The sequence below is a fragment of the Physella acuta genome, unplaced genomic scaffold (genome assembly GCF_028476545.2).
Source record: "Physella acuta isolate Inbredline_101_S28 unplaced genomic scaffold, ASM2847654v3 ptg001065l, whole genome shotgun sequence".
Taxonomy (NCBI): Eukaryota; Metazoa; Mollusca; class Gastropoda; family Physidae; genus Physella; species Physella acuta.
Genome location: NW_026732582.1, coordinates 143,804 through 204,751, shown reverse-complemented (window position 1 = coordinate 204,751; position 60,948 = coordinate 143,804). Strand labels below are relative to the sequence as shown.

Here is a 60,948-nt window from a genome sequence, read left to right as displayed (position 1 = left end):
TTTGGTTTTAATTAAGCCTACAAACAAGAAAAACTCATCGTTTTAACTGATTTTAAAATTTAGTTTCGTTACCGAAATACTTAAAAGCATGAAATGTGTCTAGTCTTTAGAAAATCATTAAAACACACACGTATGCTTTTACTATAATATATTTGTAGAAATTTGTCGTTTCGAGTATTTTCCATTTGCATGTCATAAACTCTTTGGATTTAAATTTTGTTTAATGTTATATTGTTAGGTTTAGGGTTTTCTAACATTTCGATGCCGAATGTTTAACTTTGTGAAAATGAAATAATCGCTCTTAAACGTAAGAGAAGTTTGTGTTTATCAACAGTATATTAAATATTTCAGGTTCAAATGTTCCTATATTACAATTTATTATTACTGTTACGTTTTTACATCTATGTTTGAAAGAGAATTAGGTAAAGGTAATAATAATATTAGTACAGCGCCGTTATTCTAAGATAAAAAGATATGAAAACAGCTGTAGGCCTACAGCAATATATTTTTTACTAAATTTAACTATTTTTTTTAACTTTCAGCTTTGCCTCCAAATCGACACTCACAAATGATATCCGCTTTTGTAAAGTTTACAGTTTTTGTTGGAGTCACTCTAGGCGCACCGGCTATAAGTAAGTTGAATTGATATACACATTGTGAGGAATCGTACATACTAGAGGCGACACAATTGGATTTATACATGTATATACTTTAATATATATATATATATATATATATATATATATATATATATATATATATATATATATAATTGTAGGGAGTTTTCATACAGGACACAAGACCTGGTGTGGTTTATTTGACTGTGTATTATGTGGGAAGTATTTCCAGAGAGTTTACAAATACATTTCAGCCTCCAAATTAAAAAGAAAAAATTATGAAAGTATTAAAGTGGTGTGGAATTGACGATACTGATCGATGGATAGGCCTAACAATGCTTAACATTTAACACAATTAAGAATTTCGAATCTGATATATACATCAGATATATATTTATATATATATATATATATATATATATATATATATATATATATATATATATATATATATATATATATATATATAATCTCTAGGCCAGATAATTAGGTTTAAAGACTTCCTAATCCAATAGATTATCTGATTAGGATTTAAGCCAGGGTTTTCGTTTCCCTCCGCAGAATGTCCGACCGGCTGGTTCGGCTCTAAGTGCCAGTATATGTGTCACTGCATGCCAAATACACCATGCAGCGCTACGGGGGACTGTAAATACGGATGTGAATACGGCTACTTTGGTCACAAGTGCCAGTATGGTAAAGTAGATTCAAGTAGAATGGATCATATTAAATAATTTATTGAAAGTATTTTGTCGTTAATCACATCCTATACTTAAATATTCTTGCGATAATGTTCAGCAATATTAAATAATATTTAAATTAACTGTGAGACAAGTGAGACGATTACTGTTGTATACAATTCACTGTGTCTCTATTATAGCAAAGCATCTCACACACCAGTTTAACTGCTAACTCGTTAGTATCGAGGTTGGACCCCGGGCTCGATTCTGTATGACGTCCCTGAGTACACCCAGCTTAGATGGGTACCTTACTCGCGTTATTGGAACAAAGGCGGCTGGGCATAATACTGACCACACTATCCCCTAGCATGCTGAGGTTATTGAAAACAGATGAACTCTACTTCTTGGCATAAAAAAGAAAAAAAAAAATGATGAATTAAAATCTTGTCATCTACCCCAGAATGAATCTGTTACCTGAAATAGATCTGTGTATATTCAGAAGGGAAAAGATGATGATAGTACAGAACATTGCCTTAGACGTAATAGCTAGAATATTATTTATATATAAAACAATGGTCTTAAAGTCCCATCACATTTCTTTGTAATACTAATGTTACTATTACATGTATACATTAATTACTATGTTTTAACAGTGGATTACTATATGCATTTTGACCCACGTGTAAGAGTTAATTTGACTGATTGTGACTTCCACGATAAAGTACACGTAGGGTATTTTAACAACTATTATCTGTCGCACTTTACGTGGGCTCGATTCATTTATAAAGGTAATTAAAGTAGATTTTAAATTCTTAGTTTTCTTTAAGTGATGTTAAACCCCAATATATCTATTAAGGCAAGGAAACAAGCCATCTTAAATGTGGCACCATGTGGAACCCTCCACCCACCCCAAATATTACGACACCCTAAGTTTCCTCTCTTTATTACAAACTCTTTTGTTTTTTAAATTGCTGCTTGCGTATTCTGCAAGAAAGACAGAAAAGAAAACACACAATTTCACAAAATTTCAACCATTCAAGGCGCATTAAAATGTGGTATATTATTGTTGACACTGATCCACGATTAGATTTAGAGTCTGTACATACACATTCAACTTATCGTATTCCCAGGCACACACTGAGACACAAACACACAAAGACATACAGTCTAATTTTAAGACTACGGTTTTTTTTTCTGAATCACCGAGGTGAAAAACGTAGAGATTTGTCAAAATCTCGATTTCCATTTTTTAAATATTAAAACACAAGCATTTTTTTTCTCTAAACAGATCATATTTTGTCAAATTACGAGGAGAATCGTGTTTATTCAAATATGAATAGCTATTTTGGATGCAAAAGATATTACATCTCCCGCTTGAGTAGTTACGGATTTGATTTCTTTTGCCAACCATTCCTTTTATTTCGACTACTGATAATGAAGCATTGGGAAAAAGATAATAGATGTAGGATACATTTCAGTCGAGGTCAGTCACCTATGATTTGTGTTATGAAGTGAGTATCTGGACTGGGTCGATGCTTGGATGAATACGTACACATACAACGACGATCCAAAAGAAAATAAGACAGGACGACCTTGATACATTTCTCATCTTTAATTAGATATAATTTACGTGACTACATCTTAATACATCGACGACGTACATAACGAAGACTTCTACACCCTCAAGCGACAAGAACAAGACTCAGACTGTCTATAACTATTTGCCTTAACAACCAAAACATACTCTCCCACGTCACATCCTAACTTGCTTAGTCACGCATTTAGAATATTTTATTAATTCCACTACACACATACTCTCAAACCCTCAACATCTTTTACTCATTCAATGAATGTTTTAAATACATGAAATTAGTTTAATAGGACGTAATATAATGTTCTATTTGTCATAATAAATTGGTGTGTTGTCAAAATAGTATTAAATACGGAAATCAACGTTTTTATTCACCTTATGTTCTACGCGATATTCTCAGCTATTAGGCCAAAAAATGTATAAAGACTAGTTTATATCAAGAACTAATCGCCCATTGTACTTCCTTTTCTACTGATGGAAACATAGAACATTGTGAATTAGCACTACAATATCAATTAGAAAACATAAAAAATTAAAGTTAAACTTAACTTTGATCTTCATTTCAATCCAAACCTAACTTCTAGAACTTGGTTATTCCATATGTGTTGACCATAGGAAGAAACCTGGCTCTAAAACAGCAGGCAACAGACCCTATCACAGTGGATGGGGATACAGGCAACTCCAATTGTTTGAACTCTAGTAGCTGGAGAGTTTCCTTGGCTAGACCATCTTATATAAATAGCATCATCATCCACACCGACAATGGTGAGATATATAAATAACGTCATCATCCACACCGACAATGGTGAGATATATAAATAACGTCATCCACACCGACAATGGTGAGATATATAAATAACGTCATCATCCACACCGACAATGGTGAGATATATAAATAACGTCATCATCCACACCGACAATGGTGAGATATATAAATAACGACATCATCCATACCGACAATGGTGAGATATATAAATAACGTCATCCACACCGACAATGGTGAGATATATAAATAACGTCATCATCCACACCGACAATGGTGAGATATATAAATAACGTCATCATCCACACCGACAATGGTGAGATATATAAATAACGTCATCATCCACACCGACAATGGTGAGATATATAAATAACGTCATCATCCACACCGACAATGGTGAGATATATAAATAACGTCATCATCCACACCGACAATGGTGAGATATATAAATAACATCATCCACACCGACAATGGTGAGATATATAAATAACGTCATCATCCACACCGACAATGGTGAGATATATAAATAACATCATCCACACCGACAATGGTGAGATATTCCTTCTGGAATACAAAACATAGTTCGTTACAGTAAAATAGAAAATATTTCAAAACATTAATTTATTCGCAGCCAAAAAAAATTGCATTTCTCTTTTATTAGAGGGAATCTGGTCCTTTACAGAGAATATATTTAGTTATTGTTTATAGAAATCTCATCTCATGCATTAATAAAGATGAGATTTTCTAATATTTACACAACTTTGACCTCTACGGCGTTTAGGTTATATAATCTTTCTTTAAAAACATAATTTCATATAAAGCACACCTATATCCTCTGAGGCATCTTTGAGGGGGGGGGGGGGGGGGGGGAGTTCACCGACTATCGCTCCCTCTAAACGAAATATAGCTATATCATGAAAATATATACTTTTAACACTTTTCACCTCCCCCCATAAATCTAAGTCCCCCCCCCCCCCCCCTCACGTAGCCAGGAGGAAAATATCTAAAGCAAAAACAAACCCCCCACTCGTTTTAGACCCAGTAATTGCAAGTTTTTTTAATTATTGCAGAGAATACGAGAGAGTCGCTTGACCTTGGCACTAAGCTTGCAGAGAATTCCGGTTGGGTTTGGGGATTTCTGAATAGTGTATATTTCAACTATTACGGCCGAGTGTGGGCTATACCTAGCATTGATAATGAAGCAGAAGTGTCGGAATTGGAAATCCGTGTTCGCAGTAACAAAACCATTCTGTTTTGTGAAGTGGAGGTTATCGGAGGCGAGTAAGCAGCTGTGGTTCTTGTGTCCAGAGTGTGTTTACTGCGCTTATTGTTGGGGTTATGGTGTGAAAGTTGCGGTGCTATATGAGTGTTAGTAAACGGTCTACTATAAATGATTGTAAATGCACATTTCGAAATAATGAATCACGGAATATAAAAAAAGTTAATAAAGATGTTTACATAACTCATAAAGCGGGATTTATGTCCCCTAAACTTTATCGAATATATATATATATATATATATATATATATATATATATATATATATATATATATATATATATATATATATATATATATATATATATATATATATATTATGGGGGATGACAACTCTGGGTATAGACATGAGTTTTAATCAATTTTTAATTATTTCAACTTTTTAAAATAAATTAGATTCTCGTAGAAAAAAATTACACACAAAGTGAGCAGCAAACAATGTCTGCAAAATAGTGCGAATTATTATTAGTACTTTATATGCGTTTTTTGTTGATGAGAAAACGGAAATAGCGTAAAGTATTACTTGTAGTTGACGGAAATTACTCAAAATTTAAACGAAGGCAGATAATTCAATCGTTTATGTATATGATAAACTTCGTTTATCTATCTTAAACAGTACTCAAGTTATAGGTTTTTGAAAAACCAAAAGTAGAATTATTTCCACTAAACCTTGATATAGTACTGAAAATTTTATATAATATTTATATATAAAATTTCATACACCGCCAAGTTTGGAAGGGAAACTTTAATTAACAAACATAATTACAATATCTTTGAGTAGTGTGTGTTGCTGACAATGGTCAGACATTTGCCATTAAACTTGCCTATTTGTCTACCACAACAGACATCCTATGTGCCCCCTTTCATTTTGGCCTGGAGTGTGAGCACGTCTGTTCTTGCCCGTTTCAGAAAAAAGACTGTGATGGTCTTCAGGAATGTTATGTGCCCCATAGACACGAATGGAATTGTAGATATGGTGAGTAATATTTGCATCCTATTGTAGAATTACGAGATTATTCCATTTAAATTGAAATAAAATTCGTTACACGTCAATAATTGGCCTCTATATGTCTAATGTTAAACATGTTTGAGGAAAATAATTTATAAAATATTTATTGCTCAAAACGCATTGTGCTTTACAACACGTTGAACGATATTAGCGATAAAGCAAAGAAAAAACCAAATTATAGCTAAAAATCCGACACAAATTAAAAAACAAACGCTACCAGTACGTATTATAAAATTTTTTTTTTTATACATAATTGCCCCAAAATCTTTGTTGAAATTACCTTCTGTTTTCCCCATAAAATACAAAGATTATATTGAAAAATACCACTGGTCAGTTTTTACCCATTTCTAGATTTGTTACCGGATATGGCGAGTTTTTTCTGACACCCCAAGACGTTCTTCTACGACCTCACAAAATATCAAGGGGGGGGGGGTCGTTCGGCAAAAGATTTTTTGATATATAGCTCATAGAAATATAATTTTATTCGCGGTCATTTTTTAGCACTCGTCGAGGGCTTTGAGTCAAACCGACAGTTTTTCAATACGGCCTAGACATCCATCTAGGACATCCTTTTGAGACGGAAGAGCCAAAAGTTACCATTTACTTAATTTCTCAGCTTTCAAAGAGCCACTAACATTTTTATTTCAATATTGTGATATTTGATTTGGATTAGGTATATATATATATATATATATATATATATATATATATATATATATATATATATATATATATATATATATATATATATATATATATATATATATATATATATATATATATATATATATATATATATATATATATATATATATATATATATATATATATATATATATATATATATATATATATATACATACATTTATTTATATAAAGCAATGTATGTATGTGTGTGTCTGTCTTTTATTAATTACTACACCTTTCATCCGATCGCCATGAAATTTTAGGAAGTTGTTGAGAATACTCCTAGGGAGGTATCTGCGAAAATAAAATGTTAAATTCGCTGGGGTGGCGCCCCGACAGGAAGCGATTCGATTTATAAAAGTAAAAGTCGATTGCAGATTGACACCGTTCATCTGATCGTCATCGAACTTTAGATCAGGTCAGGGGAGGTTTCTGCAAAAAAAAAAAAATTTTTTTTTTTTAAATTTCGCAATGGCGGCGCCCCGTGAGGGTGCGGTATGTAAAAAAAATAAAAATCGGATAAGGTTCGACACCGTTTTTCCGAGTGCCATGAAACTTTCTAGAGTAGATGATATAATCCCGAGAAGATTTCTGCGAAAAAAACAATGTCTATGGGCAGCGCCCGGGAGATTTAGATTTTTGTCAATACACGGTTTGACTCTCAGAGTTCCTGAGCGGCTATGTTAACACTTGGCATCCGCGAAAGGCTTTGGATTCAACGAGTTGCTATAGTCGCTCACTAAATCGATTCACTCGCGTCCTCCGGCGTCTCTGCAGAGTGCGGTTTGGCGCCCAGGGCTATCCCGCGAGCACTACGCGCCTACGTTAGTTTTAAGAAGCACCCTACAATATTGATAATGCGGCACACGACATTCGATGATTAAACCGTGCTAGGGGCTGTACGCGACACCACTGCCATAGTGTAATCGGGTTTAAGATAGCGCCACTTTCCGCCCACGACACTTAGACGGTGAGTGATTAACGGTAATATTACGGTGACTTATAAACTTACACTCAATGCTTTCATACAGCACGCCTCGTGGCGGCAGTGTAGGTAAACCCAAGTCCCGATAATAATTTTATGAGTTTCAAGAATAAATTGAAATAATTATTAATATTTGTGCATGGGGCTGAAGAGCCGCATCTTGACATCAAAAGAGCCGCATGCGGCTCGCGAGCCGCAGGCTGCCGACCGCTGATCTAGGAGCATGCAAAAAATTAGCAAGGTGTTCTGAGGGTAATTACCCTAAAATCATCGTTGAAATTACCCTCTGTTTTCCCCATAAAAAATGAAGATTATACAGGGAAATACGACTGTTCAGTTTTGACCACTTTACAAATTTTTCCCAGATATGTTGTTTTTTATGACACCCCTAGGCGATCTTCTACCACCTCACAAAATATCAATGGCACCCGAGCACTATGCTTTATATATAGACTAGGCATACTGCCTAGCTTCGCTTAGGTTTTAAAAAAAAAAAAAAACATTTTAGATTTCAATGATTAATTAATTGGTGATTGGCTGTTATTTAAGTAGAGTGCTGACGTTTAATAAGTTTGAGTGACTTCATGTGGAAGTGCTAATATGTTCACACATTAATATCTCGGAAAGTGATTAGAACAGTAAAGGTTTCCCTAATAGTATAACTCGCGTATTATTTTAAATAAACTTTTAAAATTAATGTTTTACAATTTATTTACGATACATAATTTTATTTATAACGAAATTCTTATTTAAACGAATGATATAATTTGTACTTTTCAGTTTTTGTTGAAAATAATATAAAAAGAATTTTAAAAATATTACTTTAAAAAGTTACCTTTCTTGTAAATAGACCAAATGACGTAGTATGTTTACTTTTCACATACTATTGTTTATATAAGAAAATACGGCATCTGTACAAATCTAACGGCCCTTAAGGGTTTTTCCGAAGGGAATAAAGTTTTCTTGTTATCCCCCAGGGTCGGACTACGACCTCACAAAATATTAGGGGGATCATTCGGCAAATGTTTTAATATATAGCTCATATAAGAAGAATTTTACTCGCGGTCATTTTGTAGCACTCATCGAGGGTTTAGAGTCTGACCAACTGTATTTCCATACGGCCTTGGCATTTATCTAATTAGCCAGATGAACAGAGGTTAACTACCATAAAATTTCTGTTGTAATTACCCTGTTTTCCCCCAAAAAAAAGAAATATTATATAGGAAATACGACGGTCAGTTTTGACCACTTTACGAAGTTTTCCCAGATATGCCGAGTTTTTTTTATGGCAACCATATGCTTTCTTCTAACAGCTGACAAAGAATCAAGGGGGGGGGGGGTCGTTAGGCAATAGTTTTGTTTTCAGTTATAAAGCTCACATAAATAGAATTTCTTCGCGGTCACTTTTTACCCCTGGTCATACCGAAAGTATTTCCAAACGACCTAGCCATTTACGGAGTGCATGCAAAAAATTCTTTATAGTTATTTAAATAGTAGTCTATAATTTATTTTCTACTTTTTAGTGCATTATTACATAAAAGCTTGTTATTAAAACGTTTTTTATGAATTTTTAACATAAGACATCTGTTGATAAAACAAATACGCTCGGCCTTCACAATATAATAATAGACCAAATTGAAATTTATTAATAACATTTAATTGGAATATTTATTTAATATTTAGATCTAAAATTTACCTCTAAATCTAATCATGTTGTCAACGAAATTAGATCTAGATTTTGAGTGACTGGCTCTGCAAGGCAGACATATAATCTAGAATCTACTTATTTAATAAAATTTAACTACAAAATTAATTTAATGTAATTAAAAAAAATTAGATCTATATTTGATTCAAAATACGCCAATAATTAATTAAAAAAAAAATTAGGTCTAATAATAAAGAATGCAATTGTCTCAAAGATCTTGAATCTAGCTATAGATTGTAATAATTTTATCTAGCAAACAAAATTATATGAAATTGAAAGAGATTGTGCTATTAAATATTAGACTTAGATCTAGAATACGCTCCTTAAATTTAATTTTAAAAAAGCTTGCTTTTTTGTTCTAGAAGGCTTCTATAAATTACTTAGGCCTGCCTACTATGTGTCTAATAATATGTATCTGATACTAGACTAAGTTTAGTTAAATTTAGAAGCAGATCAGCTGCACTGATTTCATTTTTTCCCTCACACGGGCCGCTAATGGCTCTGTAATACAATTTTTTTAATAATCAGAAAAATTAACAAGGTTAGATTATTAACTGGGATGTTTCTTTTTGTCAGTACGAAAATCCAAACAGTTTCCTCACTTTGCGAATAATGCAATTAGCATTTATTTTTAGACGATCCAATCAGAAATTGAGATTGAGCTTCTCATAATATTCATAACGCTAACAATTACCGCCTCTGCGATAGTGTAATCGGGGGCTCCAGAGAGCGCCCCTCTACGTCTCTGACACATGGGCGGTCACCGAAGTGTGTTCTACCTCATTATTTCTGTTCGTGATTAACATACACTCAAGGTTTTCATGCGGTAGTGTAGGTAAACCTGTGTCCCGATATTTATGATTCAAACGCAGGCATTTTTAAAAATTCAAATAACTCACTTTTTGAAAACAATGTCAGGCGCCTAAGAATATATTATTAGTAACGCATTGATAAAACCCTTTTTCTATATTTCGACAGACTTTCTTCTATTCCAGCGGCAACGCGCGACACACACACACACACACACACACACGCACACACTCACGCACGCAAGAACGCACACACACACACACACACACACACACACATATATATATATATATATATATATATATATATATATATATATATATATATATATATATATATATATATATATATATATATATATATATATATATATATATATGTTACGGTCAAAGCCCGAAGTGCGGCCAAAGTGCGGATTGCGTGCATTGGCCGGCTCTCTTGGCCAAAGCCCGAAGAACCTAGCACTAAGAGCGTATTTCGTACATTGACCGGCCAATACGCGCACTGGCCGAGACGTACTGATCAATGTCCTATCTAGACTAAGTTGTGATCGCGTTTTCATTATTCTGGGTGCGGTTTCATTGTGAGTAACGTATTGTTTGGCTTTTTTTGTATAGCAGTATATATGCAAGGCGACTTGGATAGAAAAGGCCGTCAAACATAGCTGTCAAAAGAAAAAAAAAGTAAATCCATGTTAGTTTCCATATATGGGCTACAACTGTATGTGACAGCCTCATCCATGATGTGACAATCATCAAAGAACTAAATCAAAGACAGTCGGCGTCACCGACCACTTGCAACAAGACGGAACGTTCAAAAGACTTTGCCGCGCTCCTTGTAAGTTGAACAATAGTGTCCAAGCGACTTGAGATGGCCTGGGCGTCATGGAACACAGGTCAGCAGCTCACACTGGTTTGCAAACTCAAGGTGCTAAGATGCTTAAAACATCAAATACAAAATTTAAAGATGGTGAGGTGGGTGACAAAGTAAGCATCCGTGTTCCAGATGTTGACAGAGGTGATCCCCGAAGCGTGATTGTAGTTGTCATGGGCGTCGATGGCGGTCTCTACAAATTAGGAACGGAACATGGTGTTCTAAAACAAGTGTATGCTAGAAGTGAGTTTTCAATTCTTCACGAAAAACTGTTCTTATTGTCGTCAGTTGGCACTGAGGTAAATCACTACAAACCATCGCATCTTCACAATCATTGACTGAGGGGTTAAGGTTACACTCGCTGCAATTGCACAACTAAGTGCACAACAAATCGCTGCAAGTGTAAAAATAACAAGCTGCTATTTACTTCTAAATGCCATAAAAGTTCAACTTGTTGTAACAAATTATAATATTGATTGATTGAGACTATAGTACAATAAAAAATTTGGATTTTTCTGTTATTTACTTTAATTAATAATAAATAAAAGACTTAATTTCATTATCCTTACGGCATAAAAAAAAACAAAATCTGCTCATGATCTTCTAATTCGGACTTTGGCCGGTCGTCCCTAGCCAGATGATCTTCTAATTAAGACTTTGGCCGGTCCACCATGGCCAGTCTGCGGACTGGCCGGCCAAAGGCCGAAATCAATAGGTATTTCAGACTTTGGCTGGTCCACCATGGCCAGTCTGCGGATTGGCCGGCCAAATGCCGAAATGAAGCAAAGTTTCGGACTTTGACCGACCTATGGGAGGCGATATTGGCCAATCCGCACATTGGCCGACTTCGGGCTTTGACCGTAACATATATATATATATATATATATATATATATATATATATATATATATATATATATATATATATATATATATATATATATATATAGAGAGAGAGAGAGAGAGAGAGAGAGAGATACTGAATTTTGATAACTCTGATATTACTAATGATCCGTTGTACTTGTAGTCTGCATCAATCCCTATTTCGACCAAGGATGTGCCTCTATGCACCAGCGTACGTGTCGACCGGAGTTCTGTCACAATGTCGAGAGCTCATGCTTGGAGTGCATGCCACCATATAGGGTGTGCGAAAACGGTAACGTATTGGGTAGACCCACTAGGATCCGTGGGTTCAATTGTAAAACCAAAAATAGCAATCTATTATTACTCTTATATAGAAGGCAAACGTTCGTATGTACATAATTAAGTTGCTGATGTTTGTCGAGTGGAAATGAAAGTTGGAATAAGAAATCCAACAATACATATGGGCTCTATTTTAAATTGTTATATTACGCGTTTCAATGCCGTTCCTAAATTAATCCACTTTTAACATTACAACACTCTCAGGCATGATTTTGCGGCCTGGTCTGGCGGTAGAATAAAAGACTACACAGTGTCGGGTTTGAATTCTAGTCCACGTGTACAGTTACTTATGTTAGGGACCTTTTAGGTTGAGGACCAAGGTTGAGGTATTAACACAATTCTCCCGTAATGTACTAACAGAATGTACCCAGGTAGAAGAACTAACACAACTCTCACGTAATGTACTTGTTAAAGTCAATTGTCGTTCGAGACGGTCTATTCTTCTAGGTCTACCTGTTTAATACTTGGTTCAACTCTAAACACAATTCAAACTGTTCAAACCTTTATTTAACTTATCATCTTCACCATTACAACACAAGCCCTCGTCCCTAGCTGCTACTAACACCTTGGGATAACAATACCAGTAACAACACAGGGGTTAAAAACACACCGGGGTTAACTTAACTCACAGACGCCTCTTCCGTACGTTATAGACTATTCTAACCTATTGTAATCTAACCTACAACTGACCCGTAACAGTACCGAGGTAGAATAACTAACAAAACTATCCCTAAATATACCGATGTAGGGGAACTGCTTACTCTACCGCCATACCTACATTGGTTATTTGCTGTAATTTGCATACATGAATTTATCATCCATTTTAGATGCTCAGCATAAATACACGGACATTGCCAACCCGCTTATTAGAGGTAGGTGTTCAATCATTGAAGATAGCATCAACTAATCTTCTACTGCTCTTTATAAACTTCGATTACATTGCTTGCTCTAACTAAACTGATATCATGGTTTTGTTACGTATGACGACATTAGGTTTTAGTATTACCAGTATTATTATTATTAATGCTTTAATATAGCAGTCTTAAACCTAAATATTATTACACTCATTATGGTAAAAATATAGCCTATTAAAGGGTTTAGACTGTCTCGGGATTTTAGAACACATTTTTTGACTGTATCAGAATCTATTTAATCATATTTTTAGACGGTCTTAAGATTATATAAACTGCCTTGAGTATTTATCAACACATTTTAGAACTGTTTCGGAATTTGATAAAATTTTTTTTTGAATTTCTCAAAATGTGTTTAAACATACTTTTGGACTGTCTCGAGATTGTTGAAACCTATTTATAGACTGCGAACATGGAACCTACGGCCAGGGTTGTGGCTTAAACTGTAGCGTCAAATGTGAGAATCAGACCTGTGACAGCATCACAGGCCGGTGTTTGAGTTGTCCCCCTGGATGGCGGGGAGACTACTGTGAACAGGGTAAATTCGTTTTTATTGAACTTATTTGTAACGTTTGAAGAAAATCTGAAACACAAAAGTGTTAAGAGCATTTTTAAAAAATGTTACTCTGATAATAGCCGTCGCGAATACACACACACACACACACACACACACACACACACACACACACACACACACACACACACACACACACACACACACACACACACACACACACACACACACACACATACACATACACATACACATACACACACACACACACACACGCACACACACGCACACACACACACACACATATATATATATATATATATATATATATATATATATATATATATATATATATATATATATATATATATATATATATACATATATATATATATATATATATATATATATATATATATATATATATATATTTATATTTATATATACTAGGCTTCGCTTAGGCTTTCGAAAACATTGAGAATTTGAATGCTTAATTAATTCGCCAGAGGGTCGGTCTACGACCTCAGGAGTTATGAAGAGGTTCCTACGTGGACATTTTTTTTTTCGATGTATAGCTCATATAAGGCGCCGGTCAGTCGAGGTCAGTTTTGACCCCCTCATCGTAGACTTTTCGGCCTACGGTATCCGTTCTGTCGCCCCAAGGCAAGATCCTGCCAAATTTGAAGCGCCTACGGCGCCTGGAAGTGCCCTATCGGGCACCCGACAACTTTGCTTTATATATTGTAGAGATTAGCAAATTGCATAGATAAACAAAGATTTCAATAAAGTAATTAAGGCCTTAAATACTTTAGTATAGAAATGTATTATTTGAATACATTCTAGATCTAGGTAAGGTCTATATCTGTGTAAGTTTAGTTTTTCCATAGATCTAGACAGGCACACACTGATTAAGTGACTTAAATGATTCCGTTAAAAACTCGGCTATTCCACGGTATTCTTCTTGTTTTTAAAGCGATTTATTTTTATTAGTTTTTTAAGATCAGATCTATAGATTTAAATGAAATAGTTCATTTCTTCATCGGTAACCACAGCATATTAAATGCACTCGTTGATTAAGAGACTTAAAATTAAGAGACTTAAAAGATTTCTTTAAAAACGCGGTTGTTCAATGTTGTTTTTAGTAGACCGAGATAGATCTGGATTCTAGTCTAAATCCACATTTTAGCGTCTACGTCTAGTTTTTCCGTAGATCTAGTCTAGATCTAGAATCGAGATCTAGATCTATATCTAGAATCCAAATAGATAAAGTAAAAACTTATAAAAGTTTAGGCCGAGAAAATCGTATTGTATACATTTCATATCGTACGTAGAATCTAGCTCTCAATCATATTTGAATGAAATATTTCATTTCTTTATTTTATTCTAAACTCGGAAGATGACGTCATTAGTTTCGTGCTCTTTTAGTGTAAACAATAAGCGACGTCATTGTTAAATGCGTTTTTTTTCACAACCATATACGCTTTTCCTGTTGCATAATTAACACTGTTTTTCTACATTCGAATACGCCTTTATTTTTTATTTTTCTTCTTTAAATACAATTTTCGTTATACATTTAAAACATCTACCATATTATTTTCAATAAAATTCCGTTCAAATTCACGATATATCGCTGTAGATTCTGATGTGATGTCCGGCGAAAATATTTTGCTGACAGACAGAGAGAGAGAGAGAGAGAGAGAGAGAGAGAGAAGTGCGCACGTGGGCTATTATATATTAGGATATATATATATATATATATATATATATATATATATATATATATATATATATATATATATATATATATATATATATATATATATATATATATATATATATATATATATATATATATATAATTTTTGTGTATTTTCTACAAGTAAAGTATTTGATATGTAGGCACTCTCAAGTTACATACAATTACATTATAGCGTATAGGTTGCCTTAAGCTACATCCGGTATATTAATAATATCATAATACATAAAATTACAGAAATTGGTTTGGTCGACAAACATTTACGGTATTTCGATGTCGTAATATATCTCCGAAAATGTATTATTTACAGAAAAAGATAAAAAGCCAAATACTGTATTACTATAGAGAGTCACAGAAACTGTCTTTTTTTAAACACACGCGCGGAGTCTTTATAGTAATTTTACTATAGAGTTTTTAAATTTTATATCTTTTCTTTTTCAACTAATTTTAAAAGTTAATCGTTTTGATCGATCTGAAACTCTCGCGTCTATCTTTTTGCGCTGATTTAGCCGTTTGAATGTATAGGTTTTGTCTAAGATGCTTTGTGTGTTTGATCCAGTGATAGATGTTAACTATATATTTGAAATGATAACTTTTTAAAATTTTTAATTTAATTGTGTTTATGTTCACAGACTACGTATGCCATACAACATTTAATACGTAGGAAAAGTCTATGCAATTATACTAGATTTAATTTTTTTTAAATGTGGCAAGCGGCAAGCGATAGAATTAAAGCTACAAGTTTAAAAATTAAAGTCGTTAGTGAATCATCGATTACTCTCATTTTCATATTTTTGTATTGAGCATAAGCCACTGAAAATAACAATGAATTATTGTATCGATTTAAATATTTAATAAAACCGCACTCAACATCACATTGATCTGAACTTATGTGGCCATGGAGAGTAAAACGATGAATGTCATAACAATGGAACACCCAAGGTGATCAAATTAAACAAAATGATGAACGGGGGAATTTTTTTAGTTCAATCTAGGCTGTATCCCTTTTTATTATAGTTGGCTTTTGTTTGATGACTGTTATTCATGGATTATTAAGATGTAACATTATTCCTAATAATGGTTACCGATTTAAAAGAAAATGTTTTTTAACTCAAGTTAAATTATTTTTTTGTTAGGCCTGTTTTACTCTATAGTACACTCTACACACTTTACCTACGCCATGCAACGGTTTTAATTGTTATTTATTAATTTAGAAATGCAAAATCTAGAATATCTATTCTAATGTATATAAACTTAATGCTTAATACTAACTAGATCTCGATATTTAGATATAGGTCTATGTATTAATACACAATGATATAAATATATATATATATATATATATATATATATATATATATATATATATATATATATATATATATAACAAAATTATATATATATATATATATATATATACAATGTTATGATGTAAAAATTAATGCTGCTACTGACATTGGAAATCTGTTACACTTCCTTGAAAATTTCAATTGCTCTGTGTCATTGAAATAGTCCAATAAACTGTTTATACCTATTTTAAACAATATTAGTCACAGATTAGTCATGCAAGTAGCAAGACACATGTTTCAAAAATATTGGAAATGTAGACACAATTATCTGATTACGAAATAGTTATTCAACGCAAATTTTTTTACGTTTTATATCCGACAAGAAAGTATTTATATATTTAGATTGTGATAAACACTACTACGGAAAAAACTGTACGGAAACTTGCAGCGAAAACTGCGTCGACCAGCTGTGTAACATAACAGATGGCGTCTGTCTAAGCTGTCCTGTTGGGCGTCTGGGCGACTTCTGCGATGAAGGTGGGTGGAAATGCAGACGTTATGTGCAGTTTGTTGGGAATATCCTGAAAATTAAGCCAGGCAATAATGTTCATTGGTCTGAGGTAAACGTGTTTCATTACTTTAAACAAGGTGAAAAACGAACAAGTATATATATATATATATATATATATATATATATATATATATATATATATATATATATAATTTTTGTGTATTATGTACAAGTAAAGTATTTGATATGTAGGCACTCTCAAGTTACATACAATTACATTATAGCGTATAGGTTGCCTTAAGCTACATCCGGTATATAAATAATATCATAATACATAAAATTACAGAAATTGGTTTGGTCGGCAAACATTTGCGGCATTTCGATGTCGTAATCTATCTCCGAAAATGTATTATTTACAGGAAAGATAAAAAGCCAAATACTGTATTACTATAGAGAGTCACATAAACTGTTTTTTTTTAACATACGCCCGGAGTCTTTATAGTAATTTTACTATAGAGTTTTTAAATTTTATATCTTTTCTTTTTCAACTAATTTTAAAAGTTAATCGTTTTGATCGATCTGAAACTCTCGCGTCTACCTTTTTGCGCTAATTTAGCCGTTTGAATGTATAGGTTTTGTCTAAGATGCTTTGTGTGTTTGATCCAGTGATAGATGTTAACTATATATTTGAAATGATAACTTTTTTTTAAAGTTATAATTTAATTGTGTTTATGTTCACAGACTACGTATGCCATACAACATTTAATACGTAGGAAAAGTCTATGCAATTATACTAGATTTAATTTTTTTAAAATGTGGCAAGCGGCAAGCGATGTAATTAAAGCTACAAGTTTAAAAATTAAATTCGTTTGTGAATCATCGATTACACTCATTTTCATATTTTTGTATTGAGCATAAGCCATTGAAAATAACAATGAATTATTGTATCGATTTAAATATTTAATAAAACCGCACTCAACATCACATTGAACTGAACTTATGTGGCCATGGAGAGTAAAACGATGATTGTCATAACAATGGAACACCCAAGGTGATCAAATTAAACAAAATGATGAACGGGGGAATTTTTTTAGTTCAATCTAGGCTGGATCCCTTTTTATTATAGTTGGCTTTTGTTTGATGACTGTTATTCATAGATTATTAAGATGTAACATTATTCCTAATAATGGTTACCGATTTAAAAGAAAATGTTTTTTAACTCAAGTTAAATTATTTTTTGTAAAAATTAATGCTCCTACTGACATTGGAAATCTGTTACACTTCCATGAAAATTTCAATTGCTCTGTGTCATTGAAATAGTCCAATAAACTGTTTATACCTATTTTAAACAATATTAGTCACAGATTAGTCATGCAAGTAGCAAGACACATGTTTCAAAAATATTGGAAATGTAGACACAATTATCTGATTACGAAATAGTTATTCAACGTAATTTTTTACGTTTTATATCCGACAAGAAAGTATTTATATATTTAGATTGTGATAAACACTACTACGGAAAAAACTGTACGGAAACTTGCAGCGAAAACTGCGTCGACCAGCTGTGTAACATAACAGATGGCGTCTGTCTAAGCTGTCCTGTTGGGCGTCTGGGCGACTTCTGCGATGAAGGTGGGTGGAAATGCAGACGTTATGTGCAGTTTGTTGGGAATATCCTGAAAATTAAGCCAGGCAATAATGTTCATTGGTCTGAGGTAAACGTGTTTCATTACTTTAAACAAGGTGAAAAACGAACAAGTATATATATATACATATATATATATATATATATATATATATATATATATATATATATATATATATATATATATATATATATATAAGAATCATCTTTAGACCTAGCGATCCTTTAGGCAGATGAAGTGGAGGTCATATGTTTCTTGACCTCAGCATATGAAGGAAAGGTGTGTTCAGCACTTTGCCCAGCCTCTTTTGTCTTTCCCTAACATGAGTTAGGTACCCATCAGAGCTGGTCGGACTTAGTAACGATGTACAGACTTGAACCCGGATTCGAACTCAAAACCTTCGGAGTAGCAGCCGAGCGCTCTACCGCTTTTTCCAAGCATTAGACGTTTCTTTGCACAGGTCCTTTGAAGTGGTTAAGTGGTCAGCACTATGTGTAATTTCCCAAGGCGAGTCAGGTACCCATCACAATTGGGTAGACTAAGAGATTGCCCGAGGACGGTTGAGCCTTTAAATAGAATGGAATGTTTTTGGGTGCCCAATAAACTGGCATCAAAGGCCTTACCTTAAGGAAATTTGGAGACGTTATTCGATATCGAAGGCACGAACACGTATATTTTTGTTCCAAATATATAATTTAATTACTCTGCATAAATAAAACAATTTCTATATCAAGTTTAACTTGATTTATTACATTTTTGGAAAATCTTCATATTATACATAAAATGTGTTGATGTAACATTTGATATGTAATATTTAATTTATCCTGCAACGAATTTACTGGACATGGTTATAAACTGCTGCCAATATACTATATACGTAGTTGGTATTTTATTATTATATATATATAACCTTGAGTAGCTTATGTTCGGTTGTTATAGTTTTCTTGCAGGCTAATGAAACACGTGTGTTGTAATTTCCTTAAAACAAATGTATAACATAGGTCCACAAAAAATACAATTTCTTGTATAAAACACAAAAATAACAATCTACCGCCTCGGTAAAATAAATATTTTAAAGATTTTGATTAGAACAACTTTAACCCTTGAAATACTAGAACCACTTAAACCCTTTTAGAACCAATTTAACCCTTTAACTTCCACAGCATGTAGCGACACAACGTTCGGGCCCAACTGCAAACAACAATGTGACCCTGATTGTGTGTACGCAGCCATTGAGAACAAACGCCTGTGTGACGTCATCACCGGAGATTGTGTTTTAAAAAGCAAATTTCCAGCTGACCCAAATGTTCCTAAAGATGTGGCCGAGACGGGCTTGCCAAGAGAAAAATTGAACAGTCAGGACAAGGACTCGATCGGTATTCTAAACGGCTACAGGACATTACCCCCCTGGATATTTCCCCCCCGGACATTCCCCCCCCCGTATTTACCCCCCGGAGCAATTACCCCCCTGTCAATTACCCCCCTGTCAATTACCCCCCGGGGGAATTACCCCCCCCCCTCTCAAGTTAAAATCCTAACTCTAACTAGAATTTTATACCTATATACTGCTTTAATCCAAACCTTAAGAAAAAGACCAAATCCTAAGCATCCACCTTAGCCTAAAACTTCACACAAAACCAAAGTTAGACACAACCTTAACCCTAAAACTAGCTCTAACCCTAACCCTAACCCTAACCCTAACCCTAACCCTAACCCTAACCCTAACCCTAACCCTAACCCTAACCCTAACCCTAACCCTAACCCTAACCCTAACCCTAGCCCTAGCCCTAGCCCTAACCCTAACCCTAACCCTAGCCCTAAAACCTAACCCTAGCCCTAGCCCTAAAACCTAACCCTAACCCTAACCCTAGCCCTAAAACCTAACCATAACCCTAGCCCTAGCCGTAAACCTAACCATAAACCTAGCCCTAACCCTAACTCTAACCCTGTCCGGGGGGGGGGGGGGGTAATGTCCTACTGGGCGGGGGGTAATTGACAGGGGGGTAATTGACAGGGGGGTAATTACTCTGGGGGGTAATGTTGGGGGGGGGGGAATATCCGGGGGGTAATTGAAAGGGGGGAAATGCCCTGTTCCCATTCTAAACATAGTTTATGACAAATTTAAATCTTAATTTATACATATTCCAATAAATGAAATTAGTGGTAGTTTTAACGGGTCTTCATTTTACCTGAGGTGAGACAATACCTTGTACGTAGTGTTTCTTTCGATCGAACTTTTTTCACCGTGGGCGGCGCACTTGACATTTTTGGAAGGGGGTGGGGCGGACTAAATTTTCTGGGGTTAAAGCATACATTTTCTATATCAATTTCATTTCGATTTGGGGGTGGGGTGGGGGGTGGGCAGTAGACTCTCTTCAGTCTCCCCAGTAATTGATGCCTGAAAGAAACTCTGCTTACATAACTAACATCACTATATTGGACCCGATGGTATTTTTATATGAGTATGTTATGTTCACTCGTGTATTTGTTACTTAATTTTTTATTCATTTATTTTTATTGTGTTTCCATATGTATTTGTATATACATTCCTGTATGGTTCGAGAATGTATATACATCAAGTTTAATACATGACAGAATGTAAATAATTTACAGAAGACAAGGTTGATACATATATACTGTATTTACTGATTGTGCTGCTCGCATTACTTATTGCAATCCTGGTCTGCATATTCATACGCAGGTTCGTAGCGCTGTGCAGGGTACTGATTTAATAACTTGTTCTATTTCAATACATTTGCTATTGTGAACAGACTAAATAAGAGAAAATATTCGAGAAGTCTCGAGTTTGAAACCCGGACAGACGAGGCTTAATAGCTGGGGACTGCTACTCATCTGGGAGAGGCACCTCTAAAATCAAACAATTGCTGCCTTATAGTTTGTTCTTGGTTGGACAAGGCTATTGAATCCAATCCAAGAAGAAAACCATAAAAGAAAGAGTATAGAAAATACCAGAGTCAACGGCCTATATGGCACATGAAAAGTTGATAGGAAATATTGAATTGTGTTGGTGGGGATCGCTTTATAGACTTAGAATTAAGAGCGTAGAAGAAGAAAAAAAATGTATAGATTTCCTTATAAAATATATTCTAAACCACGTATCCTCTATCTGTCTAGAAAAAGGAAAACAGTTAAGACGGAGGCTGTCGAAGGTAAATCCTATTCTGTTTCATTTTATTCTGTCTCTCGATTTTACCGATTTCATTCTTATTGTGTTGTATATGAGGATGTTTATGATATATACATGTTGAATATATATATATATATATATATATATATATATATATATATATATATATATATATATATATATATATGTATGTATGTGTGTGTGTGTGTGTTCTTTTTGGAGAAAAAAAACATTGGGGATTTGTCGTCTTTTTAAGACACCTGCCTTTGGATGAATGTCCGTCACCTATATGTGTATTAATGTCGTGTTATAGCAGTGTATGTTTTATTTATTTCCGAATGAAACCACCAAAACAGATACGTCAGTGCCCATCGCGAATCTCAAGGTCTACATACTGGGACACAACAAGGAATTCTTTCTTAACCAGTTCAAGGTAGTCACTAAAAAAAAAGAATTATTTCTTCTTTTTCGTTTCTTTGAAATTTAATTGTGTGTTTACTTCAAGTATATTTTAAAAATGCTTAATGAAAAATACTTTTTCTGTGTTATTTTTTACATGATAGTATTTATCTTCCACAGTCTATACCGACTGTGTATGTTGGTAAAAAAACATCAGAGAAAAAGGACACAGATGGTACCTGTAAGTCGTTGTTTTTTTTTTATTAAATCGTCATCGTTTTATGTTTGAAATGTGTGTGTGAGGAAATAAGCTTATGTTTGTTATTGGGTGAGACCTGAATTTATCACGTGAATGTTGAAAGCTGTAACTTACGTCTAAGTGGGATGTTAACCCTTGATTTACTGAATTAGAGTCTGAATGAATTTTTTCTTAAAATAATAAATAAATAGAACAAAGTGTTGTATACGCGTAACGAGTAAATCAGGGAATATATAAGTATTGCAGTGCGTGACATAGTATAGAAGGGTGCGACAGTAATGACTAATAGCTCTAAAATAATGTGACGGAATGTTTGCCATCAGACCAATATTCACTATACTATTGATTTAATTTTCAATTTTCTTAATTTCAAATTATTATTTTAAAATACGTTTAAAAAATTCAATTCATCACCAATCAAGAACTAACATCCCCATTACACACACATTTCTTCATATCTATTTAAACACCTTTTACACCCTAACTGACCATTGGTCTGCATCCCCAGATGACCATGCATGCATCAACGTCACACCGTGGCCTGAGAAAAGTCCTGTCAATTTGCTCAGCCCCTCATTCCTGGCGGTAAGGCTCGATTATTTAATATGTATTGATTTGTTTTTAATTTAATTAAATCGTCCGTGTCTGGTAGGGTTCTTGTTGAATCGAGTAACTCAATCTTTCCAGAAATTTTTATTTCCAATGACAATGCAAGAGTATATAATTTTAAATCTAATTAGATATCACATCGTTAAGTAATTTAAATATTCCTAGAGTCGGTAGCGAAATTAGCTATAACGTGATGGTGAAGCAACCATACCTTGACCACTTGGGGGGGGGGGGGGGTAATAGAATGGTGTGTTGTGATCGAGAGAGTTTACACACCTGAGACTTAGTGACCGACATTAATGAGACAGGTGTGTCGTCTAGAGTTAAGAGCGCTCGCTAATTATCTGATCTTAAACTAAAACCTCTAATACATACACGATATATAAAAATAAAAAAAGATATTCGTCTAAACAACTTTAAGTTTTACATTTATCTTTGCAATTTTAATTTCAAATTATTAAACAGTAAAAAAAAATGAAGTAGACACTTTTGTAAAATAAGGCTTTTAAAGTACTTAAAAAGAAATTAAACGGAAATGTGTTTGTTTAGATAAAGAAATAGTCCTTAATAAAATAATCTTTCAGCAAAAAATGTTTTGACTACACAAAATGAAAGTGATTTTTGTTAGTACATTTACTTGCTGGCATATACTTTTAAAATCAATACGTTTATTATCCATATTTTATATGGAATTACTTTTTACAAAAAGGAACCCGGTAAATTTTGTGAAGTAAATTTTATTGTGTATGTTCTACAAATATCTCAAGATGTTTATAACTTGGTTTTCAATTATTGTTACAACAAGACGCTAACTCATACCGGCAACACAATGTAAAATCAATAACTTAACTCTCTCTTCCTATACATGACAAATGCTGTTTTTATCTTATTCATTTCGGCTAATACATATTTTGCACATTCATATTTTAATATGTGTATCCATTAAATAATACTCACATTGTTACTTTGCACATATTAATAAATTACTTTGACTAACCATGTTGAGTTATTCTATTTCTTTTAGTTGGCTAAAGAAGAAATAATATTATCACAAGGTAACTTGTTAACGTTTTTACTTATTCTCTTGTAAAATGTGTCACTGTCAAGTCTAGCTAGGATTACTGACTTTGTAATTAGTATACACATTTTTATCATTGAGTGAAGTTGAACCTAAGGTGCTGAAATTAATTAAACTTTTTTTATGATGGTTTTAGTGTAATAAAAACTATTTAAATTGTTTTCAATTTACAAAATTATTTTTAAAAATTAATTACAATTACAACGTAAGAGTATCTAATTTCCAATCTAATTAGACATTACATAGTTAAAAAGTACTTTAAATATTACTAAAATCAGTATTGAAATTTGCTAAAACTTGATGAAGTAGCAACGAATATTTGCATAAGTAAATAACATTTATTCATAAGTTTTTAATAGAAGTTTGTAAAGAGTATTGTTACACTTTGTATAGGTTCGTCTTCAGTAATAATTTGTTCACTATGTTTTGAATAGCTTATTTAGTGCCAATCATTGAACATGTTTATGAAGTTCCTTTTGTAGTTACAAAATTTCCTCTGTGTTTTTATAATCCTTTCTAATCATATTTTCTTCACATCTTCTCGTAGCTCCGGTTGCTGCGACTGAGGTTCTCTTTCTCAATCTGCTGTGGGACAAACAAGTTGCAAAAGTCGCCATGGTCAACACAGGCAAAAACGATGTAGGTTGCCAAAACACACAAACATCAGAGTACTGCTCCATTATCACATTAAATCGAATATATAAAGTTCACTTCTGACTGTTTGTAAAATGTTTGTCGTGGATACTTCGATGGATTTAAGTGTTAGATTATTATAGTGCTTATGGTCTAAATTTATGAGATAAAAAATTACTACTGAAAGTCTTTAAAAACAGTTTTCATTTTATATACTTAGAATAATAATTTTCAATTATTAACATTACATAAAATTTAAAACAAGTGTATCAACGTTTATAAAATTTCTAAAATTGTGTCTGAAATGTATTTGCATTTTGTCCTTTAGTTCTCTTTGTGATTGGGTTGTGGTTGTGGTTGTTTGTGTTATGTACGCGGTTCTTTTTTTTGTGTGTTTTGGTTTTGGTTGGTTGTGGTTAGTGTGGGCAATGCCGGATATATGCTGATTACAAAAAAAAAATGTCATGGTCCTTTACAGATAAGTTTCTCACAGAGGCTAGAGCAGGAACGGCTTGTTGATAATATTTCGGATTTTCCCACCGTAAAATGTGTTTTGAAACGTGTAAGATTGGTATAGAAAGTGTGTTAATAACAGCGGTATTGTATATATTTTTTTGTTCGATATCTTGGTTATTTCTAAGCTGAAAATACTTTATCAAAACGTCATTTGTTTTTCAGAATGAAGACAGCTACTGGTCAATGAAAGATCAAAACATTAATTGCTATAGAGTGAAGACGGTGAAAACAGAAGTTTTTCTAGATTATACTATTCGGACTTTGGAAATTACAAAAGTAAATTTTATTTGAATTCAAAAGTTTATTTTTTAAAACTGTATAAAATTTAAACTATAATTTCAAGGTCGAGTGAGAGAGCACTAAAATACAAGAAATAACAAATATTACGTCTGTGCGCATTGACAAAGTAAGATATAGCTAGATTTTTTGTGAAGCCTTTGAAGAAAAAAAATTACTATATTTATTTTTGTATGAACTTTAAAATTGTATTAAATGTATTATTTATAAGTAAAATTGAATACTGTTATGTATCTGACAATCACTAGTTCGGATAAAGTAGAGCTTACCCATTTCCATGACCACGGTATATGAAGATAGTGTTATCAGTGAAATGACCAGCTGAATTTGTTCTCCCTGATGTGAGTCAGGAACCTATCAAAGCTTAGTGGGCTATGGGGCGTGACACAGATTGGCACCCGGGATCCGAACTCGAGACGCCCGACCACGTTGTCTCATATACATTTACTTAGTGACAACAAGCATACACGAGATGAACGTTTTCCGAATTCTCGCTTCTAATTTATATTTACAGTAAACAGTAACATAATTAAAAGTACTAGAACAAAGTCATACAAAAACAAAACAATTATATTTACACACCATATCGAATGAAGGAAACGATATTACAAAAACTCACATTAGCATAGGATGTGTTAGGTTTTATCGAATTTTCTGCCATCTATAAATATAATGCTTGTTTCTTTCTGTCTTCCCAATGACAAGGACGACAACCCGCCACGTCAGTTGACCCACTTCCAGTACACGGCCTGGCCAGAAGACGGGTCTGACCCGTGTATGTGGAGTTTGGTTGACTTTGAACATAAGGTCTTCTTCAACACTCTGGAAACTGTCACACTGGTGCATTCTGGGTAAGCTTGGAAAGACATAAAAACGACATAATATTTTACAACATGTATTAACTGTTACTATATATATATATATATATATATATATATATATATATATATATATATATATATATATATATATATATATATATATATACCATTTAAATAATTTTTTTGTTAGTAAAGTAGTTAATATGGTGGTTATATTTGATATAAATTTTCTCGAGTAAGTATTTATAGTACACATACATTCTATAAACTATTTTAGATATATAGCATTTAATACAGAGATAACAGAAGCGAGTCTGTACTTTATCAACTACTTCTGCCATTGTATATAGGCACCACATTTGACACATTATTTCCCGTGTGTACCTAACAGGACGGATACAACGAGAAGCTCCGTGTTTATAGCTCTACACGATTTGATCCGTCAAGCCAAGCTGAACCAAGCCGTGGACTTTGTCGACACGGTGTCTAGACTCCGACAAGACATGCCCAACACGGTTCAAACATTTGTGAGTTTGATGTCTACAACTCTAATTTTAAACTATTCTTAACTAACTATACAACATAAATGTTTCTAAACATAATTAAAAAAAAACATTCTTTATTAACATGTTACAAGAAATGACATTTTTACACTTGCAATGTTTTCTGACTAGCTCTTTAGTATTAAAAAAAATAAAAAAAAAATAAAAATAAAAATAAAAATAAAAATAAACGAAACATTAAATGAAATATTCTAACAAATTGCAAAGATTTTTTCCTTCAACGAAAGATTAAAATTATTTCCTTCATAAAATGTTTAAAACAAAAACGTAGCAAATTTATTTGCTAAATGAAACAAAATATTTAGATTGTTTTATGGCGTATTTTTAACTTGATATTAGATTCTAACTAATTCTAAAACAATATTAAAGTACACTAATATTGTAATTGATAAGAAAAAAAAAAGAAATTGATATTTTGTTTTCAAAATAACTCTCACGCGAGATGTTTTAGAATAGAGTTATCGAGTGAACAAAAAAAAATGTTGACATTAAACTCGTATGTAGAGGTAACATTGTACATCGCCTTTATCTTTTAACAGTTCAAGAGTAGGATTAGTAGTAGCCACAACTATTGAATCAAAGACAAAGACGAGAAATATTGAAACAAGATGGAAAAGCAGGAAAAATTTAATTTTTTTAAGAATAACCTTCCAAGGGTGCAGACCACTTGAGTACGCTCTAAATGACACCAAACCTAAGTTGGGCAAACCAGGAGAGAGTGGACGAGAGAAAGAGAGAGAGAAGGAGAGGGAGGAAGAGAATGAGAGAGGGAGGGATAGAGGGAGGAAGAGAGAGACTAGTTAAATAACGAAACATGTGTCTTCCAAGAGCAGAATATGCTCCTTGACCAGGCCTCAGAGAGAAAGAGAGAGGGAGAGAGAGAGAGAGAGACTAGTTACTTGCATTTGTTTTCCAGGAGCAGTACATGTTCCTGCACCACGCCGCGCAGGCTGGCATCGCCTGTATAGGCAGCTACACACACATCAGCGCCATCTTCCTCAAAGTACATCTCATGGGGAACGTTGTCAACGGGAAAAATAATTTTGAAAATGAATTCAATGTAAGTTTGTATTCAGTGGCTTTGTTTCTTCGTATTGTGATTGTAAATAAAAATATTTTGATGAAGACATCAATGTTCAATGAATAATATTTTTTTTCGACACTCGGCAGCTCTTATTATGCGGGGGTATGGTTTCTTACAACTATATAATATGTTTAATAAATTATGTTTTCGACTATCAGATACAACCAGTATAGTGTGCCGGAATATCTCAAAGGAATACTATGCATTATCTTTTGTACCAGATTAGGTTGCCGTAACATAAGTAAAAAAAAGCATAGTTTGTAGTCATATCACTTAATAGACTCCATTTCCTCATCTACATTGGTTGCAGCCTCATTAGCCTCGGGGTAGGTGCTTGGGTCAGCCAACCTAACCTTAATAAGAATTAGTTACACATTACCTACTGTTAAACATGTGCTTTTACAACATGATTTTTATTAAAGTAAATCACTATTAAATTGGTGTTCAATACCCATTATTTCAGAATCTGTTTAGTTTTGAGACACAACTTACTGGTGGTGTAGGGGACGTTACCCAAGATCCAAAAGGTAAAAATAGATTCTTCATTATACCAGGTAAGTGTATACCAACAGTAAAGATAGATTCAGAAATTCTATCAGGTAAGTGTGGAACATGAGTAAGATGGATTCACCAATCTATAATCTAAGTATGTAAGAGGTGTAACACAACATTCGACATTGCACCAGGTAAGTGTGCAACGACATTAACGATAGTAAGTGTGAAAATAGATTTTATATTTTACTACTAAGTGTAAAGACAGATTCAACATTCTACTAGTTAAGTGTAAAAATAGGCTCAACATTCTATCACTCAGCGTAACGACAGATTAAACATTCTACAGAGTAAGTGTAAATATAGAAACACCATTCTACTTGGTAAGAGTAAATATAGAATCGATATTCTACATGGTAAATGTAAATAAAGAATCGACATTCTACCTAGTTAGTGTAAATATAGAATCGACATTCTACCTAATAAATGAAAATATAGAATCGACATACTACTTGGTCAGTGTAAATATAGAATCGACGTAAACGCAAACGCAAACACAAGCGCAAACTCAAGCGCAAACGCAAACACAACCGTAACACAAACACAAACACAAACACAAAGACACACGCAAATGCAAATGCAAATGCAAATGCAAATGCAAATGCAAATGCAAATGCAAATGCAAATGCACAAGCACAAGCACACGCACAAGCACATGCACATGCACATGTACATGCACATGCACATGCACATACACATGCACACACATACACAAACGCAAACGCAAACACAAACGGAAACGCAAATATAAACACAAGCATAAACACAAAACAAAACAAAACGCAAACACTATGGCAAACGCATCACTTAAACACAAACGCTAATGCAAACGCAACACGCAAATACAAACCAAACGCAAATAAAAATGCAAACACAAAATAAAATATAACCGCAAACGCTTTATTAAATTGCTTAATCAAACAAACGGCCGTGTATTCCATTAATAATGTTCTTACTGTCGTGAGTTGAAATGAAGCTTGAGAAACGAAGAAAAAGTAGCTATACTGTTGACTGACGAACGGAAGTAGCGAAATGACACAAGCGGCTTATACTATAAATTATTTCTGATCAATTAACTAATCTATGTATTGTTTAGACAAAAAGTATCAACCTCTTTTACAAGTGGATTCCCCCGGAGAAGAGGGCTATATCAATGCTGTCACATTACCTGTAAGACTCTGTTTTTTCGCTTAGTTTTTAAATGTTTTTAATTGTATACAATCCTAATATATAAAAGCCCATTGCGCACTTATCTCTCTCTCTCTCTCTGTTCGCAATATTTTTGAGGCTATATGATAAGTATGTTTAGCGATATATCGAGTACTTAATGATGCGGACTTTTGTTGACAATAATATAGTGGATGTTATAAATGTACAAACTAATTTTTATTTAAAGAAAGAAAATAAAAATTTAGCAATATACGATATACGATTGTAGAAACACATTATAAATTATGCAACCGGAAAAGTGTTCATGGTTGTGACAAGATTGACTTGTACTTGTTTATTGGGCTATTAATGATTTGTTCTTGATTTTTGGGCTAACAATGATTTATACTTGATTATTCGGCTATTATTGATTTGTATCCCATCTAAAACCAGAGCCTGTACACCCAGACCAAACAGTTTCTGACCCAGCTGCCCATGCCCACTACGGTCAATGATTTCTGGAGACTGGTCACACAGTATAACGTCTCCTTGATTGTTGCTTTTAAATCCTATGAAAATGACAAGGTAGGTGTATGTGTGTGTGTATGTGTGTGTGTGTGTGTGTGTGTGTATGTGTGTGTGTGTTGCAGTAAACGTAAATTTTTTAAAATCCTACGGTCCATGGAACAAGAGAATTAGAGTAGACCAGTTGCAGTATGAAGCGATAATGTGGTTATTACTATGCCAAACCGCCTTTAGATTCCTTAACGTGAGACAGGTACCCATTAAAAGCTGAGTGGACTCAAACCAGGGATCCGAACTCGAGGCTCGAGTTATCAGTTAACAGCTCTACCATTTAACCGCTATCCTAATTGAGTGCTGTAGTGTAGTGTTTTATGCCAGGTTAAACATTAATAATAGAAGCTAATAATAGAAGCTAATAATAGAAGCAAATAATAGAAGCCAATAATAGAAGCTAGTAATAAAAGTTAATAATAGAAGCTATTAATAGAAGTTAATAATAGAAGCAAATAATAGAAGCTAATATTAGAAACTAATAATAGAAGCTAATAATAGAAGCTAATAATAGAAGCTAAAAATAGAAGCTATTAATAGAAGCTAAAAATAGAAGCTAATAATTGAAGCTAATAATAGAAGCGTTCTGTGTCGAATTCGGCTTGTGACCAGGGATAAGAGCTTGGTTCAGATGTTTAAAAATAATAATCATTAAAAAAGTTTTAAAAAACCCACGTTTTCTGATTGAACTAATAAGTAGAAAATGATCACTCTACTATAAGCGATGAAAAACGTGGGGCGCCGAAGTAAAATTTATATTACTATTGATTAGATAATACTATTGACTTTTATTAGGGAGCTTGTAGAGAGTCAACAGTATTAGAAACTGTAAGAAAATCACGGCGCCCCACGTTTTTCATCGCTTATAGTAGAGTGATCGCTTGCATTATTGTGATGTATAGTATTTATTTTCTACTTTTTAGTTCAATCAGAAAACGTGGGTTTTTCTAAACTTTTTTAATGATTATTATTTTCTACTTTTTAGTCTTTGTTTGTTTGCATTGAAATCTTGCTATCGATTTTATCTTTTCACTTTTTGTGGGTAAACGAAGACAACTCGTAAAAAGACAACTCGTAAAAAACGAGAGACCCTTTCTTCTTCGGTCTCAATCGCAAGTGAATGATTGTCAGAGGTTAGTTGATAGCGGTTAGGACGAGGGCTGCTTACTGACTAGAAAACATAGATTTGAACCCGTGTCGAGTGGGATAGCAATCGTGTGCCCAACCACTCGACCATATCGTCTCCCCCAAACTGGCCACCAGTGGTAATAGTTACCTCCTGTAAGTTTAAAGTCGGTTCAAACTAAATTATCTGCCCCTAAGCCTGTCGCGACGTGGGATCGTTTCGCGTCACTGCGCGCGGCAAGAGAGAGGTGAGCTACGCGTCGCTCGTTTTTTTTTCTAATGGCTCGCAGAGGAGAATTATATATATAGAGTATATAGCGGTCTAAAATGCTCAATAAAATGTTACCATTGATGAATTTAGTAATAATAACAATTGAATATTCTATGGTCATCCAAAAGAAAGCTTCCCTGAAAATTTCAGCGCGCTAGCTAACTGGAAAGTGCCAGAAATTTCGATCGCAAGATTTTATTGGAAAAACAAACAATGAAAGCAAGTTAAAGAAAACGTGGGAAAAATGTATCGAGCTGTATATAGGTACCCGACTCAAGCCAACCAAACATAAAATATGGTGAAAGGCTTACAAGTAACTGAAGAACCCATGACGGAATGTTGACTTGAGGAGTTGGACGGGAAAAATCTGATGTTGTCACTTCTGCAGCGAGTGGTTTCTTGACGGCCTAATATACAGTTTGTTATACCAAAATCTAAAGCACCCCGACCTTCAACGTGTAAATGTTGACATAAAGTTAACAAAAAAAACATGTTTTTTTTTCTCCAGTCCTTAGCTATCTACTTACCTGAAGAACAAGGCCAGCCGTTACAATGTGGGAACATAGCTGTCAATGTCGAGTCAGTAACAACAGCACCAACATGGACAGAAATGAAGCTTACCGTTAAGGTAATGTTGCACAATACACTGCTGACATCTTACACGTTGTTTGAGAACTATATAGTGTACGCTTTTCATCATAGAAACGCGAAATATGCAATTAAGATGTTACACAAGAATACATTTATATATATATATATATATATATATATATATATATATATTATTTATATATATATATATATATATATATATATATATATATATATTTATATGTAACTATTAAAACATGCATATACATATATATTCATATACAGATATATATATATATATATATATATATATGCATAGAAGTTTGTTTATATAAAATATAAATGTTGGTGTATATTAAAATGTCTACATAGTGTTTATGTTTGTGTTTCGGGATTTTTAAGTTTACTAGTATTAAAATGCTGCTTTGAATTTTTCATTTTTTACCAATATTTTTTACAATGTAAGAAAGGACACTGTAGCTCGAACTTAGTTTTAAAAAAAAACATATTTTTTTCCTTTCTCTTAGGGGAAACAAACGCAAGAAGTGACTCATCTCACGTTTACAGAGCGTCATATCGAACCCAAAAAGTTCCTGCCGTTTGTTCAATACGCGCGATCGTTGAGAACTCCGGATAAGTCAGTAGTTTACACGTGCAGGCAAGTGTGTTGGTTATGCGTTTTATTATTTATAGCAACCATATGCGTAATTGTACATGCATGCATGTTTGAATTGTGTGTTGTCTTTGGTATTGAATATAAGCTTTAACTTACGCCCATCCATCACTAGCTAGGCTAAATCTATAACATCAGATAGCATCGTCACCTTTAACCCCCCGACATACACAGTTCCATTAAAGTCACCAACGCAGTATATAGACCGTTCGATCTTTAACTGAAACTCTATCCAGGCTTGATGGGTACATGACTGGTGTTTCCGGACATTCCTGACTCTATCCAGGCTTGATGGGTACATGACTGGTGTTTCCGGACATTCCTGACTCTATCCAGGCTTGATGGGTACATGACTGGTGTTTCCGGACATTCCTGACTCTATCCAGGCTTGATGGGTACATGACTGGTGTTTCCGGACATTCCAGACTCTATCCAGGCTTGATGGGTACATGACTGGTGTTTCCGGACATTCCTGACTCTATCCAGGCTTGATGGGTACATGACTGGTGTTTCCGGACATTCCTGACTCTATCCAGGCTTGATGGGTACATGACTGGTGTTTCCGGACATTTCTGACTCTATCCAGGCTTGATGGGTACATGACTGGCGTTGGGGAAAGTAAAGGCGGATGGGGATAGTTTAGCCCCACATTCATATACCAGTGTAAAAAAGGTTATGAAATATACTCCCTTTTCCATATGGATCTTAGAACTTAAGCCTACTTAGTGTTGTATCTAGGATACGTAATACATGGTGTAGTTTCCCCCCCCCCCCCTCCATCCATCGCCATTCTTTTTACAACAACACCAACGTAAAAGTTTACATCTACTAGTCAAATAGAAATTAAGTAAAGTGCAAAACTTACTTAACCATACTATTTTTAACTACTGTAGATAATTAGATATTTGCAGATATAACTGGAGAACTGCAGTATTATTTATAGATTACCATCTGAAGTAAACAAACTTAACTCAGACCTTTGAACTTTAACCTTATGTTTGTATTTTTAATTGTTTTTTCCAAGAAACGGTGCTGAACTGAGTGGACTGGCCTATGTTGTGATAACTCTGATGGACAGACTGGACCAAGAGAACTATTTGACCGTTCCTGTTGTTGTTGGTAAAGTCAAATCCATCAGACCGCACGCCATTCCTACACTTGTAAGTCTAACCAATTATTTTCCTTATCTTACGTTGTCCAAGTACTTGTGTACATTCAATGTGTGCCAATCTACACTTTGCAAATGTTTTCGATTTTTTTTTCTAATTTCTAATTTATGCAACACATACAAAAAAGCCTATGATATATATGTTCGTTGTTTACCTACAGCAACAGTATATACTTGTGTACGAGACAATGAAACTCTACACTGAAGCAGTGATCTCTACAGAGAGGCATCGAGCAGAGTACAGCTCAACTGTCTGATGTGTGTATGCACTGAGTATCAACATTGGAAGTCATAGACTCTACTGTTACATATTCTGCATCGCATGTGTTTTATCATGCGCTTTCATTGAGTTTTGTTTTAATTTTTTTTAAATGCGTTACAACACTAATTTCAATTTGAACTCTTCTTTACAAATATTATTCGTATTATAATTTTCATACTTAAATATTTTTAAAAAATATGTTACAGTTTTCAAAGTATTCTATTAAACATACATTTAAAAGTTGGAAATGAATTTATTTTTCTTTACACAGTGTTTTACTATCTTATTTTTAACATTTAATTAAATGTTTAAACTGGAAATGTGAAAATTGCAACTTAATTTTAATTTGTAATGAATAATGTGTTTGACATGGTTTAGTAGCGTATACAATGGTTATAAGTGCAGTTAATGTTAATCATTGTGGCCAACTTAGATCCACAGTACAATCATCGTATCCATCACTATTTTCATGTGCATGCCAGGTAAACTTTAGGATGTATTTAAATAATAAGACGTCTCCCATTTCATTATAAACAACCTATTGTTGTAGGCAACTACAAATAGTGTACATGGTGTTTTTTTTAACTTCTTACATAACATTAGCTGAAAAACAAATAAACATCACAAATCAAAATTAGAGTACGGTATCTAATGAAACGGTATTACAGAAAAACAACTTTTGCTTTAAAAAAAATGCAGTATTATTTTATAGTTTATCTTTCCTTGAGTAAAATGTTTTTATTTCTCTATTAACAATTGTGTCATGAGTTGTGTAATATTTTTTTCACGGCTTCATGTTGTACAGTAATTAGTTGTACGTATCACATGCTTCGTTAATAGAAGATAATTTTTTTCACACTTTTTTGTCATGGTCGGGGTGCCTATTTTGTAGATAAAAGGTCATTATTACTATGGTGAAATTAAAGTAACTTACCTCACCATAAGACCTTAAAATACATACGAAAATCTGCATATGAGAGAATCTGGATAAAGTTTGGTACTGTCCATACTGACATAAAGGTCATAAGGGCATTAGAAAATGGCTGCCTCCGGTCATCAGGAGAAAAAAAGTATAGTGTTGTTTTAAAAAAGGGGATCACTTAGTAAACCTAACAGGAGATCTGTACTGATTCATAAAACCTTTGTCAAATACCAAACACATGAAAAAGGTGAAAGGTACAAAGGAATCGACTCTAACTCTAATAGTTGAACTGTGAAAGTGGGGATAAATAGACTGTCGACTCCCGCCTTTTGCCTTTACCCACAAGTTAGAAGTGATTCAGGCGGTGCTGCCATTCACTAACAGAATTGAAGCATTGATGCGTAACAGCAAACAACAGAAAACCACAGTCCAACTACCTACAAGAACGTCCGACAAGGTGTCGGTCTGTGTTCACTTTTGGAACCTGACGGTCCATAGGGAAAGTGAAGTAGAGTTAACGTGTTTCTGTCACCTCGGCATATGAGTGGATAGTGTGGTCAGCCGCCTTTACTTTCCCTAACTCGAGTTAGGTACTCATTAGTGCTGGGTGAAATCATGAACGTTCTACCGACTTGAACTCCAAACAGTTGAGTTAGCAGTCTAGGTATTTATCGCTAGACCACGCTGTTGATGTAGCGTGAGGGTAAACTAGAAAAACAACTCACAAGCTAAACATTCAAATGACATAACACAAAGTTTTTCGATTAAAACTTTAAAAAACCGTTTAGTATACAAAACGAGCATAATTGCAATTCTGTACATTTTAAATGATTTTATTTGTAAAATGTATTAGTATGAAATATAGTTATTAAGTAGACATGTGAAGATTCAGCTAAATCAATATTTTGGGTAAAGAAAAACCAATATACAACGTGATTTGTACTGTAGACCCTGCATTATAAAAGCCGTGATTAAAATACACCCAAGTTTGACCTTAGTTACTCATGTAGTGGAAAGGAGCAGACCAAAATAAATAAAATACGCTTAATTAAGTAACTAAAACATCTTTTATATATGAACTGAACATTTTCATTTCAATGTATTATATTAAAAAAGCGCTAATATTTTCTTTTATTAATTAAGTAACAGTATAAAGAGACATTTTAAAATATAAATATAAATTAGCCTAAATGATTATCTCATTCATAAAAATAGAATAAACAAAAGAAATTAACGAATCCTTTACCATTCTGTTTCTATAAAATATTAATTTCGATAGAACCAAGATTAAAAAAAACAACTGATGCAATTATTGATAATGTGCATGATTAGATAATGAAATTACAATTATTTATACCAGTAGACTATAGGTTAATGATATAATTAAAGATAATTTATGAGCTAGTTACAGTATAGTTCAAGTAGATTTGTGTTTGTGATACAATAGTGTAAGTAGAATTTGGATTAGTACTGTAAATAGACTTTGGATTAGTTGTTTAAGAGTAGACAAACCCATCTCGATGCAACCCATGATCTAGTACCCTTGATAAATGGGTACCATCCCACCTTTTTGCCAAACCTGACGGTCTATGGGGCAAGTGAAGTAGAGTTTCTGTGACCTCGGCATATGAAGAGATAGTGTGGTCAACACTATGCCCAGCCGCTTTTACTTTCCCTAACGTGAGTTAGGTACACATCAGAGTTGGGTGGACTCAGGGACGGGCTAATGACTTGAACCCGGATTCGAACTCGAGACTTACGGGTTAGCAGTCCAGCTCTCTACAGCTAGACCTCTCCGTCCCAGGTTAGCCTGAGAGAATCAATCAAGCGCACACTTTTGAAAGGAATTATAAAATTAATTTTTAAGTTGGCCGAGCTAATATGAGAGATTGAAACTTACATTTACAAATGAGTAGGCCTTAACTAATTATCAAATCAAAATATTCGCAATGATGTTTTTGCTTCTTTTGACATCATGTTAGATCTATCTCTATTATTTCTCGAACAAAAAAAAATATTTTCGAATCTCTTTTTCATAAAATTTTCCTGTGTAAAATAAATCTTCATTTTAATAAGAACAAATAAACCGGGAGTGATCTCCCCTAAACTTTCTCGAATATTCTTATATGAAATAACAGTGGATGGGAAGGGCTAGAGACATGATTTTTAATCCATTTTAAATACTTACAGTTTTAAAAATAGAATAAAATCTCGTAGACAAAAGAATTGCACACCAAGTGAACGCCAATTAAAAAAGTGCATAATAGTGCGCAATATTATTAGTACTTTAAAATTTACATGCGTTTTTTGAGAAATCGGAAATTGCGTAAATTACTACTTCCGGTCAACGGAAATTACTCAAAATTTAACAGAAGGTAGAGAATTAGATCTTTTACTTACATTTGAAATTTCATTTATCTATCTGAAATAGTACTCAAGTTAGAGGCTTTTGAAAAATTCAAAGTAGGAAAAGTACCGCTTCCGGTTATCGGAAATCGCTTAAAATTTGATACGGATCTACGATTTTGATAAAATACTTATATATGAAATTTCATCAACCTAGCTGTAACGGTACTCAAGTTATGGTGTTTAAACATGGACAGACAGACAGACAGACACACAGACATACGGACAAGATTGTAAAATTATGTTTTTCCGTATCAGTGAGGTGTAAAACGTCGAGATTTGTAAAAATCTCGATTTTTTTTTTGCACGATTACAAGACTTTCTCTATACTTCGTATATACGGGAAAGTAAAAATATTAAGATTAAGAACACAAAAATTTAATCTCGAATACAAATGAAGAAGACATATGACGTAGTAACATGAATCAACACAATTTTTTTTTTCCAGACACCATAAACATGGCCGTAATACACATTGTAAACTATTAGAAACCTTTTAAGGAAGACGATTGCTTATCTTGTTACTGAATGTAAACATAAGACTACGTGTATCCATAAGTATGCAAATACTTTTCCTATTTAAAGACGCTATTAGGTATAAAAGAAATCAGTAACGTGCTTTATTTTACACAAACAGTAAGTCAAAAATAGCTCCTAGTCCGGAGTCTAGATCTAGATGAAATCTATTTATTCCCTTGATCTATATCTATAATTTAGAAACGAAAACTATTGTATAATGAAGGATGCCTAAGAACACATCCCTTACATTTTAAATTAGCCAGAGAACACAAAAGTTACCCTATCGGACCATCTGCGAGTCAGTTGAAGTAGAGCTCAGCTATTTCCGTGGCCCAAGGGATAGTGTGGTCAGCACTACGCTAAGTCGCTTTTACTTTCTAAACATAAGCCAGGTACCCTAAATAGCTGGGTGGACTCTGGGACGTATTAAGTCTGGAGTCAAATTCGAGATTTTGTCTTATGAGTCATGCGCTGTACAATCCATTTCCTACAGGTACAGTTTGATAACCTCTACCTCATTTAATTAGATAATTTATTGATTGTTTATCCCCATTTGCGTTTGTATAGCTCGTCAAAAAAGAAGACCCGTTCATATTGTTGACATGAACTAAAAACGTGTTTATGTTATAATTATATAATTATAATTAGTCTTCAGAAACAAATTTAATCCTTCTTAATATAATTAATAAGATGTATATGTAAGAATTAATGTTATAGAATTTTGTATGCAGACATTTTGATAATATGCTTTACTTTTAAGGCTACATATCTTTTGATTTATGATTTTTAAAAAATGTATAATGTAATTTATGATTAAATTTATATTTGTATTTATAATTACATTCAACATGTTAACCGTTTGTTTCACTTCGCTGAGCCACTTTGATTGGCTATTTCATTCAACGTGAGTTATGCTCGGTGGCTTTCTATCCCCTCCTACCCCCCCCCCCCCCCCCCCACCCACTCACCGCTTTACTAAGCTTTTAAATATATGAAAAAAGATTTATTTTGATATTTTTAAAAGTCAGCGCAACCTAATTATTTAAAGTTTGGTATTAATTAAATAGCAAAATAATATTGTTTTTAGCTTGTTTTAAAATTTGGTTTCGTTACCGAAATACTTAAAAGCATGAAATGTGTCCAGTCTTTAGAAAATTATTAAAACAACACGTATGCTTTTATTATAATACATTTATAAAAATTTGTCGTTTCGAGTATTTTCCATTTGCATGTCTTTAACTCTTAAGATTTATAAAATTAAGTTTTGGTATTCCTAAAATTTCGAGGGTTAATGTTTTACTGAGTGAAAATGAACTAAAAGTGTACGAATTTATTTAACGATCGCTCTTAATCTTAAGAGAAGTATATGTTCATCAACAGTATATTAAATATTGAAGGTTCAAATGTACATATATTACAATTCAATATTACTGCTACCTTTTTATATCTACGTTTGGAAGAGTATTAGGTAAAAACAGTGGCGTAGCGAGGTCGGGTGTCACCTGGTGCGGCACTTAATGGTGTCACCCTCCCTAGAGGCGTAGCGACCCTTCCCGAGGACGAACTTTCAAATTTTCGATTTGCACCCCCCCCCCCTCCTCGAACTTTCGATTTGCAACCCCCCTCAAGTTTTTTTGTATATATTTTACTATTTTTAGCCTTGGTGTCACCCCCCTAAATGGTGTCACCCGGTGCTGTCCGCATCCCCCCCCTCGCTACGCCTCTGGGTAAAATTAATAATAGTGATACACTATCATATACACTATTAATACAGCTCTGATAGTTTAATGTAATAGCTTCTGACAACAGCTGCAAACCTACCGCAATATTTTTTTTATTATACTTAACTATTACTTAAACTTTCAGCTTGGCCTCTAAATCGACACTTACAAATGATATCCGATTTTGTAACGTTAACAGTTTTTGTTGGAGTCTCTTTAGGCGCACCGGCTATAAGTAAGTTGAATTGATATACACATTGTGAGGAATCGTAGTACTTGAGGCGACACCATTGGCTTTAAACAAGTTCATACTTTATATATTAAATATATATATATGTTGTGGTTGTGTTGTGGTTGTGTTGTGGCTGTGTTGTGTTGAAGTTGTGGTTGTGTTGTGGTTGTGTTGTAGTTGTGTTGTAGTTTTGTTGTGGTTGTGTTGTGGTTGTGTTGTGGTTTTGTTGTGGTTGTGTTGTGGTTGTGTTGTGATTGTGTTGTGTTTGTGGTTGTGTTTTTTGTGTTTGTGTTGTTTTTGTTTGTTTTGTTCTTTTCCAAAGTTGGTACATTTAAAAAAGATTTACCGTGGCGGAGCACGGGATGCAGCTAGTATATATATATATATATAATGATATAATATCTGTAGCCCAGATAGTTAGGATTAAAGACTTCCTAATTCAGTAGATTATCTGATTAGGATTTAAGCCTGGGTTTTTGTCCTCCCCCCCCCCCCCCCACAGAATGTCCGACCGGCTGGTTCGGCTCTAAGTGCCAGTATATGTGTCACTGCACGCCAAATACACCATGCAGCGCTACGGGGGACTGTAAATACGGATGTGATTACGGCTACTTTGGTCACAAGTGCCAGTATGGTAAAGTAGATTCAAGTAGAATGGATCATATTAAATAATTTATTGAAAGTATTTTGTCATTAATCACATCCTATACTTAAATATTCTTGCGATAATATTCAGCAATATTAAATAATATTTAAATTAACTGTGAGACAAGTGAGACGATTACTTTTGTATACAGTTTACTGTGTCTCTATTATAGCAAAGCATCTCACACACCAGTTTAACTGCTAACTCGATAGTCTCGAGGTTGGACCCCGGGCTCGATTCTGTATGACGTCCCTGAGTACACCCAGCTTAGATGGGTACCTTACTCGCGTTATCGGAGCATAATACTGACCACACTATCCCCTAGCATGCTGAGGTTATTGAAAACAGATGAACTCTACTTCGTCTGCCCCATGTGTCTTGGGAACGAAAGGGAAAAAATGATGAATGTGAATTACAATACATACAAATCTTGACATCTACCTCAGTATGAATCTGTTACCTGAAATAGATCTATGTATATTCAGAAAGGGAAAGATGGTGATAGTACAAAACATTGCCTTTGATGTAATAGCTAGAATATTGATTATATATAGAACAATTCTCTTTTAGTCATATCATATTTCTTTTTTAATACTAATGTTACTATTACATGTATACATTAATTATTATGTTTTAACAGTGGATTACCATAAGTCATTAAATCCAAATGTAAAAGTTAATTTGAGTAAGTGTGACAGTGACGAGTGGCAATAACGTGCTATTTATCTGACGCACTTTTCGTGGGCTCGATTCATTTATAAAGGTAATCAAAGTAGATTTTAAAATCTTAATTTTCTTTAAGTGATGTCGATCCCCAAAGTATCCCTCAAAAAACAGTAAAACATACGTTAAGGCAAGGAAAACAAGTTATTTCCCTGTGGAACCCTACATACTACGTCTCCTCCCTTAGTTAAAAACTCTTTTAAAATAAAGTTGCTGCTTGTCTGTTCTGCAAGAAAGACACAGAAAAAAAAAATACGCAAGAAAGCCAGTCCACCTCTTTTCTTTCAAAAAAAAATATCTAAATTCCACAAAATTCCAACCATTCACGGCGCAGTAAAATGTAATATATTATTGTTAACACTGATCCATGATTAGATTTAGAGCCGGTTCAAACACATTCAAGTTATCATGTTCACAGGCGTAGGCCTACCCTGAGACACAAACACACAGACATGCAGACTAACTGTAAGACAAGGGTTTTTTTCTGAATCACCTAGGTGAAAAACGCAGAGATTTGTCAAAATCTCGCTTCCCAGTTGTTGTTTTTTTAAATATTAATTTTAAATTTTAAATATAATTATTAAATATTACATTTTTTTTCTCTAACCAGATAATAATTTGCCAAGGTATGTAGCTACCTATTTTCAAAAAAATTCGGACAATATGTTTCAATGCGAAAGCTATTATCTCTCCCGCTTGAGTAACGGATTTGATTTCTTTTGCAACCAACCATTCATGAACTTACCTGAATTGTGGTTTTTGACCAGAGTTTCCTGGCCGAACGACTGTAGGTTTCATATCAGTCGAGGTTAGTCACCTGTAATTTTTTTCACAATTTAACCCATTACCTCTTTCTGTACTCGAATGGGTACACTTGCTTAAGGTGTGATATCATGTTTTTTATAATGATTATCCTGGAAGTAATTACTCATTTCAACAATAGATTACACTAGTAGTCTAAAAAATTCAATATGTCGACAGTGCATTGATAACTGTCATTATTGTTTCTTTTTCAGGCTCGCAAATGTTAATATATATATATATATATATATATATATATATATATATATATATATATATATATATATATATATATATATATATATATACATATATATATATATATAAATATATATCTATAATATAACGCTGCTGGTAGTGTGTCAGTCCTTCCTTCCTTCCGTCATCGCTATAGATTTTGGAACCATAAAAGTAAACATTCGCACCATGCTGTGCTTTTCAGTGCACCGCAGTGTCTTATTATAAGTATTAGAGTAGGGTTTGTTTATATAGCGGCATAGAGCTATTTTATAATTGCCACGCTTTTTACTCTTTCGCATAACGTCAAGAAAATATTAAATACACGCAAACTGCTAAAACGTATTAAAAAGATTAATGTTAAATATCATTTTCGTTTAGGTTCCCAGAAAAAGTGGATACATTTTAATAAGATAATAACAGTACGGTAGAAAAATCAAATTAATTTAAATCTTTTCTAATTTTGACAAAGGAGGTAATTTAAAAATACATTAAACTCACGCTAATAAAAAATGTAAATGCAAATATACGTTCGTCATAGAAGGAATTAGTGTTGCAATAATATAATTAGCAAAATGTGAATGCAAATTATTCGGATGTGTAAGAAGAAATTATTGTTAGAAAATTATAATTAGCATGGATTGATAAAAGGCAATCTTTTATTGATTTTATTCACTGAATGTAGGCCCTACTGTTTATTACTTATAATTTTTAATCAAGTATTCAGCACTATTAAAGACGCGTCATCACGTTCATTAGGTGCGCAATGGTTTTAGTTATTAAACTCTTTCGTAAATTTTTAAAATTTAAAGTACTGGAAAAAAATGCGTGAATGGATAAAGTGAAATATTGTAGGTAAAACACGGATATTTTAAATACTGCCTATTATTTATACTGTTTTCTAATTATTATTCTACCTTTCGGGTTTTATAGGAGAGGCGTAGCGAGGGGAGGGCATATGTCCCCGGGTGCCGACCTTAGGGGGCGCCAAACTGGGTTGGAATAAATTTGCGAGGGGGGGGGGGGTGGAAATCGAAAGTTTTAGGGCGGGGGGGGGGGGGGGGGGGGGACAGGGGTGCAAATCGAAAGTTTGAGGGGGGTGCAAATCATCGGAAAGGGTGCGATTTGGCGCTACGGGATAGACTGTGAGCAATATGCCTTTATGATTGCATTTAAATTGTGTTTATGTTATGAGTGTTGTGTTTGTTTTTTCTTGTGTGTTTTTTTTTCGTTCGTTTGTGTTGTGTTTAGTTTTGTTCTGTTCCCCAGTTGGTACATTTAAAAAAGATTTATATATATAGTGCCCTGTCAAAACGGCCCGTGAAAAATCGGCTCCGTCAAAACGGCCCCGTTAATTTGACCCCGTTAAATCGACCCCCGACAAAACGACCCAGTCAAAATAGCCCCGTCAAAAGGGCCCCGACTTATTGGCTCCCGTCAAATGGGCTCCCGTAATATTGACTTGCGACACATAGGCTCCCGACAAATGGGCTCCCGATATTTAGGCTCCCGACAAATGGACTCCCGACATATTAACCCCTGACAAATAGGCTCAGGACATTTGGGCTCCCGACAAAGCGGGACCGACATATAGGCTCCCGACATAAGGGCTCAAGACAAATGGGCTCCCGACAAATGGGCTCACGACATATAGGCTACCGACTCCCGACATATTGACTTTTTGACAAAATGACTCCCGATATTTTGGCTCCAGACCAATGAATGGCATGAACACTATTGGCATAAAAGTAACCATTTTGTCCTACCTCCAAACCATTATAACCTCTTTTAAATGCCCGAATGAAATTGTTTTTCATGAACCAACGTTAATTCACAAACAATTCGAGCCCTTAACAGCTTAATTCCACCAATTCTAAAGTTTTGATAATGTTTAATTTACAACAGAAAAGATCTGTTGCTTATATATATATATATATATATATATATATATTATATATATATATATATAATTATATATATATATATATATATATATATATATATATATATATATATATATATATATATATATATATGTGTGTGTGTGTTTAGCTGAGGTTTGCGTTAGTGGTTGCGTTTTGATTTGGTTTGTTTTTGTTCGTTCTTTTTTAGTTTTCGTTTGTGTTTTTTTCTTTGGGTTTCTGTTTGTATTCGTGTTTTTGGTTTGTTTTGCGTTTGGATTTGGTTTGTTTTCGTTTGCTTTTTCGTTTGTTTTTTTCTTTGTGTTTGTATTGGTGTTTGTGGTTGGGTTTGTTGTTAGGTTTTTGTTTTCGTTTGTATTTGTAATTGTGTTAGCGTTATGTTTGCGTTTTGTTGTTTTGGTTTTGGTTGGTTGTGGTTTGGGTGGGCAGTGCTTGGTTTATGATGATTACTGAACACACAGGTAATGGTCTTTAACAGAAAGGTTTTTCACAGAAGCCAGAGCAGGGCCTGGCCGGGACGGCTAGTATATATATATATATATATATATATATATATATATATATATATATATATATATATATATATATATATACATATATATATATATAAACGTTAGCTATTTTAAGCAGGGATTTCTTTTACTGCTTTAAACTAGTGTGATGCCTAAAATTTTAATCTACTTAATTGTTCAAGATGAATTTAATAATTAAAAACTTAACTTATTTACAATTAAGTTGAAGCTAATTTTAATTATCAAAATTTAGAAATTATTTTAAAAACATACAAACAACGAGTTTATTTATAAATGGCTACGAATAAGACGTAATATATAATGTTCTATATGTTATATTAAATTAGTGGGTTAAATACGGAAATCGAAGTTTTTATTCACCTTATGTTCTACGCGATAATCTCAGCTGTTAGGCAAAAAAAAAAGTATAAAAGGCTCGTTCACAACAAACACTAATCGCCCATTGTTAAACCAAGATCGGGCTCGTTCAATACCACGCAAAAATAACGATTACAAGTATGAGCAGTTAAAAATAACCATGAAATATGGTAAAAACGGAAACCGGGTGTCTTCGATCACTGCGGCCATCATCACCATGACGACAGTAAAAAGTAGATTCAGCGATAGCTAACTTTAATTGTGTCGAAATTTTTATTTTAGGTCAGTTATTGAATATGACTATTACATTAACTTACATTTCCCTTTTCATAAGTTTTACTTCCTTTTCCACTTATGGAAAAAGCAAACATTGTATATTGCACTATAATATCAATTAAAAAACAACTAAACTTAAACTTAACTTTGATCTTCTGTTCCATCCAAACCTAACTTCTAGAACTTGTTTATTCCATATGTGCTGACCATAGGAAGAAACCTGGCTCTAAAACAGCCGAGCACAGACCCCATCACAGTGGATGGTTTGACAGACACTTCAAATTGTTTATTCTCTAGTAACTGGAGAGTTTCCTTCGCTAGACCATCTTATATAAATAACATCATAATCCACACCGACAATGGTGAGATATTCCTTCTGTAATAAAAATTATATTGTTCTATAAAATAAAATAGAATATGTTTCAAAACATTACTTTATTTACAGCCAAAATGTTGGGATTTCTCTTTTATTAGACAGAATTTGGTGCGTCACTGAGAAATATTTAGCTATTGTTTATACAAATCTCATCACATGCATCAATAAAGATGAGATTTTCTACTATATACACAACTTGGTCCTGTACGGCATTTAGGTTATATAATCTTCCTTTAAAAACATAATTTCATATAAAGCACATCTGTATCCTCTGAGGCATCTTTGAAGGGGGAGGGAAGGCATATGCCCCACCCCTAAAGGAAGTTCACCGTCTCTCGCTCCCTCCTAACGACATAGAAGTTATATAAAGAAAATATATACTTCAATCACTTTCAACCTTCCCCAATAAATTTTAGTCCGCCCCCCCCCCTCACGTATCCAGGAGGAAAATATCTGAAAAAAAAACCCACTCGTTTTAGACCCAGTAATTGTAAGTTTATTTTGATCATTGCAGAGAACATGCCGTCGCTAGACATAGGCTTTAAGTTTGCAGAGAATTCCAGTTGGGGTTGGGAATTAGAGGCTAGTAGACATTTCTTCTATTACGGCCGAGTGTGGGCATCATTTTTCCTAGCTATTCGAGCAGAAGTGTTGGAATTGGAAATCCGTGTTCCCAATGACAAGCTTATGTTTTGTGAAGTGGAGGTTATCGGAGGCGAGTAAGCAGCTGTGGTTCTTGTGTCCAGAGTGTGTTTACTGTGGTTATTGTTGGGGTTATGGTGTGAAAGTTGCGGTGCTATATGAGTGTTAGTAAACGGTCTACTATAAATGATTGTAAATTCACAATTCGAAATAATAAATCTCGGAATAACAAAAAGTTAATAAAAATGTTTCCATAACTAATAAAGCGAGAGTGATCTTCACTAAACTTTCTGGAATATACATATATGACAATTCTGAGTATAGTCATGATTTTTAATCAATTTTAATAACTTCAACTATTAAAAATAAATTAGAATCTCCTAGAAAAAAAGGCACACAAAGTGAGTAGCAAACAATGTCTGTAAAATAGTGCGGAATATTGTTTGTACTTTATATGTGTTTTCTTTGAGAAATCGGAAATAGCTGAAAGTATTAATTCTGGACAACGGAATTTACTCAAAATTTGAATTAAGGCAGATAATTTAATCGTTTATGTATGTGCGAATTTCGCGTATCTCTCTGAAACAGTAGGTAAGTTATAGGCTTTTGAAAAAACAAAAGTAGAATTATTTTCACTTTACCTTGATACAGAACTGCAAATTTTATAAAAATACTTATATATGAAATTTTATACACCGCCAAGTTTGGAAATGGAACTTTAATTTACAATCAGAATTACAATATCTTTTAGTAACGATTGTTGCTGTGGAGTGATGTAGCAGTAGAGAGCTGGACTCTGATGGGTACCTCACTCACGTTAAGGAAACTAAAGGCGGCTGGGCATAGTGCTGACCACACCATCTCTTCATATGCCGATGTCACAGAAACAAGTGAACTCTACTTCACATGCTCCATAGACCGTCAGGTTTGAAAGGGAAACTTTACTTTACTTTACGTGTGTTGCTGACAATGGTCAGATATTTGCCATTCAGCTTGTTTGTTTGTCTACCATAACAGACATCCAATGTGACCCCTTTCATTTTGGCCTGGAGTGTGAGCACGTCTGTTCTTGCCCGTTAAAAAAAATATACTGTGATGATCTTCAGAAATGTTATTTTCCCAATACAGAATATCGGGAATGTGGATATGGTGAGTAATATTTGCATCCTATTGTAGAGTTACGAGATTATCCCATTTCGATTGAAATAAAATACTTTGCCGTTTAAATCAATGAAAGGTGTTTGCATTGGCTAATTGAAATGTTTTTTTGTGTTCACGATGAATATATATATATATATATATATATATATATATATATATATATATATATATATATATATATATATATATATATATATATATATATATATATATATATATATATATATATATATATAAACATGTGTGAAGAAATATTTTATAAAATAGTTATTGGTCAAAACGCAATGTGCTTTACTACACGTTGGACGATATTAGTGATAAAGCAAAGAAATATCCAAATTATAGCTATAAATGCCATGCATTTAAATAACATAGGCATCAATACCTATTAGAAAAAAAGTCAATACACATCCATATTAAATGCACACGATATTAAAGAGATTTAAATTAATTTGTTAAAAGCCCGGCAGTTAAATAATAGTTACGTTGTTTTTAAAAGTAAATTACCGAGAAAATTTTAAAGATTTCATAACGTTCGTCTAGATAAATAGATCTCAATCAAATTTGAATATACCCAGCATTGCCCGGATTTAGAAAATATATTACTTTTTAAAAATAACCCTAACCATAACCAATATGGTTCTCTAAATTGAATCCGGGGTGTCAACCGACTCCCCGTCAGGGTGCGATTTGGCGTCTTGGGCTATCCCGTTCAAACGTTCGTTTGAAAAAAAATACGATAGACTATGAATATGAAGGGTTACTATAGTCCTTAAATACATCGAAACCGGGTGTCCTCTGGCGCCCTGACAGAGTTCTATTGGGCGCAAGAGGCCATCCCGTGAATGCTATGTCGCCTACGTTTGGTTTAGTGAGTTCAATAGACAATAGATAAGATAGGATATTATAGTATTTACTAAGTTGTATAAGGTGCACTTTGGCAACAAGGGTTAGACTGTGAGCAGTATCTGTTTATTTTTGCAAATAATTTTGTGTAAATGTTCTGCGTTTTATTTGCGTTTGTGTTTGTGTTTGCGCTTAAGTTTGTGTTTGCATTTGTGTTTGTATTGTGTTTGTGTTAATATTTGAGTTCGTGTTTCATTTGGTGTTTGCGTTTGTATTTTGTTTGTGTTTGTTTATGCGTTTGTGATTGTGTTTTGTGTCTAATAATATGTATCTAATAATAGACTGAGTGTAGTTAAATTTAGAAGCAGATCAGCTCCACTGATTTCACCTTTGTTTCCCTGCTTTGCCCTGAGGGTAATAAACTACATAAGAGATGCTATCTCGGGTTGGCTGAGATGTATGAGTAGCAATCTATGTTACCTAGAAAGAGATGAAGTTTTATGGTGGGCTAGAAACATGTGGGGACACGGTATCATGTTGGTAAGAAATTTTGAGGGGGAAGCATCGGTATGTGTCTGATTATATATGATCCAAACTTTGGGAAGTTGTTGAGAATATTTTTTGGGGAGGTGTGTGCGAAAAAAAAATTCAAATTCGAAGGGGTGCCATCCCGGTAGGGTGCGATTTGTTTTTTCTTTTGATACGCTATATAAAAATAAAAGTCGATTGCGGTTTCAGACCGTTCATCCGATCGCCAGCAACTTTTGGGGAATTAATTAGAAAACTCCAGGTGAAGTTTCTGTAAAAAAAAAAATTATAATTCCACAAGGGCGTCGCCTCGGGAGGCTGCGATTTTTCTCTACATACAGTATATAAAAATGAAAGACGATTGCAGCTTGACACGATCGCCATATCAAACTTTGGGAAGTTGATTAGAGCACTTCAGATTTATGTTAATTTCGATAAGAGTCGCTCAATAAATTAAATCAAGCGTGCCTGCTGGCGTCCTGGTAGGGTGCGATTTGGTTGCCAAAAAAATTCAATGTCGGCCCTCAAAGGCTCACATGGGCCGCTGATTGCTCTGTACTACATTTTTTTTCAATTAGCAGAAAATTAACTAAGGTTAGATTATTTAATGTACGTTTAAAAATCCAGTTTCCTTACTTTGCGAATAATGCAATTAGCATTTATTTTTAGACGATCCAATAAGAAATTGAGATTGAGCTTCTAATAATACCCCATTAGTAATGCGAACAATTACCGCCTCTAAGGTAGTTTATTAATCGGGGGCCCCAGAGAGTGCCCCTATACGTAACTGACACATGGGCGGTCAGCGAAGTGTGTTCTACCTCATTATTTCTATCAGTGATTAACATGCACTCAAGGTTTTCTTGCGGTAGTGTAGGTAAACCAGTGTCCTGATATTTATGATTTAAGCGCAGGCATTAATAACATTAAAATAGCTGAGTTTTAGAAAACAATGTCAGGCGTCTAAGAATTTATGATTGATAACGCATTGATAAAACCCTTCTTATATATTTCGACAGACTTTCTTCTATTGCCGCGTTAACGGCGGGGACGGGTTCGCTAGTGTGTATATGTTACGGTCAAAGCCTGAAGTGTGGACAAAGCCCGAAATGGCCGGCCAATGTGCGCATTGGCCGGATATCTTGGCCAAATCCCGAAGAACTTAGCACTAAGAGCGTATTTTGTACATTGGCCGGCCGATGAGCGCACTGGCCGGAATATCTTGGCCAATGTTCTATCTAGACTAAGTTGTGATCGCGTTTTCATTATTCTGGGTGCGTTTTCATTGTGAGTAACGTATTGTTGAACTCTTGTTTGTATAGCATTCTATATGCAAGGCGACATTGACCAAAAGGGCCGTCAGACCATGAGACAGACATAGATGGCTGTCAAAAGAAAAAATGTAAATCCACGTTAGTTTCCGTATATGGGCTGCTGGATATCAATTGTATGCGATATTGGCCAATGCGCGCATTGGCCGACTTCGGGCTTTGGCCGTAATATATATATATATATATATATATATATATATATATATATATATATATATATATATACTGAATTTTGATAACTCTGATATTACTAATGATACGTTGTACATGTTTTTAGTATGCATCAATCCCTATTTCGACCAAGGATGTGCCTCTAAGTTCCAGCGTGAGTGCCAACCCGAGGCCTGTCACAATGTCGAGAGCTCTTGCGTCGAGTGCATGTCACCATATGTTGTGTGCGAAAACGGTAACGTATTGGATAGACCATTAAGATCCGTGGGTTCAATTGTAAAACCAAAAATAGCAATCTATTTACACAATTATATAGAAGGCAAACGTTCGTACGTACATAATTAAGTTGCTGATGTTTGTCGAGTGGAAATGAAAGTTGGAATAAGAAACTCAACAATACATATGGGCTTTATTTTAAATTGTTATATTACGCGTTTCAATTCCGTTCCTAAATTAACCCACCTTTCAACATTACAACACTCTCATACATGATTTTGCGGCCTGGTCTGGCGGTAGAATAAAAGACTACACAGTGTCGGGTTTGAATTCTAGTCCAAGTGCACAGTAACTCATGTTAGGGACCTTTTATGGGTCTGGGCGTAAAACTGACCAAGGTAGAGGTATTAACACAATTCTCCCGTAATGTACTAACAGAATTATCCCTAATCGTACCGAAGTAGGAGAACTAACACAACTATCCCAAAATATACCGAGGACAAAAGCTTACTCTACCGCCAGACCTACACTATCAATTCGCTGCAATTTGTATACATGAATTTATCATCCAACATTTTAGATGCTCCACATAGATACAAGGATCTCCCGTACATTGCCAACCCGTTGATTATAGGTAGGTATCCAATCACTGAGGATAGCATCAAATAATCGACTGTTTTTTGTAAACTTGTGTGGTTTATTTGACTGTGTATTATGTGGGAAGTATTTCCAGAGAGTTTACAAATACATTTCAGCCCCCAAGTTAAAAAGAAAATTAAAAAGAAAAAATTATGAAAGTATTAAAGTGGTGTGGAATTGACGATACTGATCGATGGATAGGTCTAAAAATGCTTAACATTTAACACAATAACCCAGTTAATTAGGATTAAAGACTTCCTAATACAATAGATAATCTGATTAGGATTTAAGCCTGGGTTTTTGTCCCGTCCCCCGTTCCCCTCACAGAATGTCCGACCGGCTGGTTCGGCTCCAAGTGCCAGTATATGTGTCACTGCACGCCAAATACACCATGCAGCGCTACGGGGGACTGTAAATACGGATGTGAATACGGCTACTTTGGTCACAAGTGCCAGTATGGTAAAGTAGATTCAAGTAGAATGGATCATATTAAATAATTTATTGAAAGTATTTTGTCGTTAATCACATCCTATACTTAACTATTCTTGCGATAATGTACATAATGTTCAGCAATATTAAATAATATTTAAATTAACTGTGAGAAAAGTGAGACGATTACTTTTGTATACAATTTACTGTGTCTCTATTATAACAAAGCATCTCACACACCAGTTTAACTGCTAACTCAATAGTCTCGAGTTCGGATCCCGGGCTTGAATCTGTATGACGTCCCTGAGTCCACCCAGCTTAGATGGGTACCTGACACACCATCCCATAGTATGCTGAGGTTATTGAAAACAGATACAATCTACTTCATCTGCCCCATGTGTCTTACCCGATGTGTCTTGGACATGAAAGGGGAAAAAACGATGAATGTGAATTACAAAACATTAAAATCTTAACATCTACCCTAGAATAAATCTGTTGACTGAAAAAGATATGTGTATATTCAGAAGGGAAAAGATGGTGATAGTACAGAACATTGCCTTAGACGTAATATCTAGATTATTGTTTATATATAAAACAATGGTCTTAAAGTCCCATCACATTTCTTTTGTAATACTAATGTTACTATTACATGTGTACATTAATTGTTATTTTTCAACAGTGGATTACTTTAAGTCCTTAGACCCAACTGTAAACTTTAACAGTAAGGATGACGGCTATTTATCTGGACCCATGTTGTATCTGACGCACTTTTCGTGGGCTAGATTCATTTTTCACGGTAATCAAAGTAGATTTAAAACTCTCCTCTCTTAGTTAAAAATTCTTTTTTAAAAAATTGCTGCTTGCTTGTTCTGCAAAGAAAAAAAAACAGAAAAAAATACGTTAGAAAGCCAGTCCGACCCTTTCTTTTCCAAAAAATGTCTAAATTCCACAAAATTCAAACCATTTACCGTGCATTAAAATGTATAATATTATTGTTGACACTGATCCACGATTAGATTTAGAGTCTGTACATACACATTCAAGTTATCGTATTTCCAGGCACACCATGAGACACAAACACACAGACATTCAGACTAACTGTAAGACTAAGGCTTCTTTTTCTGAATCACCGAGGTGAAAAACGCAGAGATTCGTCAAAGTCTCGCTTTCAAGTTGTTTTTTTTTAAATATTAACTCAAAATTTTAAATATAAATATTAAATATTATTTTTTTTCTCTAACCAGATAATATTTTGCCAAGGGAAGTGGAAATTCGTTTTCGAACACATTCGGCTAAAATATTGGAATGCGAAAGCTATTATCTCTCCCGCTTTGGTAATAACGGCTTAGATTTCTTTTGCCGACCATTCATGGACTTACATGACAGTTTTTATTTGGGAAGCGCGAGACAATTTTTGGTTCAAATCAGTCGAGGTTAGTCACCTGTGGTTTGTTCACAATTTAAATAGTGATTGATTAGAGGTTAATCAGTTTAATCCATATTCCTAATCAACAGAAGAGGGAAGTGTGTGTTTCTTTTATATGTAACTGCTTAAATAACGGTTAGGTTTTGTTAAACTATAATATATTGGATATTGAGTGGGGACCGCATTTCATAAAAACTAAGTAACTCTGATTCTCGTACAATTCGGGATATAGACATGAATTTTAATTCATTTTAATTACTTAAAATTTAAAAAAACAGAAAAATCTCTTAGAAAAAAAAAATTGCACACCAAGTGAACGTCAAATAAATGTGCATAATAGTGCGTAATATTATTAGTACTTTATAAATAAAACGGAAATTGCAAAAATTACTACTTCCGTTCAACAGAAATTACTCAAAAATTTGATAGAAGGCAGAGAATTAGATTTTTTACTTACGTGTGAAATTGTATTTATCTATCTGAAATAGTACTCAAGTGGAGTAAGTTCCACTTCCGGTTATCAGAAATCGCTTAATTAAAAGTTTTCACGGATTTACAATTTTAATATAATACTTATAAATGAAATTTCATAAACCTAGCTGTAACGGTACTCAAATTATCGTGTTTACACACATACACACATATACACACACAGACATACGGACAAGATTGCAAAACTATGTTTTTTCGACTCAAAGACTGTAGAACGTCGAGATTTGCAATAATCTCGATTATTATTTTGCACGATTACCAGACTCTCTATGCTTCGTATATACGAGAAAGTAAAAAAGGAAATTTGAGTAAGATTTTTTTAAAAACAGCTGAGACTAGATTTCTAATGCCGTATTAAAAACATAATTGTAATCAACATCATGCAATGGGTTGAATTGCTTGCTTTTATTTAGTCTCAAAATTCGCTGTTGAATTTTCGTTCACGCCATGAGCATGTCATGCTCGACATCAAATGTAGAACATCACTTGCGAGATATGTAGAAACAAACGGTACTTAAAACTAGAAAAGCCAGCATCGCCACATGTGTATATAAAGGGTACATGCCACATGTGGGTATAAAGGGTACATGCCACATGTGGGTATAAAGGGTACATGCCACATGTGTCTATAAAGGGTACGTGCTGTTGCAAACCGGACTACGATGTTGCTGTCCGGTTGCTTAGTCGCCGGCCGAATACGTTGCTGACACTGGCTCGGGCACTAGCCAATAAGGCCGTCGTTGTCTAGGGGTATTTAATGATTCTACCCGAGTCAGCTACAGTAAAATAATCAACGGGACTGGAGACTTTCTTAGTTTATGCTGTTTATTAATTCGCTGGATGCTTGTTCTTCTGAGCTAGGCTTCCCCTAACCGCAAATGTCGGGAGCGCTTGTGCGAGAGAGAGAGAGAGAGAGAGAGAGAGAGAGAGAGACTAACTAACCTGCCTGTATTTATACCCCTGTCTTAACCCCCTAGCTATTCCCACGGGACAATGAGCTCAAAACTTGTGACCTAACAAATTATCCCCCCTAACGCTAACAACCCTAGCTACTGGTCAGTATAAAGACTACTATTTTTCTGTCAGAGTGGTCAGTCTCTTTGAATGTTTCACCTACTGTCCATCCCTACTGTGTACCCTGTAATTATCTAGTGAAGAATGTTTGTGGTATTCTGACCTAACATACTCCCCCATACCCAGAGCAAATGCCTAAAACTAAATACTAAACTACTATTGCAAATTTGCCTTTGCCCAGCAGATAAAATACACATACAATTAAACTGTGTATACATATATTACATTACAATATACATAATATATAATGCATATAGACATTTTTTAAATTTAAAAAAAAAAGCAAAAAAAAAAAAAAAAACAACAACAACAAGCAAAGCTTAAAACAGAATCTACAACAGCAATTAGCTCATTTGATGAAAACAAGTAAAAATAAATTTATATATATATATATATATATATATATATATATATATATATGTATATATATATTGCAACCCACGTTCAATAGCTCACGCACTAACTCATTCACGCAAAATTAAACTTCCTTGGAGCCAATTAGAACAATTATAAAATTTCAAGTGTACTTGCATACTTTTTGTTTATATTGCTATTAGTGACAATACATAGCGAGTCTAGCACTCACACTTTCAAAATCCACCATCTACCACTCTTTCTCTCTAGTCCCTTGATAGCATGTCCGCTACTATATTCTCTTTGCCTGGTATATGCTCTATAGTAAACTTAAATTCTTGTAACAATAGAGACCATCGCGTTAATCTAGAGTTGATGTAACTACAGTTGTTTAAATACTTCAAAGCTCGTTGGTCCGTTTGGAGTGTAAAGTGTACGTTGTTTAAGTACAGTGCTAACTTCCCCACTGCCCAGATAATGGCCAAACATTCCCTCTCAATTGTTGAGTACCTCGTCTATACCTCGCCTATGCCGCGTGCTGAGGCGTCCGTCCTGAGTATGAACGGTTAGTTAATATCGGCCAGGACAAGGACAGGCTCTGAGTTTAAGTGCTCCTGTATCAGCCCAAGAGCCCTGTTGCACTCATCTGTCCAAACAACTTTCTCTGGTTTATCCCCCGCCAAAAGGTCAGTCAGCACCGCCTTAAGATTGCTGAAGTTGGGGATAAATTTGGAGTAATAGCTAATAAGGCCTACAAGTTGTATCACTTGTCTCTTAGTTCTTGGGACGGCAATATTTAGAATTTTATCTATTTTTCTTCTCTGATGTGCCATTTCTCCACTTCCCACTATATGACCGAGGAAACTTACCTGTTCAAATCCTAGTTCTATTTTTGACGGTTTTACAGTTAATCCCGCTTCCCTTAATCTCCTAAATACTGCCTCTAAGTTTTTAACGTGTTCCCCCCAGCTGTCACTATAAATGCATATGTCGTCAAAGAATGAGACCACGTTCTCTAAGCCTTTCAGAACTAAACGCATTAATCTGGCGAAGCTTGCAGGAGCGGTAGACAGACCAAAAGGGAGGTAATTAAAATGGTAAAGTCCCCAGGGTGTAGAGAATGCTGTAAGCTTCTTGCTTTTATGTTGAGGGGTATTTGCCAGTAGCCTTTGGTCAGGTCTAATTTAGTAAAATATTTAGCACTATTCAACTTGGCAAATAACTCCTCTTGGTCTGGGATAGGCTCAGCGTCATATATGGTGACGGCGTTCAGCCTGCGGTAGTCAACACAAAATTGGGCAGACCCATCTTTCTTTTTGACCAAAACTACTGGAGCGCTATAGTCTGAGTTTGACTTTTCTATAATCCCTAATCTTTCCAATTTCTTCGATTTCTGCTCTCATTATTTCTCTGCGTGCGTAGGGTTTAGAATAGGGTTTCATCCGAAAGGGTTTAAAGTCACTTAACTCAATGTTGTGTTCAACTAAGTTTGTTCTACCTGGTATATTACTAATAACATCTTTGAACGCATGGATCAGACGATGTAGGTCTGTACGTTGCGACTCGGAGAGTTTTTCGTTAATTTGAAATGTGGTTAGTTCGGTGGGTTCTGTCACGTCAGGCGTTCTAATCCTAACCGGTGGGACACCCGGTTGCGGATCATTGCCCCGCTCAGGCTCCTCTTCTTTTTCTTCGATAACACCTGATACGGCCGCTAGCATGAGATGTGTTTTGGACTTATCTGAATTATTCCTGTGGTGGTACAGTATGATCCGGTTTACGTGGAAGACTTTTGTCTTCTCACCGACTCTAACAACATAGTCTAGGTCTGAGATTTTGTTAACAACTTCGTAAGGCCCTGCCCATCTAAGCTCTAACTTGTTTAGCAGTTGAAGCTTTAGGACCAACACATGGTCGCCAATTCTATTGTCTTTTACTTTTGTTGATTTGTCATATTACTCTTTGTATTTATCTTTACTCATTGCTGTCTTTCTCGTAGCGTGCCTACACGCTGACTGTAATGTTTGTTTTAAGTCAAGTAAGTAGCCATATGCTAACCTAGTCTTACAGTCACTAGTTCCTTCGCCTGTAAAAATGGACCTGAGTATGTTCATAGGTCCACTAACTTTTCTACCGACTTTTCTACCGAACATGAGTTCGAAGGGTGAATAGCCAGTGATTTCATTTGGGACTTCCCTGAAGGCAAGCAGAGCTGCCGGTATAAATTCGTCCCAGTCTTCCTGTCTATCTGCTGTGATTTTTCTCAGCATTTCCTGAAAGTACCATTCTATCTTTCAACTTCCCCAGTTTAATACCTAGCAGCTTCGAAGCCTTGTTGAAAATTTCTGAATTGGGACCCATTATCCGACAAAATAACTTCAGGGAATCCCATTGTAGTAAAAATTGAGACCAGAGCATCTTGAACCTCCGATGCAGTTATACTTTTAAGAGGTACCGCTTCAGGCCATCGTGTACGTAGATCTATAGCCGTTAGGATGAACCCATTTCTCTTCTGTGTAAACCTTAATCGTCCTACAATATCAATGGCTAACTTGGCCAATGGTTGTCCAACCACTTGTGATCTACCTAGCGGCGCTTTATGCCGATATTCTTCTTGCCTTTCTGGCATGTGTCACAACTGTAGCAGTACTTTCTTATTTCACCAGCTGCGCCTGGCCATCTAAACTCTGAGAAAATCCTGGCTCTGGTTCTAGCCAACCCCATGTGGCGGGCCATGGGTTTGTCGTGGCCTAGTTTTAACACAGTATCTCTAAGTGCTGATGGTACGACTAAACGAATTTGATCTTCCCCTCTAATTTGTCCGACGACTTTGAACAACAAGCCGTCTACGGCTAGAAACTCTCCAGTAAGATAAGGAGTTTCAATGCTCACCAACGCTCTAGGCCATGGGTTCCCAACCTGGGGGTCGCGACCCCCCCCCCCCTGGGGGTCGCGAAGGTCTTTCTGTGGGGTCGCCAACTGGTATACTAAACCTTAGTAATTTGAAACAAAACATAAATTTTTAGAAGAAGTTTTGAAATTCGGCTTCATTAACATCACTGGAAATGTAATAGAAAAGAAACAATGCGCACTGTACAAAGTTGTTCTCAGTCACGAATCTATGAAATCTTCGAAACTAAAACATCATTTGCGACGAGTCATTCGGAACACACCAAAAAACATATGGCGTTCTTTCGTAAGTAAGAAGCTAGTTGCAAACGCCAGAGACTTGATCGAACAGGAAGTTTTCACCAGCATTAGTGCAAGCATCAAATGAAGTCACTATAGAAAATGCCAAAAAAAAAAAAAAAACAATAGGAGAAAATCTCATCAAACGCTGCATGTACGTAAATGTTAAATAACACATTTTTATTGAAATTAAGCTTTCACCATTGTTTGCTTTTCAAGTTGATAAATCAAAAGACGTGAGTTCGTGTTCGCAGTTGCTGGTCTGTGTCTATATTCATGCGGATGATAGCAAAGAAGAGTTGCTCTTTTGTGAAGATAGCATGGAGAAAATAAATACCTTTTTTGAAACTGGATGATTAAAATGGGTTAGAACGGCTGTGGGGGCTTGTACGGATGGTGCGCCATCTATGTTTAGCTCAAAATCGGGCTTTCAGAAAACAGAAAAGATTTAGCTCACTAACCACTGCCCTAATTAATCGACATCAAGAGTCCATTGCTAGTATAAGTCGTAAATTATATAAAATCTGGAGCCTTCAAAGAATTGAGCAAAAACATTAATATAGATCACGAGTTTCTGCTCTTCTACACTACAGTACGCTGGCTGTCAAACGTAATGTTGTAAATTGTGTTTTTCAATTGAAATCTGAAATCAAATTGTTCTTTTTGGTATACTTAAAACGACATAGAGTGGTTGGAGAGAGTATCATACCTAGCAGATGTGTTCGAACATCAAGATAAGCTTAACCTGAAGCTTCAGGGAAAATGTACGAATATTATAACTTTCCATGATAATCTCGGGGCATTTTTATCAAAGCTGCAAAATCGGTAAAGAAAATAAATCTTGGAAATATTGTAAATTTCAGAAACTGCGGTGTGGTAGATGAATCTGATTGTGAGATAATTGAAATTTTGAAAGAAGCGATTTCTGGGCATCTTGAATCTCTTGAAAACGAACTGCATCGCTATTTCTCTGAGCTGAAAAAAGAAGAATCTGCATTTACGCATTACCCATTACCTTCTTCCTTTGATGTTGCCAGCATTGTCGATGAATCACAAGATGAATTATTTGATTTGCAGAATGATTCCGAGTAAGATGAACAACTGCAGACACAATTTTGGTGTAGTATTCACCATTCATATCCAAACGTAAAATTGATTGACTTTTCGAGAATATATTTTCAACACTATTCTTCGATTAACAACAAAATTAAGATAATTATAATGACATAGGTTGGTGTTAAAATTTTTTTTTTATTAAAAACTGAACCACGAAGGTTTAGTGAATAGTATGCAATTTTACTCATGCTATTAAAATAGTTATCAAGAGTAGTTCATATTGAAAGTCAACTAGAAAATCTTATTTTAGGGCTTATTAATTTCCATACTAATTTCGGCTTTTTAATTCTATGGGGGTCGCGGGCCACTTACTTTTTATAAAAGGGGGTCGCCACTAGAAAAAGGCTGGGAACCACTGCTCTAGGCACTATCTTGCTGTCACCGTTGGCTGTCTTAATCGTCTTCCTACCACTATTCCATCTACTTCTGTCTACTAACTGTTTCCTACACGCTATGACTACTGAATCTGTGTCGCGCAAAACAGTAACTGTCTGGTTCCCTGAGACGATTGGTAGTTTTCCCTTACAACGTTTTTCCCACTGATCGCTAACTATGTTCCCTATTGGCAAGGTAAACTTCATGTGGTTGATACACTGTTCACAATCTTAGCACTCTCCACTAAACTCCGGGACTAGTCATCTTTTTTTTTGTTTCTAAAACTGACCTTCTTCTGTTTGTTTCTGCTCTTATCCACATTAGGTGATTTCTTACGCCCCTGTCGTTGTGTCCGCTCGGTATCGACATTACAATCAGCTGCTATATGGCCCTTTAGGCCGCATGAAAAACATTTAGTTTGTGGTCGAGGCGAGTTGTTATAAGTCCGTGTAGTTTGTCGAGATGGATCGGGTGACTGGACATAACTATAACTGTCTGAGTCAAAATTCTGTCTATATCGGCCAGGACCAGAGTTGCGGTGATTTTGATCTATATGTGTTGTGTCTATAGCTGTGTCTAGAGTGCGGAGAATTTGATCTACTAAGACGTCTGTCATCTTTTGATGTATTGGTTCTGCTATTGTAGCTATAAGTTCTGTCGGTGCATCTGGAGAGTCGCCTAGCTGTTTCG

General features: G+C 34.6%; 1 protein-coding gene across 1 annotated transcript; it reads left to right on the top strand.

Annotated features, from left to right (window-relative positions):
• Positions 1–403: 403 nt before the first annotated feature.
• LOC131955397 (uncharacterized) lies at positions 404–33,884 on the top strand. Its single transcript, XM_059319523.1, has 28 exons — positions 404–428; positions 543–632; positions 1,179–1,310; positions 1,948–2,082; positions 3,501–3,650; positions 4,719–4,925; positions 5,708–5,902; positions 12,022–12,150; positions 13,025–13,069; positions 13,512–13,646; positions 17,070–17,204; positions 18,676–18,810; positions 19,988–20,200; positions 21,960–21,994; positions 22,552–22,612; positions 23,139–23,215; positions 24,264–24,294; positions 24,865–24,956; positions 25,629–25,742; positions 26,469–26,614; positions 26,976–27,111; positions 28,064–28,207; positions 28,695–28,758; positions 29,880–29,953; positions 30,386–30,517; positions 32,413–32,532; positions 33,023–33,153; positions 33,878–33,884. The coding sequence occupies exons 1-28, from the start codon at positions 404–406 to the stop codon at positions 33,882–33,884; spliced, it is 3,090 nt and encodes a 1,029-aa protein (XP_059175506.1).
• Positions 33,885–60,948: the final 27,064 nt, after the last annotated feature.

Coding starts and splice junctions, on each gene's coding strand:
- LOC131955397 (XM_059319523.1), top strand. CDS start 404: ATGTTTGAAAGAGAATTAGGTAAAG. Junction 26,615..26,975: donor GTCACACTGGTGCATTCTGG/GTAAGCTTGGAA, acceptor TGTACCTAACAG/GACGGATACAACGAGAAGCT. Junction 28,208..28,694: donor ATTTTGAAAATGAATTCAAT/GTAAGTTTGTAT, acceptor CCATTATTTCAG/AATCTGTTTAGTTTTGAGAC.